Raw genomic sequence first — 60,948 nt, forward strand, 5'->3', positions numbered from 1 at the left:
CATCCTGTAGTTCTATGTTTTCTATTCCGCTGTCTCTCACTGAAACTACGCACAATGTACATAATTGTCCACTCAATTTCCCTAGTGGTCCATTCAATTTCGTTAGTGGTCCATTCAATTTAACTGGTGTTCTGCTATATTTCAGAAGTGGTCTGATCAATTTCATTAATAGACCGATCAATTTCACTAGAGGTCCGCTTTTTTTCACAAATAGTCCACTAATTTTTACTGGTGGTACGCTCTTTTTCATTGCTGATTCTCTCCAGCTCACAGTTGGTCCATCACATTTAATTGAGGATCAGTGGGAGAAGCGATAAAAATTCATATTGCGAAAGATTTATTTCATACCACTACAATGACAAAAAAGGCGTAAGTCACTATTAAGTGGCCCCTTAGCTTCCTAAAGCTGAGAACCTTTAAAACTTAATTCCTACTGATATACAAATCTGTATTATATTAAGTTTGCTATTCCAAAACAACATAAAAACAATACTATTAGACTTTCTTCTAATATTCGAACTAACGTGCCAACATTCGTCAAGAGCGCCATTGATCTCTACTTAGGAAGTTAGGAATCATACTTGATCAAAACTATTGAAGTTTCATTAACTTGGACAGAGCGGCAATACCAAGTGCCCTTTAATATTTATATAGGATGTGCCAATCAATAAAGGCTAGCTAAAATGTATTTTTTTTTATCAACCGCATACTCCAGTCTTGGGTTTCTACCAAACTACCTGGCAACAAATTTACGACAAAATCTCACATTGAAAGCATTATTTTTTGTCAGAAATAAAAATCTGTAACTTTAATATGCATAGATTTTATGGCGAGCTAAACTTTGATTTCTATGCCTCCTTAATAAAATAGGCCTAAACAAAAGCAATTAATTTAAAATACGTGTATTTGTTTAATTATTTATAAAAACATTCCCGTTCTATAAAAATGTGAGTGACTTTTTAAAAGACAGAACCAGAAGACACAGTAGACAATACGATCACGCCCTTCAAAGAATATCCGAAGACCAGTGAAGCATGAAGCTGGTCTATTTTAATCTTTGCTATTCTAGTCAATATTTTTTTTTAAATACAATCAACACGAAACCTCATAACATAAAACAAAGGCGTAAAAGCTCCTTTGTTATAATGCCATGTTTTATAAGGTTTGGGGGTTTTCTGGTATGACTCCATCTGGCAATAATAATCTTACCATTAGGTTATAGATCTACAGCCTTTTCCAAAACATTTTGAGACACAGAAAAATAGCCGAATTTTTTAAAAACTCTTTCCGAATGTATCTGAGAATATTAAAAATATTTTTGTGAAGAACCCCTGTGACAATTCTGACAGTTTTTGTTTCTTTCTATTATTTTTATCTTTGTAAGTAAATTATGTCTTTGAAGACATTAAGCAAACGTATATAAATGCAGAGAGTGTACCTCTGAAAATCAAACATCGTTAGAATATTGAAAGACAAACTCAAATAATTGATTAATACATAGAGACATTGTAGCTTTGATTATCAAAATATCATAGAACTTTACAGAAGACTAACAGAAGATTTAATAATTTATTAAAACATAAATCTAAACTATCTAAGTATCAGAAAAAGAAATGAGTACGAATTGTTTCAAATATTTTTAATTCTTGCTTAATTTATACTGCTTATATGTATTTTTTTAGCAAATATATTTTACAGCACCAAATAAAAATACTTTAAATCTATTGTGTATTACAATTAAAAGTGTGAGCTAAGCATATAGTCTAGAGTTTACCAAACTTTTCCGTAAAGGAACACAGTACATTCTGGGTATTTAACGTAACACTTTTTTTTTAAATTTTGTTTTGAGAGATTAATACACGTGGTGGCCTACTAGTTAATTATTCCAGTAGTTCTTGAAACACATATTCAGGTTTGGCGGAGCATTAGGGTTCCGCGGAACACAGTTTAGGAAACACTGATATAGTGAATACATGTTAATCCCAATGTAATCAAGTTCTTTTATATTTTTTCAGAACTCCAATTGTATATTTTTTTAATTTTGAAAGTAGTGTCATCATTATCTTGCAAGACACCAAAAGCTATAGATACATGCACACCATGTGGAGCCAATCAGTCAAACGCAACTGTAAATTTAAATTCAATATCGAATACAATTAAAAAATTAAAAAAACGAATGGAAAAAGAACTGAAAAGTCTGGCTCATTCATACATGGTAAGCTTTGTTATGTCACCATTATCATCTTGTACATGGTAAGCTTTGTTATGTCACCATTATCATCTTGTACATGGTAAGCTTTGTTATGTCACCATTATCATCTTGTACATGGTAAGCTTTGTTATGTCACCATTATCATCTTGTACATGGTAAGCTTTGTTATGTCACCATTATCATCTTGTACATGGTAAGCTTTGTTATGTCACCATTATCATCTTGTACATGGTAAGCGAGTTGTATCACAAAGTAGTGAGTTATCGATTTGGACATGGTAAGCAAGTTGTATCATAAATTAGTGAGTTATTCATTAGTACATGGTAAGCGAGCTGTATCACAAAGTAGTGAGTTATTAGGTGTCAGGGTAAGCTAGTTGTATTACGAAGTATTGAGTTATTAGCTTGTACATGCTAAGCTTTGTTGTATTACAAAGTAGTAAGTTATTAATGTGTACACGGTAAACGTAAATAAAGTAGTGAGTTATTAGCGTGTACATGCTAAGCGAATTATATCATAAAGTAGTGAGTTATTAGCGTGTACATGCTAATCGAATTATATCATAAAGTAGTGAGTTATTAGCGTGTACATGCTAAGCGAATTATATCATAAAGTAGTGAGTTATTAGCGTGTACATGCTAAGCGAATTATCTCATAAAGTAGTGAGTTATTAGCGTGTACATGCTAAGCGAATTATCTCATAAAGTAGTGAGTTATTAGCGTGTACACGCTAAGCGAATTATCTCATAAAGTAGTGAGTTATTAGCGTGTACATGCTAAGCGAATTATCTCATAAAGTAGTGAGTTATTAGCGTGTACATGCTAAGCGAATTATATCATAAAGTAGTTAATTTGTTAGCGTGTTTAACGTGAGCTAGTTGTATGGTAAAGTAGTGAGCTATAGGCTAGTTACAATGTATGTTTAAGGAGATATTCATACATAGTAGAAACAACTATAAAAAGAGAACTTTTTCTGTTGTATCCGGTGTCTAAAAGAACGGGTATGTTGATAAGCTCTGTAGAATCACGTTTTCTAAGCTCTTCAGTTTGAAGCACACAAAATGTCACCATTTGGGAAACATGAGACCATTGGACTAGGTTTATACTTGCACTCTATGATATAAATGACAACTATTAGGAGTAATAAAGAGGATTTGATACGAAAACTAACTGCCACTGATATCTTCAAGTTATTTCACTACTTTACAAAAAATAATATTCTGTTGTGACAGTAATACATACTTTTTCCATGCATTATCTACTCATAAATATTTAAGAATATGGTAAATAATAACAATCAAGTAACTGCCATCTTTAAGCTTCAATATAAATGCACTTAATAAAATTAAATAACTCTAAAAACATATATTTATGAGGAGGCGCGGTGGCATAAAGCGCTTGATTTTTGAAGCGAGGGGTCCTGGGTTCGAATGCTAGTGAAGACTAGGATTTTTAATTTCAGGATTTTATGGCGCCTCTGAGTCCACTAAGATATAATTGGTACCTGACATTAGTTTTTTAAAAAAAAGGCGGTTGTTCGTTGTGCTGGCCACATGAAATCCTCGCTAACCGTGGGCCACAGAAACAGATAAACTTTATAATATCTGCCCCATAGACTGCAAGGTCTGAAAGAGGAACTTAACTTTTTTATATGTTTGAAAAGAACGAAATAGAGTAGTTAAATTTAATTTTATTTCATTTCTTTTCTTGTGCATGTCATAATACATATAAAAAAAATATTTTTGAAATGTGGAGGTCCAAATTTACATTTCATTGTAAAAAAAAAAAAAGAAGTTTGGCTTGTATCTAAATAAACGGTTGCACTTTATTGGAGACCCAACAGGCTATTGTGAAATAAGAGCTTTTAGTTGTTTTTTTTATAATGTAACATACAGATAAACAGACAGAAAGCTCAAAAACAATAGCGGATTTTTCTTGCGGGTGCCTCTGAAAACGCATTTATTCATGTGCATTGAAAATTTAAAATGTTCAAATATCTGAAAGGGGATTATATTAGGGAAAATACATGTCTACAAAATACACTAAATACACTTGTGAAGATTAAGGCTGTTCTAACAATATTCCGTTTCGAAATGATTGCCAAACACTTCTATTGCTGACAACGAGCTAACGAAGCTGCCACTTTATTTTTCAGGTGACTACATCCCAAGAAAGGCCAAATCTAGATGAATGTTGTGATGTAGAGACTATTTTGGATCGTCTTAACCTAACATTACCTGGCGACTTGGTAAACTAGATTATAATTATCTGAATAGATAGATACATTAGTTTTATTTTATACTGAATATATGTTTGCTCTTGGTACCATACAGTTCTAATCATTAGATTCCTACGTGAAGTTCCGACTTGAATGGAGGTATTGTTAAAAAAAATCAGTGTGTTGAGCAGGCCTACAACAGGGAAAGAAATATGGTGTTCGAATCTTTTTTTATGTTAGTGTCCACTGTAGTGTTACCTATATTTAATAAATTGGTCTTTTGACCTCGTTCCAGTATGGAAAATTATATTATAGAGGCCGTGATTGGCAGCGATTTCTATTTCATTATTATGCAAACTTTCGGGGCCATGGGATAGGTCTATGTCCAAGTTTTCTAAACTTCAAACTGGAGATTGGGAAAAGAATTACCAGCATGCTGGCCACACTGGGAAAACTCTAGTTTGACCTTTATAATTTCTCAAAGTAAAAATAAATAAATTTTAATTTGGCTAGAGAAATAGAAAATGTGTATCTTGATTCTTGAATGAATTATACGTCTTAGGGTATTCTACAGCATTGAAGAGTTTAATAAATATTTTCAGTAAAAAATGTTTCATCGTTTTTTAATCTAACATTCATGAGTTGTTAAGAGAAAAACAATCGCTCCAGTATGCTATACATAAGAAAAAAAAATCTTCACAAAAATACAAAGAGTTGGAATCAAACCCGATACAAGGTTATAAGTCCAGAAAACCTGAAACACGGCAGGTGGAAACAACATATCAGCAGTACTTTCTATGTCATGTATTTTACCCCATTTTACAAAGTTTATTATCAACTCACTCCGTCTGTCACAAATGTTTTATTTTATTTCTCCCACTTCCCATTCTTGAAGGAAGTTAAGACTTTGCACAATTAAATATTGTTCCTAACAAAACATGAATTAATAAAATAAATTAACCAATTAGTTAATTAAAAGGTGGTAATTAATTAATTTTGTTTAATTTAGTAAAGGGAAATAAATCTTACAGATTATGTGTGTGTGTGTGTCTGTAAATGTGGAGGTCTTCCCCTTAGATTTATTATTAAAGGTGAAGACGCTAGTAAATTGCTAGACGAATAGTTGACTTTGTTACACTTTAAAAAATTGGTTTTATTTTACATAAAAACTTGGATTCTTTCTCAATTATTTCATCTATTTGGCGATTCCATGCGGCATAATTTTTACCCAATTACAGATTACAGATTACAAAAAATATTTTCAAATGTATATATATTTTATACTTCATCAACATAGCCCATTGCTTTTGTATAGTGCAACTTTTATGCTATGGCATGCTCAGTGCGCAATGGTCCAATGTCTTTTGTGGACGTGTGTGTGGGCGTGGTGGGCCGATGGGAGGGTATCTAAACTAGGGAAAAACAAACTGGCTGTATTTAAATGTCTAATAAAAATATTTTTTTTAATTTACAGATCTCATTTCATGGAGCTTTAACGGACGTTGCCAGCTTGATCAATGACGTTACATTTTTAAGGCTGAACCTGAAGTTAGATCGTACGATAATACAGACAATAAATATAACACTCTGTCAGCTTCATCGATATTTCCAGCACAATGAATACATTAGGCCAACACGATCATTTTCAAGCTGCAAGCGGCCAAGCAACTTAATTCAATGTAGGCCTACAACTCTTAATTCTGACGACTGTAAAGCCAAGATTACAATTGACTTTATCCGAAGTGCTTCGCTACTTTTAGATAACACATATTCCGGACTTAACAAATTCAAGAATGCGACCAATTCAAAAAGAAACAAAGGGGGCGCTAAAAAAACAAAAATGGGTAAAAACAAGGGCCCAACAAAGCAGACACAAAAACAAGAGAAAAACAAAACAAAAAAAGCTAAGCCTAACAGGAAGAACATAGCACAGACTTCAGTGTCACCATAGATAACATCTACTGGAAATTTGTAAAACATACAGACGGGCCTAAGTGTCTAAGGTATTTCTTGTTAAACTGCATATTCCATTAGTACAAGATCTAGATAACTTACATTTGAATATTTTTGGCTCACATTTTGCATTTCTTAAAAATTTCACTTTGCAATATTGTAGAGTCTATAACATGCTCTGAATCTAGTCTATCGCTACCTTAATGTATTTATTCATACATTAGTTTTTCATTGGTGAGTTATTTTGATGTTTTTTTTTTTTTTTTTTTTGGGGGGGGGGGGTTATGATAACAATATTGTTTTGAAAATATTTGTGTTGGGTTATGCACCAAAATGGGGATAGACTGAAGGCGTGGTAACTAAGACTAAAGCTTTAATCAACAGGAGATCGACGGGAGGTTCAACGTTTTCTCTCACCTCCTAGTTTCTAACATAATTCAATTTTGAACACATTTAGATCTTTATCATTTTTTAAAATAACAAGTCTTTGAAATGTTCTTGTACTTGAATAGCTCAGTGGCTAGCACGTCGGCCTTTCATCATGGAAGCTCGAGACCTCGAGTTTAAATTCAGACTCGAGCAACTTTTTTTTGTTTAAATAGCTTTTCAAAAGGTCGCACAGAAACTTTCTCAAAGATACCCCCCCTCCCCACACCCGATTGGAACACAAAAGTGATTGGACCATAACGCACTGAGTAGGAAAGTTACGCTAAACGAAAACATTTAATAAAAATTAGATCTACTAAAAATTAATTACATGTTTGTTTCAAAATAATTTATGTAATTTCATTCCATATAAGCATTGTTGATTTTAATTTATTGTTGTTGTTTTTTATGTCACGGCTTCGATACCCGAATTGAACCAAAAATGTTTTTTAATTTGTTTTTATTATTACTTTATCAAATCAAATACAAATGACAAAGATGTTGTCTTTTTTAAACATATAATTTTTAAATGTTATTCTTTGTTTTTATTTTACTTGATGACAGATAGGCCTATATTTTATAGCTATGTCAAAGCATATTAAAAAATTGATATAAAAATTAAAGGAATTGTTTCGGCCATGTGTGTTAAGTGTTTATATTCCATTGCATTATTTTGTTTCATACTTTGTACTATATAGGCTTATATATTTTTCTCTCTCTCTCTCTCGCTCTCTCTTTCTCTCTCTCTCTCTCTCTCTTTCTCTCTCTCTCATTTCTCTCTCTCTCTCTCTCTCTCTCTCTGAATATACATATAACAGACTCAAGTAGAAATCATGAAAAGATTGAGAACACACTATATATTAATCAATGGTACACATTATAATACAAATTCAATAATAAAACAGACTTAAGATGAAGCTTCAAACTGATTAACTGAAAAGATTGATTTGTAGACCCTGAGCCTGAGACAAGCTCATCTCCTCTATCTATCGGCCTTCAAACCGAAATTTCTCGACGCGGAAGTAACATGAAAACTTTTCATTCCATTATGTACATTCATCATCAGCGTCGTCCTCTGTGTTCATCGTGGAACATAGCAGGGCCGACCTTAGATAATTGGAGGCCCTAGGCAATATGACTTTGGTGGCCGCAAATGAAATAAAAAAATAATAAAAAGCGAAAAAAAATAAAATGACGCAATTTATTTAAAACATACTGTACTCCAACAATTACAGTGAGGACAAGTTTCGCGCTTTTCTTCTCTAAAAAAAAATGTCAGTCCTTGCGAGGCCCATACCAATCTGAGGCCCTAGACGGCTGCCTAGTTTGCCTTAAGGCTGACCCTGAACATAGGGTCTCATAAAAACATGCCACAGTCTCTTGCTATTATAACGTTTCTTTCCTGTTCTGTCAACTTTCAGCTTCATAGAGTACACTACGTCCGACTATGTCGGCTGGTATGTTATCATTTAGTTGTCAATACCAGCCGCTTTACCTGTCTTCAATTGTTTGAGGGCACTTCCTGTTTCTTCCTTTGTAATTTCTTCCATGTTTCTGTCTAGTGTTGATCATGCATTTAGATCCAATGGATTTAGGTCTGTTGAGCACTCTTTATGTCTTCCAAGTTGTTCATCTATTAAAGAAACTTGTTTTTTTTCTTTATCTCGAATTAGTGCCTAGTAAGTAATTAGCCTTTTTACCACTAAGAAATTTGATGATTTTGTACTGTTGTTTAATATTTCCTTTACAGTTTACCTGCTGCCTCTTTAACCTGTTCTGAAAGATTATTGCAAAATGGTCTTTTTTCTTACCTAAGCATTTTTTTGGTAATTCGTAAAACTGCTAGTTGTATGGCTTGGTTAACTGCCAGTTGTTTTTTTTTTACAAAGCTTATATTAACTCACTCTGTCTGTCTGGTAAAAAGTGTGTAGAAGATATTTCTCCCACACCTATTTTCGGATCAGTTGAAACTTCACTCTATTATTTATTGGCATAGACAAGACATGAATCAATATAAAAAAGTAACCAATTAGTCAATTAATAATTAGTTATTTTATTTGATACCAACAAGGAAAACTAATCCTTCAGTATTCACCTATATGTCTAAATTTGTTGGGTTTAGTCCCCATAACGCTATTTCTTCTTCATGCATTCTCCGATTAAGTTGATACTATAAACAATTATTTCTTGTAGCTAACAAATCATGAATCAATAAAAAATAAAAAACCAAATAGTCAATTAATTATTGGTAATTAATTATTTTATGTGATATTATATAAGGGAAATAAGCTGTACATTATTGATATATATAGTTTTTAGGGCGGAGTTATTTCCCTTTAGATAAGCCTTTATATATATATATATATATATATATATATATATATATATATATATATATATATATATATATATATATATATATATTACTTATCTCTCTTTGCTTAGTTTCCATGTCTCATCACTAATTCAGTTGTTGTTTTTTGTCAGAGTTAAAGCAAAGGCCTAATACACTGTTTGTTTATGTAATCATTTCTTTGAAATCTTCACCATTTATCTAGTTGCAGCATAGAACGTCTATTTTAAGGGATAGAAGAAATTGGTTTTTAACCTGAGTGTTATGGAGCTTGTCCAGGTCAAATCTTTTCCTTTTGTTTATTTCTGTTTTATTGCTGGTCAGTTTAATTTTTGTTTGGCCCCAACACGATGGTGGTCTGAGCCAATATCTGCTCCTCGTCTGCTTCGTACATCCAGTAATGAGCTTCTCCAGTGTGACGTACCGGTACGGTAATGTGGTCGATTTGGTTCTCTTGTCTTTTTGTCTGGTGAGACCCATATCACTTTGTGACAACTTTTTTTTTTGTTGGGGGGGGGGAATGCTGACTCCTATCACAAGTTCATTATATGTGCTAAACTCTGCGAACATTTCTCCATGTTTGTTTATGCTAATGCCAAGTTCGAGGGGGGCAATAATTTTCTCCCACGTTAGCATTGACGATCACTACATCTTTTAGGAACATTTTGTCTACTTGTCTATACTTTGTAACTGGTCATAGAATGTATTTTTATCAGTATCAGTTGCAAGGTTAGTGGGAGTATAGCACACAATGGTGTGAACCATATTATATCTAGACTGGAAACCGGAAATAAATTCTTATCCGCGACTGATCGATTCACAGACCTATACATATATAGATTTTTATGTACGTAAACTCTTTTTTCAGGCTCTAAGGCAGGCATGTCAAACTCGTTAAGGTGTATGGGCCGCATAAAAAACTTACTATGGCCTTAGGGGCCGCAGCCAAAAATCAGTTGCTAAACAGCTTCCTAGTTTTATGTAAATTAGAAACAATACAATAGAATACAATAATTAATGACATACCTGTCCTTTAGTTAGGCAAATTTGTAGTACTATTTGATAATTAAAAATTACTATGATTGCGCATTTTTTTGTTTGTCCTGATGCTTGACATCTTTCTGGGATACAAGTTTATTAATATCGGGTGGAGGTTTGTTTGCCACTGACATTATCATCACTGACGACAAATTTTGATCAAATAATCTCGAACGGTGAGGTGATTTGTAGCTTTCATTATAGAAAAAAACTGCTCACAGATATCAGTGCTTGCAAAAATAGCTAGAATTCTGGCTGCAAATTTCAGCAACTCAACGTACTGTTAAGGTAAATAACTTCATTTTGGCGCAGCCACTTCTTTATACTTCGCTTTCAACAAAGAATCTAACTGCTATTCTATCAGCTCTAGTTGCACATTACCAGCAGCATTTTCAGAAGCAAATGAAAATGGAGATAAAAACAACAAAAATCCTTGCTCGTATGAAACGAAGTCTTGAAAACAGCCAGTGGAAGCATCTACTAACGATTCAAGGTGTGTGTAAGACATATTTACCAAATGTTGTAGCCGTATTTAATCTTTTTAGTTCCTGACACACTGAGAAGTGAACAAGATTTTCTCTTCATATTTGGTTTATTCACTGTCGTAATTTTGCTTGAAAGCACTTTACATCATCACACGCAGTTTTGACAATTTAGTCTTTACTTTAAAGTTTCAAATTCAGTGGCAGTGGCAGTGAGATCAATTGCAAATTCACAAATCCTGAACCCATTTGTCAGTATTGAAATGTTCAACAGGTTCACCTTTCATGTTCAGAAACAATACAATTTTCTCACGCAGTACAACAAATCTCTTCAATTCTTTATGACAGGAGAGCCAGCAAATTTCGTGTCCAATGTCATTCAGAAATATTGAAAATTGGCGATGATTTAAGCCACGGGCATGAATAAAATTGATAGTGACTGAAACCAGTCTTATGACATATTGGAATTGCTTTGTGCGTTATGTTTCTTGGTGAATGATGCACTGAAAATGAGCAAATTTAAAATTAGCATTTAGTCTCTCTTATTTTGCAAGTAGATTTGCATCAAAACAATTTCATAATGGTTAGTGCGCCATCCCTTGTTAGACTAGCTAGCTTTACCAAAGGTAAGTTGTACTGCAATATCCCCTGTTATTTCTCAAAAACATCCTCGCTTGTTGTGGCGTTATGCATAGAACAAGTAGCTCCTTATGTATCTCAAAATTCCTGTCACATGTCCTTATGAGTATAGCCAACTGTGTTACACCCTCTACATCAGTTGACTCATAGAGAGCCAATAAGAATATTTCAAAATCTATTTTGTTCTTTAATTGTTCACCCGAGCTGATTGACATTTCATTTATTCTCTCTGCCACAGTGTTCCTAGTTAACGCTATTACTTTGAATACTTTCACCTTTTCTGGACAAATTACTTCGACAGCTTTAACGATACACTCCTTCATAAAAACCCTTTCACTAAATGATTTGCTTGCAATTAAGTTTGAAAACTGTAGCTGGCTTTCACTGCAGACTCAATCTCGTTGTTCAGTTTAACAAATACTATTTTTCAATTCAAGTAGCTTGTCATCTTTTATTTTCCAGCGTAATTATTTAACATTATTTTGATAATTTTTGAGGTGGCCAAGCGGGCCGCATGCAAGGTGGTCGCGGGCCGCATGCGGCCCCCGAACGCCGTGTTTGACATGCCTGCTCTAAGGGGACTCTCCCCAATCAATCTTTTCTGTCTTAGAAAAGTAATGATCGTTAGTTTTCAAAGTTTACAAATAATGCAAAATACTTTCTCGGATATTCACGCAAATATATGAAATAAAGCCATTTCCTGTTTATTGAGATAATGTTTCAAAAATCCTAGATGGAAATAATTCTTGTTGATTTAAATCATCTTATGTACATTTAAATAGATTGATTACCTAGATCTTTCTAAATTATGTATGTAAAAATTGCAAAATAATAATTATGAAACGAGAGTACTCTTATTTTTTTATGTTCAATTACTAGATCTAAAAATTAATACATATATGTTACGTAGGTTAGAGTTGAAAAAAAAACAACTTTACTTCTTTTAACTACTTTACAAAACAACGCCTTGATCCACCTTTCTAAAAAAAATTTCACCTCATTTTGTGTAGTGCTAAAAAACCTCCATGTCCAGTCTATATATATATATATATATATATATATATATACATATATATATATTATATATATATATATATATATATATATATTATATAAGTCTATGGTGTGAACATTTTTTAACTTGGACAAAAATTAGGCTCTAATTATTGTTTCTGAAAATGGTTCCCATTCCAATAGATTTTTAAATTAATTTTTTTTTAAATTGGAGAGATACTCTGCGTGAAATTTGTGTCTTTCCTAAGAAGAGAAGTACGTGTTTCTCCTGATTGCAATTTAACTTCTCCAAAATTATTCCATCGAACTTGACTCGGTCCCAAAATCTGTAGTCTGTATTTAGCCATAGATACTAGCTTTACCCACGTTTCTTCTTTTTTGAAGTAACGTCTGTATTATATAAAATAAGATACGCCCTACGCCCGTTGATTTATTCCCAGACTATAAATATATATATGAACCTCGAATAAAACGGCCCGCAATTGAACTCTCCCCCACACATACTTTGAGCAATTAATTCTAGTAGGCTTATCGGTTGCGTTGAATTGGAGCAGCCCGCTTTAAAACACCCTCCTCAACAAAAAGTTAATATAAACAACTTTTGTCAATTCTTCTTCTCAGTTCTGTGTCAAAATATTTGATAGCCTTATTTTTTTTTACCAGAATCTCCTTTTTTCCCTTTAAATCCTTTGCATTCGACTAGATGTCTACTGGCTAGGGTTACGACACCTGGACATCCAGAGGAAAACAAAACAAGACACAAAGTAAAACTTTATTTTATGAAGCATGTAAGTAAATCATAGACTGTTATTAAGTATCTTATTTCTAAGATGAATCAGAAATGCAAAAATGAAATCAGAACACAGACATTCAGAAACTCTGAGCAACAATGTTTATTTAAACAGCTTTGAACATACAAGTTCAGCAAGAAGATTGTCAAAAGACATAGAATCACTTTTCTGTAATGTTTGAGTTGGTGAACTTAAATCATAAGATTTGAAGGATTGAATTAGATTGATTGATAAAGCAATATATTTTCACATTTCAGACCTACACCTGCAGGACAGCAGAAATGTCCTTTTGACAGACATCTAGTAATCCTATGGCTTAGGTCACTGATCTTTGAAAAAATGTTATAACTGGCTAAGAAATTATTTTTATTTTCAGTGACAGGAAATATAATGGTCCTACTATGTGACAAAAGATTTATTCCATTGTACTGGTATATAGAGACAACAAGCAAGTAATAACTTAGCTTATATATATGTATTCATGAGAAATCAATACACAACCTTCAAATAAAAAAAATAAAAAAAAAGCAAGAAAGTAAATACAGTAAAAAACAAAGTTGATATATAATTTATTTTTCAAATGTCATCCATAAAGAATGATAAAGTATCACTTGACAATTTTTTTTTCTTTTAACATACATATACATTGTATGACTCAGTAGTTCATACACTGACATTAAATCACACATTGACATTAAATCACAATGTTCAGAGTAGATCAAGTTCAATAACTTAATTAACAATTTTTTTTTAACAATTCACACTTTGACTTCATTTATTAACAATTACAACATTGGTGGCACATTTTAAGCACACAGTATTCAGCAGAAAAGAGCACTTTGTTGAATAAATAACATACTTCACATTGTAAAAAAAAATTTTGAAAATGTGATCAGTTGAACTAATAGTCTGGTTGAAAGAGCCGGAGGATATTCCAGCTACCGTCGCCTCAGCGTGGCGCCTCCGTGGAAATATCCGCCAAGGGAATTGGATAGGCCAAGAACGGTAGCACACATAGCTCTCAGTGGGCTACCACTAGTAGGCTCTAGCGAGTGTACACTGCATGTGATAGGGATGTAACAAAGGCTCGCTAACCAGTCCAAACCCCCACCGATCTGTTCCCTAACGCGGGCCATACGGGTGACGATGGACCCTCGCACCGGTTCGGTGGGACATTATAGGTATATGGAGGACCCCCACATGGGCTCGGCCTACGGCCTCGCATGGGAGGAGGAACTCATGTCGTTGGCTTAAGGGACCGTGTCCTACGACCAGACTGGTGTGATTATATGATCACTTAGTCGCAGGGGGGCGCCAGACAGAGGGGTTGGTGAAGAGCCAATGCCTCATCGTGGCCATGGGATAAAATCCTTTCCCTGGTCAAGAGGTCCATAATAGGGAATCGGAAGATCTCAGACTTTAAGGACATCTGATTCAGGTTGAAAGAGCTATTCAACTTTTAAAACAGCTAAAACAAAAAGCATTGAAGTCTGTTTCTAATAGCTATATAACCAATGTGAACAGAGAGTCATTTAAACAAAAACAAAAGATACGGTTTGTTGAGTGTCACATACCAAGCTGCTACCAAGCAAATTTTGATAATGTTCAGCAATATCACTCCCCTACAAGAAATGAAGTGGTTGTATCAGATGACAGAAAACATGGCTAAAAGAAACCCCTTTAAAAACCCTATTTTTACTTAGAAATTCATCTCACTAGTTCACAAATCAGAAAAATATTAGTCAATATTGTCATAAGCATACATCATACATTTGATCAAAATGTACATTAAAAATTCTGCTTCATAGAGCGTTCTTGCTTACATTGGTCTGACCTCTCATTTAGAAATTCTTATGATTAAGGAAGCATAAAATGAGGTTTACATTCTGTAGGTTCAAAACTCAAGTAAATGATTTTGTTGGTAACTTGAAATGTTTTAGAAGTTGGTGATCACTTGAGTGCTGGTAAAGTTTCCAAAAAATTGATACAAGAAGTTACCAGAAGGAAAGATATTATCTTGATTGTAGTTCATTTGAAACATTGACATTAACTCTGTAGAGGATATAAAAAATCTTTCAGTGCTAGTCCAGAAATGATTTCAGACAATAGATATTTGAAATGTTATACAAATTATTTCATAAAATAGATATTTGAAATGTTATGCAAATTCTATTTTAAAATGTTATTACAGGCTTTTTTTTAATTTTCATTTCCTGTCAAACAAAAGTTTGAAAATCAAGGTACTCAAATTTAAATCTTTTTTTTTGGTTCGGAATGAGATCAATCAGAGCTTTATTTTAAAAAAAAATATCAAATAATTTCCTAAAGTGGGTAAAACAACTTCAGGCAAGATCATAACCCTGTATTAAATTTCTTATGTTAAATAAAATTAAAAACTAAATTTATATTTAACAATAAATTATAATAAATGAGAGTGGGTTTTTGTGTGTGTATGTGTGTGTGTGTATGAACTGTAACATACAATGAGGCAAAGAAACTATGTGCATAATAAATGAGAGTGGGTTTGTGTGTGTGTGTCTGTGTATGAACTGTTACATACGATAAGGCAAAGAAACTACGTGCTATGACGCATGACCACTTTATCATTTAACCCCTGTTTAGAAACCATTCGTAATAAAAATAATCAGTCTACAATGACAGACTTACCTAGTCTATTTCACCCATTCCTAAACTGTATGTACAATAATATCTTTATGCATAGTTTTCATGTGGCGGATTAATGTTGTCTCACGTGCATATTTACGATCACAATGGCCACAAGTCAGCTGACTACTTGGTTTATGAGCCCGGCGTATATGGCGGCTTAAATCTCCTGTAGATGTATTTTTAAAAAATGATAAGTTAGTCTGAACCCAAACAGAACCTCAAAGTAAGATAGTGGTTTACAAATTGATTCATTAGTATTTTCTATAGTTCATACTTATCAAAAAAAAAATTGATGAACAAAAAGAAGCAGATTCAGTAGTTGAAATGTTGAATATTGAAATGTTTTAAAAAACTGACCAGTCTGAAAGAATTGTTTCTCACACAATGAACACTTGAAAGCCTTGTCTTTGTTATGAAATCTTAAATGTACTACCAAGTCACTTCTTCGTATGTATCCTGGAAGGAATAGTATGAAAGCAAAAATAACAGGATCACTTCTATTTCATGTTGAACTAGTTAATTAGCATCAATGATATTGATATTTGGATTTTTGGCACATCAGCACAATGAAGGTCATGACGTGCTCATTAGCGTGAAACCAATTACAGTAGTAGATGGTTTTCAATCATTCTTGGGACCACTGTTACTATTTTCAAATTTAAGAAATGTGTTAAATAAAAAAAAAGAAGACAATTCTCAGCAATTTGAAAAGCTTTTGATAACCAAACCCCACTAAGATAAGATTTGTAAAAGATGATTGCCAACATTTTTAAAGACCATTCAGTGAACTAAAAATACATGTGATAATCACATAGTTAGATTTTACTACTAATAATAATTAATAATACTTGTGACAATGTCGGAGTTAGATTATTGACAATTCAGTGATCTAAAAATACTGTTGACAATCACATAGTAATATATCATTGTGTATGGGCCATATTTGGTTGTGGGCAGTGGGATTTTATCGCTCGCATTGTGACTAAGGTGTGCCTTTATGTAAAGAAGTAATTTATTTGTACATAATGCATGTTCAATGAATTAGTACTTAATATGTATTATTGACTATTCATTTTTCTCTAATCCCTATTTATGAACTATCATTCATATCATTTGTTACGTTCTCGCTTTTTAAATACTGTATGTTAGCCCATTGACATTATTGTTGACTTAATTAACATACTAAGTTGATAGACTGTCAGGGGTTCTCAGTCAGACAAGCCAAAGCAAAACTACAACCCTGACACCATATAAGGTGTTGGCAATGCTCATATCTTTTTAAAATAAGATTTTAAAAAAAAGGCAATTGAACTAATCAACAGCTGAGTAATAGTAGTGAGATTATTTGCATAACAACAAGATTACAAAAAGAAGTTGACACAGATCCTTATTTTTTTCTCCTACAAATCTATTAATGTTAATTGTCGTGCAGTGCACTTCACAATGCAGCACTGGAAATTTTGGTCACACTTCATTGTGACTTCATTGTGTTGACCCAATTGTTTTCTCCTTAATCTTCTTGTTAGAGAAAGCTGTATTGAGGTGTTAGAACCTCTTGGTCTTTTATTTTTTCAACTTATCTTAGGGGGTTGTTTTTTTCCATTGTTAAGGTTAAGAAAGAGTAGGTTTGATTTAAGGATGTTAGTTCAAGAGTGTGTGTTCAATAGGGGAAGAGCTAGCAATGTACTGTTGGTTGGTCACTGCAATGATATGATGTATGTGTTGGGCCAGTGTTGTGACTGATAATAGAAAAACTATGTTTGCACTATGGCTTGTGAAATCACAAGGGGCAGATTAGTTATTTACAATCTTTGTTAATACTATTTATACTGGTTTTATTGTATTATATCACCAATATCTCTAATAATTATTCATATCATCAATGTTTGCAACAAATAATTATCACCATCATGATCATCTTTTCAGTACAACTGTAAATAATCATTACATTAAATAATTGTTATGCACATCATAGAGTTATTCAATCATTCAGCAATATTCAATTGTCACTTAATAGAATGTCAGGGGGGCTGGGCTAACAAGCCAAGCTTAAAAAATCACCCCATGATAATAATAATGGATTTAAATTGGTTAATTCAATGTCACTGTTGTGAATGCAATTTAGGAGTTTGTGAACAAAACAAACTCTTTTTTTGTCCACTTGCTTTCTTTTTTTTTTATGTTTTAAATGACTCACCTTTGCCACATTGATCACATCGATGCGGCTCCTGTTTAGTGTGGATCAACATATGTCTCTTTAGATCACAGCGCTGTAAGAACTCTCGACCACAAGTTTCACATTTAAACAATGGCTGACTCTAAGAGAAAAAGAAAAACTGGTAGCATTTGTAATGTATCAAGTTCTCTTCAGTACTACACAGAACTATTCTTTAAAATTTCAGCCAGCAGACTCTTTTCAACAAAAATGTTACCAAATCCAAATTCTCATGTTGTCAAGGCATTGAAGTGGCAATCAAAATGTTTGATATTGTGCTGTGTAAAGTGATCCCTTAAAAAATGACTCGCAGGCTAAATCTACAATGGCTTTTAGTTTAGTTTAGACAAATTGTTCACTAATAAAAAACTCAAAGACAACTTCTTTCTGGGTAACTTTTTTTTTACAAAATTATATCAACTCACTTCATCTATCTGTCAAGTACATGTTATTTCTCCCACCTCCCTTTCTGGGATCAGGTTGAAACTCAGCATAATAATTCATTGTCCCTAACAACACATTAATCAATCAAAAAATTAATTAGTTAATTTTGTTTAATTTAGAAAAAGGGAAAAAATCTTACAGTATTAAGAAATATGACAGAAAATGTGCAGTTTTTTTGTGTTTTTTTTTAAAGTTTGTTTTATAATCTTTCTTATAGAAAACATTTCATTTTAATTATGAGAGTTTTGGAATGCCCATCACAGTAGTCAATCATACAATTGATATTAGGCAGTGTTTCCCAAACCATGTTCCGCAAGGCCTAATTAGGTGTTCCATGAACTACTGAAATAATTTTCGCACTTATCACCCATGGGTTTTTACAAATGAATGGCAGCTGTGCCGGGTATACAAAATTGAGGGTTTTAACAATTTATTTTACTCATAAACTTAGCATAACGGAAATGGGTCTTTGTACCTCCTATAATTTGCTTTGTGGCTGTGAAACGTACATTGGAAAGCTTTATGAACATCTAATTATAAACCTAAAAAAAACATATAGTACCGATGCGGCAGAAAATATTTAGCATACCAGTAATCAAATGTGACAAGTTAACGGCAAGTCATGCTATGCACATTCAGGGTATATAAGGGTGCAGGTTGTAAGATTTTGTTTTTACTTATTTTGTAATTTTTGTGCAGGGTATACGCATATGTGGGGTATACACATATATGGGTTATATGAGCAAAAATATGGTCCGCTAAATACTCAGAATGTGCAAAGTGTTCTGTAACCGTTAGAGAAAAAGTTTGTGAAACACTGATGTAAGAAATATGTCAGAATTGCTCAGGTTTTATCTGGGTTGTTATTCATCTTCTTTCACGTGCAAAAAAATATCAAAACTGCTTTTATCAGACTAAAAAGAGTCTTGACAAATGACTTTTTAAGACACAGACAAAAAGGGTTTAAATATATGTGCCAGATAGGACTTGTTTTCCATTTCATCAAATGAAGCTACTGTCTGCTACATTTCTCTGTGACTAGCAAATAAAGCTAGTGTCTGCTACATTTCTCTGTGACTAGCAAATAAAGCTAGTGTCTTCTACATTTCTCTGTGTCTTATGCTCAAAAAAGCACAAGTAAGTAAGCCATGTATTCGGGCCATAAAACGGCCTCTGAAAAATATCCTTAACTGTCAACTCAAATAACATTCAAACTATAATATCTGTACGAGGTAGGTGACTATTTTGTAAACTTATTCAGGACAATGAACTGAACAATTTGTCAAAGGAAACATTTACACACATCCTAATATTATAGCTTAAATAGTCACAAACTATTGAGCCATATCCCATTTCTATACATTTAGGTTGTAAAAAAAAGGAATATACCAACCTCAGAATGTAGGTTGTGAATTTTTCTGTGCCTGGTGAAATTTCCTAACCTTGTAAATTTAGCAATGCACAAGTCACACTGATATACCTTAGTAAGTGACTTGGCTTGATTTTTAAAGTCTGGCTTGGAATTGATCTCTTTGTGACAGTCAGTCTTTACCAATGGTGCTTTATGAATCACTAAGTCATTGCTAGGAAGAAAGGAACCAATAGGGTCAGTCTGATTCTCAGCATCAGGAATCTGTGAATGTAACTCAATAAGTCTTTGACTACTGATATTGTTTATATTGCCTACATTGTCAACTGAATTGTCATACAAACTTTGGTTGTCATTACTAAATGTGACAAGGGTTGTTTCCCCTACACTGGATACATCACACAACTGATCTCTACTACAGGAATTTTGATTATCACTTGATGTCACAAGAGATTTAAAAAACAAATTCCCTGTGCCAAAAACTAAGTCTGTCTGAGTTGCTTTAGCTTCAGACTGTTTAATTACTGCTGCCTCATTGATGGCAGTCAAAAGCTGGGGAGTGAGACTAATGGCAGTCAGCTGTCCATCACTTGACAAGAAGTAGAGTGTTTTCTTTATTGGTTCAAGAGAAGCAGACAGTTGACTTGAACTTTCTAGAGGTAAAATAGGAATAATATCCCCAGACACATTTCTGTCAGAAATAGTTGTTACATTGTCTAACACTGTAGGCATTGAAGACGTAGTATTCAAATTGTGATGTACTTCTGTTTCTTGATTTAAAATTAAAGTGTCATCACACTGTAAATGATTTTTTGTTGCAGGAACATACTTGTCTTCATCTAAAATCACAGTATCAGATGTTGGTAATGAATACAAACTTTTACCAGAAACAGTTTTATCACAGCTAGGCTCTGATGATGAATCATTAATTTCTGTATCAGTGTCATCATTATCATCAATGTGAGACATTGTTTTTGAAGGTTCTGTACTCTCAACATGAGATACGCTACTTAAATATAACTTATTTTTATTGGCAATATTATTCTGATGCTGCTTTATATATACAAGAAGTGATGGGGGCATTTTGTCAGTACCCAGTACTGCTGGCGTGTTCAATGTCAAGCAGTGATCACTTGAAGATGGTTCATCTACTACTTCTTGTGGTGCATTATCCACTGGACTTGATTCACCAAGATTAGGTTTGAATAAGCTTATTGTTGGAATACTTTCTAGTGAAACTGGTCCATCTGATATGCTTTTTATTAATTGGAAAGAATTTTCATATATCTGGGATGTTGTAGAATTACTGCTTAGTAATCTTGTGTACTTAACGCATTTGCCATGTTGAACACAAGTTAAGTCTTGCTTATTGCAAGAAGAACATAGAATGAAACTTTCACCTCTTGAAACGGTACTAATTGTGTCCAATTGTAGAGATTTGCTGTCTGACTCAGCTTGGAATCTAGAACTAGATTTAGATGTTTGCTTCATTCCACAAGAAGAAGAATTAAACACAATCAATCTTTCTATTTAGTTTTTGTTAAAATCTTTTTTTTTATCATTGAATCAGAAAGAAAAATGAAATACAATGAACGACCTAAGAAGAAGATTTGCCCTTTGCAAAGGTTGTTTTCATTGTAAAATTAATTAGATCTAAAACTGCAGAGCTCCAAAATCAATAGCAGAAAGCTGACAGTGATCATTTTTCTTAAAGAATATTTTGCATACATCAGTCTGAAAAAAAGAAATTAAAAGCCTATTAGATCTACATCTAGAATCTAGATCTATATATGAATGATTATTGTTTTTTTATGTCTAAGTCTAATAGTAAAAGATCAGTGATATACAAACTAAGCCAGCAGACCACTGGTTATATCCAGCTTGTACATATATATATATATGCCTGGATTGTGAGAGCTGTTAACTGCCCCACACAACACCACCAACTCAAAGAATTTGACAACGCAGGGCTCCAAAGTAACAAAACAATTTAATGTCCAATAGATCATAGCCAATACTGTACAATTAGCAACATGTAACACTGACTGTACAAATGTTTCACCGTTAACAACCGTACCACCATATCAACTCCTATAGCACTGCATCAAACTCCACTGGACTCTCCGCTTTGTCACAGAATTGCCCTAGGTTCCACTATTCAAAACTGATGTCACACACTGGGCTCCTTGTGTCGGACTTGATTTAACATCAAGATCAAGATGGATGTCGTCTCGTACTTGCGAGGTGTCTAAACTGTACTCCACAATGAACCGTTGTAATGCACCATATAGAATCACTTTTGATTCTTATGATGAAGAGCTAAAGAAACGTTGTCTATACATGTCATTCTAAAAAGTTCAAAGTAAAAAAAGATTATCCTATTTAATATGGCGAAACATTCAGTCAAAGATGCAAACTCGTACAAGTATTTATTCAATGCTATGAAGAACTGAGTTGAAAGTGTTGGGTTGGCATGGAACAAGATGGTGAGTGTAACAATTGAAGATGCCCGTGCTATGACTGGGAAACTGGGAACAATATCCCAACCATAAACTCTATATATTCAAGCTGTATTGAATATCAAATGTATGTTATTGACTCAAATATATCAGTGATCAAACTTATATGGCTGTTGCTAAACCATTCCTATGTTCTGTACCGCAGCATGGGCAAAGTATTGAGAAGAATATGTGACCTCAAGGAAGAAATTTTTATGTTCCTTGAAAGACATTGAGTATAAGACGCATGGGTGTAGCCGGGGGGTGGAACTTTATGACTGATTTTTGCTTTGATGATTTTATGTATATATATATATATATATATATATATATATCTAGGCCTATATATATATATTATATATTTTTGCTGACACTATTAAGTTGTTTTTTTTTCATTTGTAAGGATTATTATTTTTTTAGAATGGTATAATAGACTTAATAGTGGATCAAGTTATTAATTTAATGTAATTACTTTAAATTAAACTTTGTCAACAGTACTGGAGAAACACTCATATACTAGATCTAAATAATTATAATATAATAATAGTAATCTAGATCTAGAGAATAAGTATATTTAATATTTAAACATTAGAATAAGAATTCATTAGATTATATTTATAGAATATTTTTTGTCTCCAGTAGATTTAAATAAATTGACTAAAACTAGGGTCTAGAGTCTAGAGGGTCTATTAATTTCATCTATTGACTAGATATCTAGATACTAATACTGTAATAGCAGTACTAGCTAGATCTAGTACTCTAGTTAGAGTAGAATCTAAAGTTAAAGAGTAAAGTTATTCTAATTCTACTAGTGACTTACTAGTCGTAACTAGATCTAGATCTAGTCTAGTAGATCTCTAGTCTCTAGTCTAGTACACAGTGAGTAGGCCAGTACTCAGTAGGCCTATTAAACTTATAAATTAATAAATATACTAAAATATAGTTAGACTCTATATACTTAATTTATAATTATAGTACTAAGACTAAGAAGTAGATCTATAGATTCTATATATCAATAATATCTAGATCTATATTATTCTAGATCTAATTGTTCTAATAGACTCTAGTCTAGACTATAGACAGTCTTACTATCATCTATGCCTCTATGGTACCATAGACATGATTGACATGATATCTAAAAACGTCTTCTATGCATGGTATTTTACTACGAAGTGCCTATCCCCAACCAGTTGTGAATAGGCTTCAACCCTATTCCCAACCGGATGGATGGGTCAAATAAGGTCAAACCCTATTTACAGTCAGTTGACTTCCGGTCTATCCCCAGTATAGACTTCCTGCCAATCCCCCCTGTTGACCGGAAGTGTTGCTATATAAAAGGCCAGCGTAAACGTGACCATGGCATTTTATATAATAATCAATTATCCTCTGGTCACTTTCACTATCATTTATTTAAAAAAAAACATGGAAGGAAAATCATTCACAAATTTTACTGAATTCAAGGAATTTATCAAGAAGCATGAAGAGGAACAGCATGTTTTGTTTGTTACTAGTGGTTCTAAAAAGGTATGTTGTTGATTTTACTTTTACAATTCAATATAGTATAATATAGACTGTAATACTACTATAATAGATCGTTAGATTCTTATTTATTTCATTTAAGCTTAGCTTTTTATTTCTTTTCATTTATTTTATTTTGTGCTGGTTAGTGTTACTAGTGTAGTACGTTTTTGTTTCTTTTTTTAAAGTAATGTCTGTTCTGTATTATTATAAGATATAGATAAAATAATAAATAATAATTACATGTAAAGTAGCTTGTAATTTTGAATGAAAATAACGTAGTCCTAGTTGGAAATAAATATAGACTATAGAGAGATTAATTTTTAACTTTCTCCATTTATTAAAAAGAAACTTTTATTAATTTCTTTATACACAAAGAAGTTAAGTTTAGAATGTTATATATTTTTTTCCGTTTACAGCTGTTAAATTTAATTACACTTAAAAAAAGAGAATGAATTTTCCCTACACACAATTTATAAGTGCTAAATTTTATTATTTTTTTAGCTTATCAATGGACATCCAGCAAAAGAATCCATACAGTATGAGTGGCTAAAATTAGTATGCAAACAAGGGAGAGCCACAAAACCAACATCGAGTAAAGGCATCCGGCCGAATCAAAGGTATTTATTTCAATATTTCTTAACAATGGAAAAAATATTGTGGTATTACAGAAGATGTGTAGTTGGGGTATAGTGGCCAAGTGTTGAGTGAAGTGCTGTCCACCCTAGTTAACCATCGGCCATAGAAATAGATGCCCTTTACAACATCTGCCTTATTAGATCCCAAAGTCTGAAAGGGGTAATTTACTTTTATTTACAATGCAATAGTTGATACTAAAGATACAGTAGCCAGTTTTATAATAGTATTCAGTGCAATTGTATTATTGAAACACCCCTCCCCCCTTTCTCCCATCTCTCAAATCAAAATAATAAGTAGAGTGATGAAAAAAAAATATGTATAATATTGTTATTATATTTTTTTTTGTAGGTCATGGAAACATGATTGTGGTGCAGTGATACGTGCTGTGATAAGGCATTCAGATGTTACTGGCTACCAGTTTGTCATCACAAAGGCAATATTGTCACATGAGAATCACCCCACAGATCATTTGGTAAGTTATTAAAAAGCACATTTACTCCTAACAATTATCTCTCATGAATTTTCAACTGTCAATATCAATTTCCAATAGCTATATATATACAATTTATTATTTTCAGACTGCACTTGTGTATCCTGAAAATAGAAGAATAAAGCCTGATGAAACCGTGGATCTGATGGTTGGCACCAAAATACCGCAGTCAGAATTGCGACAAATCATCTCGCAGAAACAGAACAAATGTGTTCTTGGAAAGGATGTGGAAAACTACAGGAGAAAACTGAAAGACCCCTGCACTGACAGTGAAGGAGTAGAGAAAATTCTAAATAGTATAAAGGTTGGTGGTGGAATGGTGAAGTATGGTGTGACACCAGAAAATGAATTTTTGTATTTGGCATACATGACCAAGGAAATGATAGGTTCACTTAAAGCCAACAAAACCATATTGATAATAGATTGCACTTATAAAGTCAATGAGTATTTATTTCCATTGTTGAATGTTATGTGTATTGATGCCAATGGTAATGGTGTACCTGTGTTGCATGCTTTTGTAAGGAATGAGAGTGTTGAAATTTTGTCTGAATGTTTGAGTGTATTACATGATGTGTGTGTGGAGCCTCAAATTTTTTTTGTAGATAAAGATTTTAGTGAAATAGGTGCTATCAAACAATGTTTTCCTCAATCTTTAATTCGCCTATGTTCATTTCACACAATGACAGCAGTAAAAAAGTATTTAAATACAAATGTCTCAAAGGAATTATCCAATAAAATTTTTGATCTATTTAAAGAACAATCTTATACATTGAGTGAAGAAGCATTTGAGTTGTTAAAAGTTGACATCATTTCAGCATGTCCCAGTGTTGAAAGCTACTTTCAAAATAATTGGTGGTCAATTTCTGACATGTGGGCAGCATGTAGAAATACAGATGTTGCATCTCTGCATATCACAACTACAAATCATGTAGAATCCTATCATTCAAGGATAAAAAAGCACCTAGATAGCCACACAACACTCTCAGCATGTGTAACTAAGCTACTTTTGTTTGATTCAGATCTATCTAAAATAAAATCAGCACAACACCACATTCACAAAATAACTAAACATTATTCTACACTACCAGACACACATTTGCTTACTTTGTACAAGAATATATTAACACCATTTGGAGCAGAGTTAGTGGGCCATCAGATTTCTTTATTTAAAAGATGTAACTACAACATAGTTCAAAATGATACTGACACATCATTTTTTTCTATTTCTAATACTTGTAATTCTAATGATACCAATTCATATGTGGTTAGCATGGATTCTTGCAATTGTATTTTCTTCACTAAATTTTTATTGCCTTGCAGACATATTCTTTCTTTGAGACATAAACTTTCTTTAGAAATGGTTTTTCTTCCTGATGGGTGCCATTTCCAAAATAAATCATTTAGGGATGAAGAATTTGAGGACATATCATCTATCTCAACTAATGTAATTTATCCAACCATTAGTGCAAAGACAGCAGAAGGGCGATTTAAAATTGTTAAGGACCTGACAAATGAACTAAACTGTCTGTATCAGAATATGGGGGAACAACATTTTTTAGTAAAGCTTGAACAGTTAAAGACATTTATTTATCATATCAGGGCCAATAAGGAATTTGTTATTACTAATGTGTCTGAGGCCTTAGCTGAAACAAATATTAGTTTGAATGGTGGGTGTGTTGATGCAGAGTTTCTTCCAATTGCCTCAACTTCTCAGGCCTTAGCTGAAACAAATATTAGTTTGAATGGTGGGTGTGTTGATGCAGAGTTTCTTCCAATTGCCTCAACTTCTCAGGCCTTGGCTGAAACAAATGTTAGTTTGAATGGTGAGTGTGTTGGTGAAGAGTTTGTTCCAATTAATCGTGCTCAACCCTTTGTGGTTCATAATAGTGAAAACAATCTGTCTGGTAGTGATATTGTTGACTCATCTAAAGTTACAACTGATACATTTAGTAATGTAATGTTGAAAAAAGTAAAAACTAAAGGAAGACCTAATAATAAACAACACTTCACAAAGAAAAAAAGACTAGGTTTCCCTTACAGCTCGGTTAGTAAAAAACTTAAAATTGTTAGCAGTACTGAAAAAGAAGTGGTAGGTAATGTTAAATGTTCCAGTGCAAATGATGTGAATGTTTTGGTTGATAAGCATGTTGAATGTTTAGAAAACAAACGTAATGGTGATGAATGTGCTGAATGTGGACTGGAAGAGGTTTCAAAAGAGAATTGTATAGATGGGAAGTTGATGAACTGGATTGGTTGTATGGTGTGTGATAGGTGGTTTCATGAGTTCTGTTTATCAAGTAATATTTCTGTAGATTCATTTATTTGTAAATTTTGCAATTAAAATGTTAGAAGTGTTTTAATACATATTAACATTTAAGTCTATTTGTTAATTTAACTTTCACTTCATAAGACCTATCTTGAGCATTAAAAGTGTAATATAATTCTACCTTTAATATATAGATGTACTATTGTATCAGTAATACTACCATTCAATAATGTGCTATTTACTCACCATATATTTGTTATAATGCACTTTTTTTATCAAACACATATTAAATTGCTTACACAAGTTTATATATTAAATATTGACTTTGATATTGTTTAGCTGAGTATATGTGTAATATATTTTTAGCTGTAACAATTAAATGTAATTTTGTAGATATTTTTTCTATTATTTTACCAGTTTTATTTATCAATTCATTTTGATGCATATTACATTGTTTACATGTATACTTATATACTGACTGAAAATGTTATGTATTATTATATGTTATATATTTCTAGCAGTGATAGTCGAACATAAAATTTCTTCTATTACTTGCTTTAATAAATTATGTCATACATATGACCAAAAAAACAAAAAAAGTCTTTGTTGATTGTGTTGTGCTATTCTTGTAGGAGAATTAAGGGATGCACTTTTTAAGTGTCTTAAATTCTCTACATCATTACAGAATGTTACTATTATTAGGCTTAACCACAGATGATGATATCAACCCTTTTTTCTTGTGGGATGGTTACTATAACTGAACATGTCTTTTTTTTTGTGGTGGGTGGAGGGGCTGTAAGAGAAAATTTTAAGCATTATAATTTATTGATATAAAAAAAACAACATAAATGACATAGAAAAATGTAAATTAACAAAGTAATGTGTATGTTTTCTATTTTATAATATTTCAAACCTAGAAATCATACAAGTATATTACTGACATCAAATGAGAGAGAAATATTTATTTATTGAAATGGTGCTAAGATTGGTTGGACAATGATCATAGGTATAGAACATGATCCATTGATTCTTATTGTGGTACTATCTCTCAAAGATATCCACTACTTCCGCCACAACTTGGCCTTAGATTATAACATCCTGTGTAGGTATATCCTACCCACCTGCCTCCCCTATTTCACCTTAGTGAGAACAATAAAGTTTGATATCCCCACCCTACATTGAATAGAATCAACATAAATGAAAAAACTCTCAGCTTTACAATATACCTAGCATTTTACTATGTGTTTACACATATGGTTACATTTCTCCTCACAGCTACACATGTTATTGCTTTGCAACAAACTTTAAACCCACCCTCACCCCAATTATATTTTTTTCTCTGCCTTGTTTTGATACCTCCTCTTTTTTATTATAGCCATCCTCAATGCACTAAACTTTATAATGAAGATGGGAGAGAAAACATTGAAAACACATGTCAAACATATCAAGAAGCAGTATATAGGCCTATAAAAAATATGTTGAATTGAGTGCTTAAAGTCAAAGCCAAGTCAAAAAATATATTATAATTATAGATAATGTGACCAGGAATGAAATGAAAACAGAAACAGTGAATTAATATATTTTATTTATTTTATAGCTATTACAAATATTCAGCTCAAAGATTTAACAACACTATGACCTAACAATTATATAATAAAATAACCTAAAAAGTATACATTGTTCCTTTAATTACATTAGGGAAAAATTAATCTAAGTTTAATAAATTGTAAAGATTTATCAATATCAAACCTATTCTATTATCTTCTTTTAAATCAATCACTTAAAAAAAAAAAACATTTAACTATAGGATTTGACCTAAACACAGTCGACTGGGAATAAGGTTTTGACCTAATTTGACCCTGTTGACTGTGAATAGGGTTTTGACCTTATTTGACCCATCCATCCGGTTGGGAATAGGGTTGAAGCCTATTCACAACTGGTTGGGAATAGGGTCCGCCATTTTACTATGGACAAGCCAAGGGAGACCAATCTGCTTTATTTGTAACTTTGTCAACAACATAGCCATAGCCCTCATCATAGGGAACACCGAACAGCCATAGCCATAGGGGTAATCTATCTGTATCTGTACCCTATCTGTATTATAATTATAATCATACTGGGTAAAAGAATTTAGACTAGATCTATTCATCTATGATCTATATATCTAGATTCGGCTCTAAACAAGTAATCTATAGTATAGTATATAATTAAGCGTTACTTAGTTGTCTTATTAGTGAATAATTATGTATTAAATGTACTATAAAAAATAATGTAGATGTAAGTTATTGTAAGTCTATAAGTTAGTATAAGTCTGAGTATAACTACTTTTAACTAGTATAAGTACTGCACTAGTAGTAATAACTAGTACTAGACAGTCACTAGTCACTGACAGTGTCACTAGATCTAATTCTAGACTAGACTCTCTATTCTATACCCTATCATCTAAGACTAAGACTAAGACACTTCACTGTCAGTAAGTCGTCTAAGTAGATCTAGTCAATAATCTATGTACCGATTACTAGACTTTACTTCTTTAAGTTTAAACCTCTTACATACTATAGTAGATTCTTATATTAGGCACACAGTATTCTGGAACTAGGTCAAATTTTTATTATATTATATATATTTTTTTATTTGGTGACGGTTTAACTTACAAAAAAACTGAAAGCAGATTCTTATTCTGCAACTAATGGACTATAAAAATAGCTGTGTTCCTTTTTATTACCACCCATAGTCAAGATTTTATTTTAAAATAAATCAGGTCACTTCATGCTCCTATAATAAACTAACACAGTTTTTGTGCTTTCTCCTTTAGGGCACATCGAGCACCGTTAAGAAACACCACTATGTTATTGCTAATAAATTATATCTGTGTTTTAATTTAATTAAAAATTATTTAGATTGTATTAAAAGAAGTAGATTCACTTCTGCAATATGTATTTATAGTATATTGCCTCTCTCTCTCTCTAGATATATATATATATATATGCCTACCTATATAATCTATGTGTAGAAACAGACAGAAATAAATTTATATAATTAAAGATCTATTAATTATTATAATTTAATAAACATGATATTTTCAACTAGGCTACATGTATTCTCTGTCTCTTTCTTTTAATTCCCATCCAAGGACCCTCTTCTTTTCATAATTTGGATGTTCGTTTTGTTACACCTTAACATCCCCTCCCTCCCATAGATGCTTATAATTCTTTTCATGACTCTCTCCCCCTTCCCTCCACTGCCTGTATGATAGGTTGTGACACTACACGCTTAGTGTATACCTCTCCTCACTACCAGCGCTCGCCTGGCGTGATCACCTGCAGTGGGCATGGTCTCTGGCTTCAAATTAGCAGCCCGCACTTTTTCTTTCATTCATAAATTATATATTCTAGATATCTCGATCTAGGTCACATTTATTTATTGAAAAAAATCATAGATTTATTAATCCCAATAATATTTCTTATTACGATTTTGCCTTGTGCACTATAGGAGAATGTGTTTAATTCATTATTATTCATTGAAACACCTCCTTTTTTAATTTTATTTAACAGCTAACAATATGAATGTGTTTGGAATGTCTTTCTAAAGATGTTTGGAAGCTTATTTTGATAGATCCACCAGCCTACGATCAAACAGGCTCATAATATAGCCTTCATCCCTTATATGGGTATGAATTGCCGGGGGAGGTTTAAACAATAGCTTTACATACTTGGTTACAGAGAATCTAAAAAACTGCCATCTGCTTTGGAAAAGCGGAACAAAAATACAGGAACTTATCTAAAATTGGACATGCACTGTCCAGAAACATCGTTTTTAGCTCCAAACATAAAAACAAATTAATTATAAACAAAAAAAGCGACGTGTTTCTTAAAGGAGATTTCGATGAGCTGTGCCTAATATAAGAAGCTACTATACATAGTTCGATAAAGATTTCTAACTCAAAATCATACTCACCATTACTCACTGTAAAATAAAACTGTCTGTATTCTGTATTAACTGTATTATATAGCATAGTATAGGACTATCTATAGGTGAGCTAGTGTTCTGTCAACCGATTTAGATTAAGATAGTAACCTAGTTACTTGGTTTAATCCGTATCCCCCCCCCCCCCCCCCCCGATTTTGATGGAAGGGGTAGGTTTAGACACTGTTAGTTCTGTTGTTTTCTTTTAATTTTAAGCACACAAAAAGTTACAGAAAATGAAGGTTTTTCAAGTTTAAAATCAATGTCTTCCATGATAAAAATCATAATTCATCATAATTCTGTTCAATTCTCTGAATAGATTAAAAGCTGTTAGTGTTTAATTTTGTGCAGTAACAACAATGTCTTCTACAGCTGCAAACTTATGTTATACTTGAAAATCCTTTCCAAAATATCTTTCTTGGTTTACTTAAAAGCAAGTATTGGAAGTATTAGCAGTCTTTCTTTTGGAAAATGGGAAATCAAAAATTCATTTTCTACTTTGCCTGATGTTCTATAAAATAGTGGATTTCACACTTTGCCGGTAACATGTAATACATAATATACAATAAATATAGATTCATGGGTGTAGCCAGGAATTTTTTCAGGTGAGGGGGATTTTTGTCCCCCCCCCCCCCCAAAATATACATATATATGTGTGTGTGTGTGTGCATAATTCGTCTTTATTACATTCTGACCCTTTATTCTTTCGGAAGACGTTTATTGTATCCTAGAATAGGTTCTTCCTGGAGTTGGTGGAAAATGTGTAGACTTCCCGCCCTTGCCAGCAAGGGGATCTAGCGCTCACCCAGCAGGGTTCAGGGCGGAGCCCCTCCGCCAAGCACTATATCCGGTATTGAAAGCCAATAAAATGCATATTCTGTGGTATCTACAGTACATTATCCTGCTATTAAAAAGTTTTGTTTCAAAAACCAAATCTGCTATTCTTACTTACTAAGACGGCGTTATTGGGCAGCAAGCTGCTTCCACAAAAATCTGTCACTGGTAATGTCTGAAGCCTCTAGCCACATGCTCTGAGGACACCTGCTCTGAGGACCTCCATGAAAGTGTGGCGCCAAGTTGTACTAGGATGTCCCTGTTTGCGCTTTCCTCATAATGGCCTCCATGTCGTCGCAACTCTTATTATGCGTAATTCATTTTGTCAGAGAACATGTCCCGCAAACCTCATGCGACGCTCTGTTACAACCTTACTAAGGGGTTGACTCCCAGTTTGGCATAGGATTTCCTTGATTGACACCCGATCTCTATAACTGACTCCTAAAATCTATCTTAGCCATCTTTATTGAGCCACATTTAGTGTTTTTCAATTTCGGCAGATGACTATTCACTGCACTTTATTAATGGAGCCCAGCCACTGGTAGAAATTTGTAACCTCTATTCCTACCCTCTTGGAATTAGATGACTGTAGTTTGCTTTAGATTTTATATCGAAAAGGGAAGTTTAATCATCAAAATCTTTTGGGTTTTTTTTTGGGGGGGGGGGGGGGTAAATTAAAAAATCTCTGGAGTTTTTTATACAAATTCAAAACCCCCTTAGCTATGCTCATAGAATTTGGTGACTGTAGTTCGCTTTAAAATAATATTGAAGAGAGAGCTTTTCAATCTCAAAACTTTCTGTAGGGGGATGTTAAACTCAAAACCATCTGGAGGGGCTTTAAACTTTAAAAAAAAAGCCCTCTGGAGGATGGGGGGTTTTGACATGGCGCAGCTCATAGAATTTTGAGTGTGTAATTGGCTTTCATTAAATATTGAAGAGGTATTTTTTTAGCTTCAAACCCCGCTGAAGGGGGGTTTAAACCCAAAACCCTTTTGGCTACGTTCAGATTTTTTAGCATATACAGTAATTTGCTTTTTTTTATATTGAAGACATATTTTTTAGCTTCAAACCCCACTGAAGGGGGGTTTAATCTCAAAACCTCTTTGGCTATGCTCATAGAATTTTGAGTGTTTAGTTTGCTTTTTTTTTTTATACTGAAGAGGGTTTTTTTATCTTCAAACCCCGCTGGAAACTCAAAACCCCTTTTAGCTACACTCATAGAAATTTGAGTGTGTAATTTGCTTTTTTTATATTGAAGAGTTTGTTTTTAGCTGCAAACCCCACTGAAAAAGGGGGGGGGGATGGAGTAAACATAAAACTCCTTTAGGTTATGCTCATAGAATCTGGTGATTCGTTTAGTCTTATATTGAAGAAGGGGTTTTATCGTAAATTTTGGAGGGGGTTTTAAAATCAAAATCTTCCTTCGCTATGCTCTTGGAATTTGGGGAATGTCGTTTGCATCAGTTTTTGTTTTATAGAAGAAAGGAATTTAACCGCAAAACTCCATGGTAGGGGGTTTTAAACTCAAAATCCCTTGGCTGCACTGGATCAAGTGATGGTTACATATTAAAATGTCACCTAAAATAAATTAAATCAAAGCAAAAAATCAGTCACTAATTCCAACCCCCCCCCTCCCAACTGGGAAATTTAATTTCGGGGAGGGGGGTGTTTGCCCCGTGTTTGTTACGCACATCTATAGATTAAATATAATTCAATGACCTGATGACTGACTGATAATCACTAATTCTTCCAATAGCCATGGATGATAAAATACGAAAATTTAACTTGTTATAAACCTGTTATTACTTAACTTAAGCCTAGAGCTACTTAGCCATGATAGAAACTGCAGTGGTTAAATTTCCCCAAAACGATTTATTATTTGCATTTTTGACATGTTTTTTAAAGCTGACATTTAAATGCCCTATGCACAAAATTATAGTTCCTTCTGCTTTAAGCACTTATTAATACTTTGTTTTGTTCCATTTTGTTTTATTTATGTCTGTTGACTCTATTTCTTCACAGATCTAGATCTAAATTTAATTCTCCTCTAGATCTAGATTAGAATTACAAATCTGCATAATTGTTGGAGTGAATGTGAGGAATTATCCTCAAATATGTTATTGTAAAACACATGAAACATCTTATGAAAGTATGGGAGTGTGTGTGTGTGAAGAAAATTACTATAGTTTGAAATGTAAAGATATTGTTACGAATGAACAGTGACAGGTAGAGGTCACTATGTGTGACCCCGGCGAGATGACACAGCACCGAGTGTTATCTGGAATCTATGCATGTAAACAAAGACAGGATGGGACGTGCCTCACGTGTTGTTCCAGAGGACGAACAGATTTACGAAGGGGGGCATTGTGACAAATGAACAGTGACAGTTAGAGGTCACTACGTGTGACCTCGGCGAGATGACACTGCAGCAGGCATCCTCTGGAATCGACATGTATAAACAACAACAGGATGTGATGTTTCCTCCCATGTTGTTCCAGAGGGTACTAGCAGTGTTTTTGCAACAATAGACAACCGATTAGGGACTCTTTATAAACCAGAGATGTTCATGTGAAAAGGGTCAGTACAGTCGTCGATACTGTTCTCTACTGTGCGAGACAGTAGAAGAGAGTGGACTTGAGCCGTTACAGTCGATACAGTCGATGTAAGACGTATACGCTACATGTTACAGTGACGAATTGTTATAGTTATAATTCAATAAAGTTATATAAAGCTGAAAGTTGAGTCGTCAAGTTCTTTGCAGTGTTTCTTTTATTTGTGTGCCTAGTACATTTAGCCAGAAAATCAGAAATACGTAACAATTGGTGTCAGAAGTGGGATGTTTTCTGGCTGAAATGTCTTCGAGGAAACTACTTAACCAGCTGTTGGTCAAAGAATTAAGGCAAGAACTTCGTGAGAGAGGTCTGCAGCTCAACGGTAACAAAGAAACACTAACAGAACGCCTAAGACAGGCCCTTATTGAGGAAGATCAAGATCCAGATGAATACATATTTGAATTAAACCCAGACATGACAGAGATCCTGAGTAACATGCAGGGCCAGATGGACTTAATGAAGGAGAGCCTCAAGAAAATAAACGCCATGAATGAAAAAGTAAATGAACAGATGAGCTCTATGAACGAGAAGATTGACCAGAGAGTCAACACTGTGGAAAAAGAAATGGAAGAGATAAGGACTCATGTCCAAGAACAACTGAGTAAGGAACGGGGTACTAGAACAAAAACATTAGTGCCCGAAATCTCTGGGAAGATAAAGCCGCCTGTGTTTGATGGATCCATCTCATGGACTGTTTACAAAAGACAGTTTGAGGCAGCGGCCAAGGTTAATAACTGGAACACTGAAGAAGAGAAAGCGACTGCTCTGGTGTTAGCTTTAAGAGGGAAGGCTGCAGAACTGCTTCAGTCAATAACAAATCAACAAGATTACGCTGCCATTGTTAAGGCTATGGAGCTCCGTTACGGAGACGAACATTTACAAGAAGTTTATAGAGTTCAGTTGAAAACACGACAACAACGCTCCGGTGAAACCTTGCAAGAGCTAGAGGCGGACATAGAACGTCTTGCTCATTTGGCATATCCAACAGCAGCACAAGACTTTCTGGACGTCATTATCACTGATGCATTCATTGATGCTATTCGAGATCCAGAACTGAAGAAGGCAATAAGAATCAGTGGTAAGCGCAAATCCAGCGAAGCTCTGGTCTACGCCCTCTCCTATGAAGCCGCCAAAGACGCCTCTAAGAATATCCATCATGGGCGTATGCTGGAAGTCCAAGAAGAAGATCTTACACAACTTCTCAGAAGGGTAACTGAAGTGCTAGAAGAACGCAGACCAAATAAGAAGCAAGAAGGACAGAATAGAACCAGTGTACGTTGTTGGAATTGTGGAGAACCTGGCCATCTACAAAGGAACTGTACGAGAAGATTTCCCCGACAAACAAAGTATCAGTACAGACCGGAGACAGATGCAAGGTCAGGTGCTCATGTCTACCAGGGAAACTAACTTTCGCCGGTTTTATGGGGCAAAAATCGGCGATCAAGAACATGACAGCCCCTGCAACTATAATTCCAGTCGCTGTGTTAGGGAAGAATAAAAGTCTGTACATCAATGGTAGAATTGGATCTCGAAATTACCGTTTTCTTCTAGATACTGGTGCCTCACGTTCAGTCATTCGTCCAGACATTGTCAAAAAGAACGAAATCAAGAGAGTGAACTCTTACTCCTTGAAGACGGCCAGTGGAGAGATGATGCCTATACATGGACTGACAAACATAAACTTAGAGCTCGGGTATCAGTCATTTATACATGAATTTCTGATCGCTAACATTACGGATGACTGTATTATTGGGCTCGATTTTATGCAGAAATGTGAATTTTCTCTGAACATCGGAGGTGGTACTTTGAAATGTGGTGATGTTGAGATTCCCTTGCTCGGGGATGAAGATGAAGAGAATGGTCAAATAAGAAGAATCCTTTTAACAGAAGATACAAGTTTGCCAGCTCAGTCTGAAGCAATTATCTGGGGAAAGTTAGAGCATGGTCAAACTGCAACGATGACGGCGATAGTGGAAGGCATTGAAAATGACAACAGCGGAATGGCAGTAGGAAAAACATTGGTCCTTGTCGGAAAAGATCAAAAGGTGCCCGTCAGAATCATGAACCTCGGCCTACAGGAGAGACATCTAGAGAAAGACAGCCCCATCGCAATATGTAATACTCTTGACCTGATCAGAAACTGTAATAATGATATCACGATCGTTAATTCCACCAAACCTTTCAATCCACAAATTACCAAGCTCCTGACAGAAATGAAAGTGAATTTATCAGATGAGCAGTACAGCAAAGCGGAACAGTTGATCATTGAGTTTGAAGATATTCTGCCATCTGATGAAACAGACTGCGGACGGACAAACATGGTACAACATCGAATAGACACTGGAAACACCAGACCGATTCGACAGCCACCACGTCGCTTGCCGCTAGCAAAGCAACAAGAAGCTATGGACATGATAGAGGGCATGACGCAGCAAGGAATCATTGAGCCCTCAAATAGTCCTTGGTGTTCGCCTATTGTCTTAGTAAAGAAGAAGGATGGATCTATGCGATTTTGTGTAGATTACAGAGCTCTGAATGAAGTCACACATAAAGATAGTTATCCACTTCCTAGAATCGACGATACTTTGGACACGCTTGCAGGGTCCCAGGTATTTTCTACTCTCGACCTAAAGAGTGGGTATTGGCAAGTTGAAATGCATCCCAATGATAGAGAGAAAACCGCCTTCTCTGCTGGCAATGGCCTCTGGCAATTTACTGTGATGCCATTCGGTCTCTGCAACGCACCAGCCACCTTTGAACGATTGATGGAGAGGGTTTTACGAGGACTTCATTGGACTACATGCCTTGTTTACCTTGATGACATTATTGTCATTGGCAAAACGTTTGAAGAGCACCTTGCAAATCTGAAGGAAGTGTTTCAACGGATAAGAAGTGCGGGAATGAGACTCAGCCCAAAGAAGTGTTCCTTATTCAGGAAAAACGTTAAGTACCTTGGTCACATTGTGTCAAATGACGGAGTCAGCACTGACCCTGACAAAGTTGAGGCAGTGAAACGATGGCCTACGCCATGTAATATCCATGAGCTGAGAAGTTTCTTGGGACTCTGTACATACTATGATGTTTCGTGCCAAATTTCTCAAACATCTGTAAGGTCCTTCATCAACTGACAGAGCAAAAGAGGCCATTTATTTGGACATCTGAATGTCAAGAAGCTTTCGAGAGGCTGAAAAACACACTATCCTCATCACCAGTATTGGCCTACCCCATTCCAGGGAAGACATTCATACTCGACACAGATGCAAGCAACACTGGAATAGGCGCAGTTTTGTCCCAAAAGGTGGATGAAACTGAACGAGTCATCGCATACTTCAGTCGAAGCCTATCGAGAGCTGAAAGGAACTACTGTGTGACGAGACGTGAATTGCTGGCTGCTGTGGATGCAATAAAACATTTCCACAAGTACCTATACGGGCAGAAATTTATCTTAAGGTCAGATCACGCAGCTCTGCAATGGTTGCTTTCGTTTAAGAGCCCTGAAGGTCAGGTGGCAAGGTGGATCGAACGTCTTCAAACCTATGAATTTGAAACTAAGCACCGAAAAGAGCAAATTCACCAGAATGCTGATGCACTGTCTCGACGACCCTGCAAAGCAGAATGTAAGCACTGCAAGAGGGCTGAAGAAAAGGAGGTAGCTGTCAATTGTCTTCGGCTCGGAGTAGATGTTTCCGGACCCTGGTGTGATAAAAGGATCCGAGAGGACCAAATGCAAGATGAAGATCTGGCTCCCATTCTTCTATGGAAAGAAGATGGACAACGGCCAGATTGGAAAGACATCACTGAGAAGGGGGTAGCCACCAAGGCGTACTGTGCTCAGTGGGACTCGCTGACGTTGGTCAATGGTGTCATCAAAAGAGTTTGGGAATCTGCTGATGGAACATCCAATCGCCTTCAGCTGATGTTACCGAAGGTGAGAGTTGCTGAAGTACTGAAAGAGATGCATAATGGCGCTAGCGGATCTCATCTTGGTGTCAATAAGACTCTGGAAAAGGTTCGTCAGCGGTTCTACTGGTTCAGATATAGAGAGGATGTAGAGGAATGGTGTCGAAGGTGCGACATGTGTGCGGCAGCAAAAGGCCCTCGACGCAAAACTAGGGGTCTTTTGCAACAGTATAATGTTGGTGTTCCATTCGAGCGGATCGCAATAGATGTAGCTGGCCCATTTCCTGAAACCAAGAAAGGAAACAAATACATCTTGGTAGTCATGGACTATTTCAGCAAATGGCCAGAAGCTTATGCCATACCAAATCAAGAAGCTATCACAGTGGCCGAAACACTCGTGGATAACTGGATCAGTCGCTTTGGTGTACCTAATGAGTTGCACTCTGACCAGGGCAGGAACTTCGAGTCCAAAGTTTTCCAGGAGATGTGCAAGACACTTGGCATCGAAAAGACTCACACGACAGCTCTCCATCCGCAATCTGATGGGATGGTGGAGCGATTCAACAGAACCCTAGAACAACATCTGTCTAAGGTTACTGATGACCGACAAGACGACTGGGACAGCCATATCCCCATGTTCCTCATGTCATACAGAGGATCCGTTCATAGCACCACAGGATATACCCCAGCGAAGATGTTATTTGGTCGTGAGCTTCGTCTACCATGTGACCTGTTATTTGGGATTCCGAGAGATACGCCAGTGTCTTCAACTGAATATGTCACCAATCTCCGAAGACGATTGGAGAATGCTCATGTATTGGCCCGCAGAAACATCAAGACCAACAGTGACCTGATGAAAACGAGGTATGACAAACGGGCCAATACGTCGGGGTTCCATGAGAATGATCTAGTGTGGCTCTATAACCCACAGAGACGAAAAGGCAGATCCCCGAAACTCCAAAGAGACTGGAAAGGTCCATATCGTGTCGTAAAAAGAATAAACGACGTGGTCTACCGGATACAGAAAAGTCCACGGTCCAAGCTGAAGGTTGTCCACGTTGACCGACTCCATCAGTACCGTGGTGAAAAAGAATCTGTTCGGGACGAACAGATCTAAGAAGGGGGCAGTGTTACGAATGAACAGTGACAGGTAGAGGTCACTATGTGTGACCCCGGCGAGATGACACAGCACCGAGTGTTATCTGGAATCTATGCATGTAAACAAAGACAGGATGGGACGTGCCTCACGTGTTGTTCCAGAGGACGAACAGATTTACGAAGGGGGGCATTGTGACAAATGAACAGTGACAGTTAGAGGTCACTACGTGTGACCTCGGCGAGATGACACTGCAGCAGGCATCCTCTGGAATCGACATGTATAAACAACAACAGGATGTGATGTTTCCTCCCATGTTGTTCCAGAGGGTACTAGCAGTGTTTTTGCAACAATAGACAACCGATTAGGGACTCTTTATAAACCAGAGATGTTCATGTGAAAAGGGTCAGTACAGTCGTCGATACTGTTCTCTACTGTGCGAGACAGTAGAAGAGAGTGGACTTGAGCCGTTACAGTCGATACAGTCGATGTAAGACGTATACGCTACATGTTACAGTGACGAATTGTTATAGTTATAATTCAATAAAGTTATATAAAGCTGAAAGTTGAGTCGTCAAGTTCTTTGCAGTGTTTCTTTTATTTGTGTGCCTAGTACATTTAGCCAGAAAATCAGAAATACGTAACAATATTTATAATAGAACAGCTAGAGTACAAGAAGGTCCCTATATCATATGAAAAAAAATTTTAAATAATAAAAATTGTCACAGTGGATAGGATAAGTGCTGATTAAAAGTGTATGTGTTTTTTTGGGGAGAAGTATAATAGGGTTTGTGGATATGGGTTCTTCTAGATTTATAAGCTCTCTGGGTACTAGATCTATGTCTGAAAAAATGAAACATTGTAAACAATTTACTATGAAAATTGGTTACTCTACTCCACAAACCTATGGAAAACTTAAAGAAAGCTGTACTTCAAATATTTCAATGATAAAGCAGTTTTTATCTCTATTCCAAGGCTACGATAGTTACCCTTTCATTTTTTGTTATCTAGCCTTCTAAATAAATAAATAATGTTTTTTCCTTTTAATCATTCTTTCACAGAAATTACTTGATTTAAAAGTTGTGAAGCTATTAAGATAGCAAGGCAATCATTTTCAAGGATGTATCGAAACATTAGAACTTATTATCCATACTTTTGGGTCTTTTGTGGTACTGGAGTATCTGCAGTAACAATTTACCCTCACACACTAGGAGTCTCAAGTTTCAAAGAAAAGATAACAAATAAGTCTCAATTGGATATACAAGTTCTTCGGTTGGTTGAAGAAGTATGTGTTTGTACCCAATTGAAACAATAATTTTTGTTTGAAAATATAAATTTGTTTAAAGTACTGATTACAACTTAACCATGTTCTGCTTGCATTGGACCATAAATAATTTAGTAGCATTTAAAATAGGTGTTTGTAAGAAACATGTTTTGTGTATAACATCAGAGTCAAGGTGCAAATGTATTCTTTATCATTATCACTTTCATTCACATAATGTATTTATGGTTAAAAACAAAAGAAAATAGACCTTCTTGCCCAGGCCAAAGGTCTACAAAAATTATTGTACCATAGCGCACTAAGCATGCTGTAAGCATGAAAGTTTCTCACAACAAAAACTATAAGTGCAAATTTTTCCAATTACACTAATGTATTACAGTATTTTTAGTCTAGATGTATTAAAAATTAATTACACAACTGATTCAAAATAATTGATGCAATTTCACTCAATATATGCAAGGCTTTGAAAAAAGTATTTTTTATATATAACCTTTTATTTATTACAAATAAAATATTACTCAGATTTTAATTTAAAAAATTAATCCCTGGAAAGTTGCTATTCAGTTTTTTTTCCCAATATTTTTATAGAGATGACAGGCAAACCAAAATTGTGTGTGGCTGTAATTTAAATCCAAATGTGAGAGTTGACCTACTGATGTTTTGTTTTTTTCTTTTTCAGATAAAAACAGATTTAAAGATACATACTAAAAACCCCTTCAATGTAAACAAAGTTTTAGAAATTGTGCCAACAGACAAAATAGATTTTTTGTCTCAAGGCTTTCTCTCAATGAGATGGGGTGCAGTTATAGGAATTCCAAACTATTTCTCATCTGATTTCAGCAAACAAGCAAAAGATAATAAAGACATTTTGAAAATTATGGGAATCGAGGGTGTTAATGAAAAAAAAGAGCAGGAAATACTTGAAACTTTTCAACTCAGTGAAGCTGCCAAAAAATATGCTTTAGCTAAAGAAATTAGCATGCTTAATTCTGGCAAACTTTTGTTATTTTCCTTTGCTGCTGGATTGACAGTTATTTTAAGTTATGTAACAGCTAGGCTCTTCAGTTCCTTCACTTTGGCTTCTATCACTTATTGTGCAGCACAATCATGTCTAGCTTTTCTCTGTGTCGGAATCTACAACTACTATAATTGTTATTGGGAGAAAGCCTGTGATTTGGATGTGGCAAGTATTAATAAGGATCTTGCCCTTGGAGGAATAGAGTATTACACTGCGTTACTTAAGAGACAAGAGGCTTTAGGTGGTAAGCCGCTGGTTGCAAATGGTAATATATTTAATCAATACATGACAAAACTGTTGAAGCCAGCCCTGACAGAATCTGAAAAACTGAGTTATTTGACTGAAGTTGTTGAGCAAAAATATGGAAGGGAATTAAAATGAACTGTAATTAGACATTCAAAAAAAAAATTAAAATACTTTCTCTTGTAAAGACAGGCTTTTTTGGTGTTTGATATTTTTTCGTAGCTACAAGTCAGGATTTTCTGGTATTCGATTTTCTTTCTAGGAAACTAGTACCCCAACCACATATGGTACAGCATTAGACAAATAGTGTATTCATTAATGGAGGCTAATTTATAAATAGTTAACTTTTATTATATAGTGTATTCTAAAAAGCATTTGATTTTGTCTACTTTTTAGCACTGTAGAATACATTTTCTAAGCTCCTCCCCTTGAATTATAAAGTACTTTTTACAATTCCCCTTAAATAGCAAACTCCTCATGGGTTCAGGAATCAACAAAAAGTTGGAATCTGAACTCTGGACACATTTCTCCAAATCTGCTCTAACAATTTTTCTAGAAATTTGACAGTTTGTGTATATTCTAGCTAAATGACCACACATGGAAAACTATGGTTTGACCATTATAATTAATTCAAATATAATCATCTTAAAATTAAATTTGGTGCTGAGATCTAAATGATCTGTATCTTGAAATGTATGATAATATTTTCTAATTAGTTAAATAAACAAATAGGCATTTAGGAATATTTAGTACACTGTCTTAAGTAGAAATCTGTCTAGACTACCATCTTTTTACAATTCCTCTTATTAGCTTGCAATGTCTTCATGGGTTCAGGAATCATCAAAAACCAGGACATGAATCTCAAAAAAAGCTTTAACAATTTTCCCTGAAATTTGACAGTTTATGTATATCATTGGTAAAATAAATACTAGCCACACAGGGAAAACTCTGGTCTAATAGTTACATTTTTTGTCTGGAGATCTAGATGATCTTTATCTTGAACACAAATCAGTGGAGATTCCTTATCATATTTACTAAAGAGTTAAATAAACAAGTAGAGGTTGAGTAAAATTGTGCACACTGTCTTAAGTCGAAATCAGTCTTTACCACTTCTTTTTATGTTTCTAAGCCTGGATCAATATCACCATACTAAATCTTTTATACCTTATCTCTAACTAGATCCATCATTTTAGACTACTGTCTTTTTATCTATATCAGCAAACTAGAATCTTCTTAGATCCAGTAACTAGTCTAAGACTACAGTCTTAAACTAGAATTTCATATACTCTGGGTAGATTTATGTAGGATTGTTTTTTTTAGAAAGCGGAGAGTAAAACATTTCTATTACTTAAAATCAATCATTCAACAGTTAATAAGCACAAAGTAATTGTTATTCCGAAAAATTCATAAGCTTCAAAAAGGAGGAATAGTCTTTTTAAAAATACTTGGTTTATTGCAGATTAATTAAAAGATGTATCTGTTGACTGATAAGGTTTTTTAAACATTTAATTCTGTCTGATTGATCGAAGTAAACAAACCAGAATCAATGTTATTGAATTAATTTCAATCAACTGATTTGAAGAGTTAACATTCAGATTTGAATAGCTTATCATAAAGAAATGATCCATTGCAAGTCTCTATGGGAGATATTGAAACTAAAAGTTACAGTCATCTGCTCTTTGCTTACAACTTAATACAGTAAGATCCTGTTAACATTCTTTAAGCAATAAAATACAGTACGGCAATAGAGAAGGTGATAAGAACAAATGTGGTAGCAATATAATGGAACATTAAGAAAAACCTACGATTTGTAAAATAAATATTTGGAGAGATTTTCAAATAAATGGACAAGATAAACAAATGTCAAGGACATCCTATTGAAAGATACTGTTGCAGCTGATAAAATATACTTGGTGCTATAAGCTTAAGATTTTAGCAAATTTATTCTCCAGTGCTGAAGGTGCACATAAATTCTAAAATGGTTTATTAAAATACTTAGCTTTTCAATAATTCCTTAGTCTGTATCATACACTGGAGCTAACAGCTTGACATTTATTACATTGCCACCAAGTATGAAATCTCCAGTGTCCTTTGTATTAATATTGTCTAATAAATGTATCCCAAATCTAATCTATTGAACCATTGTCTACTCTCAATAATTTGTTCATGAATAAAGAATGATGTTTAAAAGTTCATATGAATTCAGAACACAAAAGAAATATACTTTTTAAATTTTCCCACTAATTTATAAAAACATCCACACTGATGGACAGTATTTTATTAGTGAAGAGACCAACACTGGCTGTCATTAGCAAATTAATAGTGGAATGAGTTTTCATATCATTGCTGTAGATAGGGAAATCATGTTTCATTTCTTTTTCTTGAGATACATTAGGTTGCTTTGACATATTATGATTGGGTTAATAGAAATTAAAAATTTTTTGTTTGTGATGAGTCTGTGCTATATTTTTGATTTTTTGAGTCTGCTGTTTATTTTTAAATCTTTAATATATAATTGATATATAAATGTAAATTTAGAGTTGGTGTAAATGAAATATATTATTTTTTAGAGATAAACTGTGCAAAGTATTTTTTTTTTTAAATTGAATATACTGCATAATGCTTAAATTATTGATAAAATAGATATAACTGAAAGCATTTGTTTTATATTTAAAAAATTACTGTATAAAAGTAACTGCTGTTATAAACAGTATAGCATAGCTCAAGAAACTAAAGTGTTGGATAACACAACAGAACTCTATGTCACTGAACATCCAAAACAGATAACTGCATTTAGCCATCAAGAAATCAAACAAAAGAACTGAGTTAATTAGTGGTTTATTTTACAAATGAAAATGACGGATGAAATGAACATAATTATTACTGTACTTAGCAATACACAATTTTCAACACAATAATCAACATTATTAAAAGTATACTTTTCCTGCTACCATGTTCATTTATTGAACTAGAACAAGAAAGAAGAAAATGTTCATGGTGCATTGACAGAAATAGAACGAAACAGATTAATGATATCACTCAATTATATTGGAAATGTTGAGTCTGCAATAGAGGTCATATAGATAACGCGTAGCTTATATGAAATGGTTTTACCATCCCCCAAATCTGATATGACGCCACCTTTTGAAATAAGAAAAGACTTCATGACAGGTTACTATACAACTCGGGTACGTTAGTTGACAAACATGATGATGATATCAAATGAGGTTTGGAATGCAGGCTGGCATGAGATACTCAATGAATCCAACATTTACTTCTAAGGCATATCATATAAAGACAATGACAAATTTGAGTTCCAGAAAAAAAGTAGGCAACCAATAGTTGTTACAATGTGTTCAATTTAGCTGAATCAAGTCTAATAATGGAAAGTCTTCAAGAAACAAAACTAAAACTACTACTGCGAATAGAAACACATAACCCAACTTCTCCAAACTTATCAAATGTCTACAGCCATCCAAAATGATTGTGTGAAAAACAAAACAGCACATATACACATTTCACCTCTCACAACAGAAGAATGGCATATAAACATCAAGAGAGATTCAAAGCCAACTTAATCCAATCAAAGATATCAATTTAAACCACAATGTAAACCATACTCACCAGGAAAAAATTAGTCCATTAATTAATTGTTATTTATATAAATATATAAAGCACACTTTCTCAAACTTGTATGTTCTATAGTTCAAGTGGCCTTTTTATCCAGAAACAACTAGTAGGGTTAAGATTAGGATACTGTCTGAAAACATCAATATTTTACAAAATGTGCAAAACATTCTAGTTATTGGCAATGATTGCACTTCACATTCCATGCACAGTTTCAACCTTTTTTATTCTTAACAACTGGGAGAGGTTGTTCTAGAATATGGCTAACAAATAAAAGGATTCATGTTCCAGTCATAAGAAAAGTCTGGTGTTTACAAGTGTACATAAATTAGGTTTATGGCACATTGGCACTATTATCAATTGGGTATTGAAGTATAGTCACTGCTAGGCTTAAAATAGTCTCTTAAAATAGTCTCAGCCTAATGTCTGATCCAGATAGATTTGTGCAACTCTAACAATAGTATTTGGACAATCTGTTGTGTTATACAAACTATAAGGAAATAAGTGTGTTTGGTTTCATTATTTGAATGTCAGCATAAAGGTCAATAAAAGAAATGTTGAAAATAGCTACAATTAATAACTTTATTTATTAGTCATGGGATCATTAGACAAGTTGTAATTAAGTCTACATGTTTGATGTTATCATTACACTGAATCGACTACTGATACTAACAAGGAGCACGGGAAATCTAAGAATCTAATTTAAGAAGAAAAATTCAATGAAATTAAGATCCAGTGTTAATAATTTACAGTGTAAAATCAAATCAGTTTCACTAGTAAAAAATATTTATGAGGCTGAATAGTGTAATACTTAATGATTTATTCAGACTCACTGACAGTACAATCGGAATAAAAACTTTTTATATGATAACTGCATTTTCCACATCGGCTAAACAAAGAGACAACAAATTATGTGGAACAGACTGCATTGTGTAACAAAACCTTTATACAAATATCATTGAATATATGGGTAGCATCTTTCATATAAAAACACACAAAGATAGATGCAACCATATCTTTTTGTTATCAGTTGGTTTCTTCAATGTTTATATAAAGAGCAAAAAAAGAGACAATATTTTATTGACACAATCAGAATCTCATCAGTTAAAATGTTTAATTGTAATGAACTCAATTGTGCATACAATAAAATGTGTCTAAAAGTATAATAAATAAAACCCACTAGGGGAGGGGGGATAGAAGGGACAAATGCAAGATCACAGCAACACTTTCATGAAATTTAGGTCGTGTACAAATAGAGGAAGTGCCCTCACTACAATGTTTGAAAGAATCTTTTTAGATCTGTCATGATGTATTAGATCTGTCTTGATGTTAAAACTTACAAGTATAAGTATTTAGTTGAATTATCAAAAGTAATTATTTGGTTACATAGGTATAGCTTCGTGGTGGTGACCTCTGACCTTCTGGCACTGGAACATTCAGGAAGTCCCAGATTAAAATAGTATCGTCGTGTGAGCTGCTCACAATTTGAAATTCATCAAACTGTAAGCGAAATACACGTCCTGAGTGCTCCTAAAAAAAAAAAAGGACAATATTATTGATGTGGAATACTAGAAGTTATCTCTTAGGCACTGTCAATATTATTACCCTTATTTAAATATATACAAAATGATTATAAGAATTAACAAGATCAAAAGAAAACAAATGTTAAAAATGTAGTTATTTATACAGATGTTCACAAACACAATCAAGGAAACTTACAACAAGTGTTCTTAAGCAAAGTGTAGCTGCAGGTGCTCTTGGATCCAATGCTGCCTGCAAATCCCATACTTTGATTTTGCTAAATGAGAATATTGTGATATTCATATCATAGTTTGACACAAAAATTGTCCTTTTTTTTTTTTTTTAACAAATACAATCGTGTAATCAATCATGAAGTACACTAACAATAAGCAGAGATTTTTATTTTTAGAATAACAATAAAATATTTTACTAACACATTCATCAAGGACCTATGGAAAAACAAGTTCAGCTATAGGTTATCACAAGATGGCCAGTGAAAAAAGACCTTGAAACTTATCATAAAAAGCAGTTGTTCCTAACCCTATGAGCTAGCATTACATTTAAATGATGACTTCTTGTCAAAAGACTTGTAAGTTGGACCACAGAGGAGCTTATGGTTGTAGAAGTGAGAAAGTTTTTTTTTTGTAGATAACTTCTGAATTCTATCAAGACTAATATTGATTTTAATCCTGATAATTAACTGACATATTTATTAAATATTTATTAAGCATGTTGAGAGTCATTTTCTTTTAGTTATAATATCATGTACAGTATTCAAAATGGATTTCTTGTAATGATTCTTGATTTTGCAGGGGTGATAAATATTATTTTATTGGAACAAGTCTGTCAAATTGCTGTAATCAAATCTGTAAGATCTACTGCTTGAAGGAAAGAAATTCCTTCTAATCAAACTGCAAAACAGTAGACCAGTGATGGGCAAACCTTTTTTTTTTTGAAACAGGCAAAATACTTAATTGAAAATTTAGGTATGCTATATATATTTTTTTATATACATAAATTTAGTTCATTAAGCTAAAGCAATGTATGAAACTGAGAATAGTTTGCCATAATCTGGTTCTTAAGAGTGAACTAATTCTGACACATATTTATCTAAGTTTTTTTGTTGGAAACAAAAATTTCTCCCCAATAGAAAACTTTATGAAAAGGGAAACATTGCATTCTCTGAATATAAGATATCAAATTAGAATAATGTAGAACTATAATTTTGGTAGATTTAGAAATGATTGTTAGATTGAATTTTAAATAATTCAAGCTTCAGGTTGGGTTTCACTATTTCACAATTCACACTAAAAGGCAGACTGAAATTATATAAATATTTTTCAATTGCATTGCGACGCCTAGAAATCTCCTTTCCAATACAACATTAAGTCCCTTGAGTTATTGTTATATTTCCTTCCTTCACATAGGTCAGTAAATTGAAACTCATGAAAGGGAGTCTTTTTAGCTTATTGGCAAATAGAACAAGTTTTGTTGTTTGAAACATTAAAAGCGGCTCAAGATATCAGTAAATTGATTTTTTTTCCATGAATCTTAACATTACTTTGCTCCTGCAACAGGAATGATCTGTAAAAATTTGCCAAATTCAAGAGCCATGCCGAATCTACAAATATTTTGCATTCCACAAAACAATTTTCTCATAACACTATTCATTTGTTCAGTTCCGAAACTGACACAAAAACTCAACCTTTGCTTAGTCATCTTACTGTTGTGTAGTAATGTAATTAGAATATTACTTCAAGTTGCAACTCATAAAAAAAAACAAATCAGTTTTTATATCTATATCTATCTATATATATATATATATATAATTCTCTTCATGGCTCAAGAGTTTGGACACCAAGTAATGGAAAGATCACTCTTTTATATCTGCAAGCCAGACAGACTAGAGTTACCCCACGTAATTTTAGAGGCAGAAAAAAAAGAGGGGTGAGGGACAACAAGAAGTATTCACCTGTCACTAAATAGCAGGGCCGGATTTAACCATTGTGACCAAGTCATGGAAAGAGAACTAGTAATCTACTCTGTATTCACCAGTCAGAAAAAAGCAGGGCCGGACTTAACCATTGTGGGGCCCAATGCAAAACGGATTTTGCTGGGCCCAGTTTGGGTAGGGATACGGATAATAAGTGAAAACTGAGTATTATAAAAAATATTCGTCTTTGCATTTTATTCATTCTGTACTAAGTACAGATTTACTTTACGAGCCATGCATGTAGCAAAGTCATACAGTATATGATATGATATTTCCTACATAGATCAAGCTCAATAGCAAGAATTACCAAATGTTCCAATCTATCTAGGAGAATTTTTGACCTCAAGTAATTCTTCATTAATTTGAGGTGCAAAAAGCTTCTTTCACCAGATTCCACAATTACGGGTATTGCATAACGCCATTTTTTTCATTGCGCGTAGGATTGGCGTTTTCCATATTGAATGACACCCCAAAATGACAAATTTTGTCTATATATTTCAGGAGATTTGTATGAGTTTTCAAAAGATTGTAATAATTTCCAGAGATTTCCAGGACTTTTTCATATATTTTGCAATTTCCGGAGATTTCCATGAGTTCCTGGTAAATCAGGAGGCCGCTGGAAATACGTTATAAGTTATAAAATGGTTTAATTTAATATTTTACACCTAGAATTAGCACAGGTCCTATGGAAGTGAGGGGCCCACTGCAGTCGCCTAGGTTGCAGTGGCCTAAGCTGTGATTAAAATGGTTATTTTAAACTATTATTACAAAACTTGCCAGGCCGGATTTACTTTCAGCAGACTGTAGTTTGCTCATCACTGTACTAGACTAAACATTAATGCCTACAGAATATTTAATGTCCTAAACTATAACCAAGAACATAGTAAAAGCTTCAATATTGCACCACAAAAAAAAATCTACATCTATGTATTACAATGTTATTAAGACAACTAGTTGACTTACCCATCATAAGCTCCGCTAACTATTCTTTTGCTATCAAATCGTATACATCTGACTAGTTCTTCATGTCCTTCCAACACTCTTAAGCAAGCCCCACATTCTATGTCCCAAAGCCTTAGACAAACAGAAGAGAATCAAAGGTTAGACAAGTGAACACACAATTTAAATAGGTTCTTATGAATTTGTCAAAAATGAATTTCTAATTAACTAATTTTACAGCCTCAAACCTTGCAAAAGGATATTTTTTATTAAAGAAATAAATTAATTGTTTTGTAAAATGTTTTACATTTTTCGGATGTTCCTTCATAGTTGAAGATAATTTACTTTCTAGTCCAAACCTCCCACAGGATGATGGGGGATGGGAGCGGGTAGGGTTTAAACCCAGGACCATCGTTAAGTCCGAATGACAGTCCAGCGTGCAACCTTCACGACCAAGCAACCATCCAAATTATTTGATGGAATAATATATAAATAGATTTATCTAAATATTTACAATAGGTATAATGTGCAATACACACTACTGTTATTTAAGTGTGAAACTACATTAATCAAGATGTAGATTACCTGTACATTAAACAAAAATTGAAATTTATTTGGTTTTATTAAAGCTCTTATTTCATACTATGTGTTGATAAGCTAAACAACAATAAGCAATCAATAACTAGTCTATATATCCAAGTCTAGTTATTTCTAATCACAATTTAAGTAAATTCTATAATTTTATTTATGATTTTTATGCTCTAGAATACATCTGTTTTAAATGTGAGAAACCCTGTTTTATGACCAACTAAATATTACTTCTTAACACAAAACTCATCAACTGTTTCCAGCTTTGAAGTAAATACCTAATTGTGTTATCTGAACTTCCACTGACAACTAGCCGTTCTCTATATTGCAAGCAGGCAATTCCTCGTTTGTGCCCATTAAGTGTTCGAACAAACTCACAAGTTGAAGTATTCCATACCTATAATGACATACAAACAAAATATATAATATATTACTTTTTCAAGTTTTTCAAGAACAATAACGCTACAAAAAACAATTTTTTTAAATAAAAATTTTTAAAAAGTTCATAAATTGGTATTGTCTGCCTTTTTTTCTTCTATGTTAATTACTTTTTACTTTCAATTAACAGAAAAAGAAAAATTTTATGACTATAAATTAATGAGCCAACATTGATCATTATTTGAGTATCGTTTTAAGAACATTTAAATTAATTACAAACTTTTATAGTTCTATCTCCTGATGCTGATACAATATATTTCTCATCAAAGTCTACTACATTCACTGCTGCTCTGTGACCAACTAATACTCTTCGAAGATTGATTTCAGTTGGTGACTGCATATCCCAAACAGCAATGGATCGATCCTTTGTAATACAAAATAAGTTTTATTTCAATACTATACTCAATAAGTGCATTATTAGAATGTTAAGAAGACTAGAATAATCAATAGTGAATCAACATATTTTTTAGGACCAAATTAAGCATTCAGAATATCTGCACAGTTTTAACACAAGATTCAAGTTGTAACTGAAATGTAATGTTTACGAACAAGACTCAGTAGATAAAACAAAAAACTGGAGCTTCAACTTCTATACGGTATAGTCAATGGGCATACAAAATAATAAACAAGATTCTATCAATTTGTTAGACTTACTTTGGAGCATGTCACCATAATACCATCACAAAACCTGAGATGAAGAACAGCTTCACAATGGTGTATCAGTGTATTCATCATTTCACCTGAGTGCACATCCCACACTCTATTGAAACAAACATTAAGGAAAAGGGGGGTAGAGATAATACAATGAGATGATAGGCAGGTAAAACTATAAATATAATGTGATGGATGGCAAGTAAAACTATAAATATAATGTGATGATAGGCAAGTAAAACTATAAATATAATGTGATGAACAGCAGATAAAACTATAAATATACATAAAAAAAAAATGCAGTAATACAAGCGTAGTGAATGAGTTGCAAGCCCTATGTTGCGATTCATTTTTTAAATAAACTTTGTAATAAGAAAGTAACTAAAATTCTCAATATTTATTAACCCTCCCCCCCTCCCAAATCTCCAAACTTTTTCAGGAAAATCCCATGAACAGGTTTGCAAATTTCAAGATTCATGTAAATTTAAATTAGAATAAAAAAAAAAAAAAAAAATTTAGTAAACTATGTCTTAGAATCATAACAATCATGGCATACATAGTAATTCCAATAATTTTAGATTCATATGTACTTGAAAAGAACTCTCACTACCTGACAGTTGAATCACTTGAACCAGATATTATAATATTTTCATCATATTGGAGACATAGAACAGAGCCTGTGTGACCAGTTAGAACTTGAATGCACTCTAATGTATGTCTATTCCAGATCTATGGGGGGAAAAAAATGATAAGAATAATTTATTAGAATAGTCAACATATTTTTTTAAATACTTATTTCTTAATTCCTTAATGTAAATTATTACAAAAGTAACGTTCATAATAATTTTCAAACCTTAATTGTGTTGTCTCTTAATCCACTAATAATTTTATGGTCATCATACTGCAAACAATATACACCTTTGCTTGTTTCACTTAGACAATGGATTCTCTGTAGTTGGTGACGTCCAGTTCTCCAGTTATTTTCTATCCGCTGTTAAAAGATATATGTGAAATAAAATATAACAACAAGGAAAAACAAAAGTTAGTCGCATTAAAAAATACTATATGTTAAATTATTAAAAATGTTATTTTTGAAGTCTGGTATTCAAAAGATCAAAGTAATGAATAAATCTGCAGAAATGGAGCTGGAAATGACAGATGTAGTTGAGTATAAGTATGTCAGAGTAGTATTGCCTATTTTATTTTTTAGCACCACGGATGCAACCACCTGAGCTCCAATTCTACTTTAACTTTAAGTCAGAATGATGATTCATTCATACTTACTGTACACTAAACTTTGGTACCATAAAAATGGGTAGAAAAGCAGAATTATGTATTAAATTTGAATACTATATCTACTGTAAGAAGATAGGCTGGGTCTTCTGATAATCTCAAAGATAAAATTCCCTTAACATGCAATTAGATTACATCAAAATATTCATTTTTTTATGCAAATGTTTACATTTTTTTATTGTACCAACAAATTATTTTATTCTTTCAAATTGCTTTTGTATATCATGTCTTTCAAGATTTAGAAGGCTCAATGCGCTTTGGAAAAGTTTTCCATGCTGCCATGAGGTCCTCAGCAAACACACCTCAAGTTGAAATGAATCTCAAAAAATCTTTTTTCCACACCAGGATTCAAAGTCAAGTCCTCTTGAAGCTGCTTATGTCACTCAGCTCTATATCAAACATTCCTAGAATTTTACTTGACTAGCATGTCAAGGCAAGAAATTATAATATTCTACAAGGCTCTGTGGCTGTAAAAAGGACTTATTATCCAGACATGCCTACCCCAAAGACCCAGAATGTGGAACACTCAGGTTGAAAATGTGGAATTTTGGGCCCCAATGTGGAACATATGCGCGTTTATGTTTGTCAGCCATACTGTACGCAATATTAATAAAACTTCAATTATATTACTTTAATAACAATACTAGTTCGCTTCTTTTAAATTAGATGTAAATAGTATAAAAGTAAGAAAACCTTTAATTCATAATTATGTCCTTTGTTTGAAATCAATAGTTCTAAAACCTATATGATGAATTCTAAAAAAAAATGTATTCTAATGAGACTCAAATGTTACTATTTTTATTTGTTAGATCTAAATCTAATGACTAGATCTAGATTATTCTAGATCTACTTGATTATCTATCCTTTTCTAGGGCTCTATTCTAGAAGTTGTCTCTAGTTCTAGATCTAAAATAATTTAAGAGTCTACTTAGCTACTAGTCTAGGACTAGACCTACATTGCCTACATTAAATAAGTCCTCTAAGTCTAAGAACACAGATTATTATAAATTATATTATAGATCTAAATATTTATGTCTAGATCTATGGACTTATACTACTTATAGTCTTATTGAGAACTAAATTTATTACATAATGATACATAATACATAGAAATCCAGAGAACTATCACCTTCTGTCTATTTCTGTAGATAGATCTAGATTTAGTATCATCTAGTACTAGATTTAGATACTAATTTAGACTCTTAATCTTATCTATGTAAATTGTAAAAGTAGAATAATATTAGTAGATATATAGCCAATATAGCCTTGTTTAGGCCTTAGCCTTTCTCACTCACTGAGTTTACTGTCTAAGTTAATTAATTACATTTAGGTCTAGATCTAGATCTTCAATAAATAACGTATTTTTAAAAAAATCCTTTTCTTAGATTACTTATTTAGAAACCTAAGAAACCAGTTGAGTTAGTGTTAGAATTAACTTTAATTAAGAATAGACTGAATAGACATAGATCTATCTAGATTTAGATCTAGTCTAGACTTAGACTAGTAGAGTCATTGTCAGGAAAAGAAAGGGATTTGAATGGAACATTTGGCTTATTAGCACTTACTAGATTCTAAGTATAGATCTAGTAATAGTATCTAGACCTAGAGCCTAGAGTACTAGATCTAGATCTATGTCTCGATCTAGCTCAACCAATCTTCGTAAATTTAGGACACGCCGGGTCCGGGAGGAGATGAAATGTAAACAATAAACACAGAACTATATATATATATTTTATTTTGCATTCAGTATTTTCATTTCGCACTATTAATAAATAATGAAAAATCAGCAATTTTGTGTGTGTGTGTCGGAATTCAGACTTGGCGGAACCAAAAATCGTGAATGCGGAACGGCGGAACATGTGAGCTTTTTTGATGCTTTTGTGGGACGGTTCCGCATAATGCGGGACTGTAGGCATGTCTGATTATCCATAAAACACAGAATACATTCTATGTAACAAAATGAAAATTTCCATGGCGATAAAGGACATTTGTATATCCTATCTAGTTATCTTTAGTTCACAAAAATGTGTATATGTTTGCATAAATCAATAAAACACAGCAACTTTTTTAATGAGTCATTATTTAACAAGAGCTAGGTAGAAAATAAATCAACATACATCTATATCTTCAATAATCTGTGGGTAAAGATTTCTGTAAAACTTGTGATCTTTTGATGTGTCTCCATGCCTCTGTTTGAAGAGGTATTGATCCCTGCACAAACCAATGTTTAGTTAAGTACTTTTTTATTACTTGTAAAAAAGTTAAATACTAAAGCAGATAAAAAATTTGAACACAAATACTATAAATACTCTCAATTCGATGTACAAGTAGTCATAGGTATACTTTTGGGACATTCAAAATGAAGTTCAGTAAAAGCAGACAAGAAACTTTGTGTTTGAGGGAAATGTGTGTGTTTATATGTGAAAGCATGAGAGAAGCAGGTGAGAAAGGGATCACTAATCCATAAAATTAAAATATCTTCATATCTTTTTTTTAAAGAGAATTCAAAAAGGAAAAACTCACCATGATCGTCTTTCAGAAAGACCTTTCCACAGACTGTCAGTATGTACCTTACGTTCTATTAGTTTTTTCCACAGATTTCCTTCTGAAATGACTCTGTACCATTCTTTGCATACCAACTCAGCAGCACATAAAGACTTAGCATCTAGGTAGGCTAATATATTTTCTGCTATGTGATCAAGGCCTTTGGCTAAATAAGAAAAAAATGTATATCATGTATTTTAAAACAAAAATGAGATAAACACATAATTACTTTTTCAGCACAGTTACAATACTGGGGATCAATAACTAGGGACCAATGAACAATGACTACGATAGGATGGTTGGACAAGTCCCATTTGTTTATAAAAATTTTAGAGCAATATATATAAATATATATATATGTACACAAATATTTTTTTCATGATAATAAAGTATATGGTATTAGAATATTATATTGTCTGTATCCACTTGTGTACCAATTGTGAGAGGGGACGGCTAGGCCAAAGGGTAGCACAACAAGGCTCCCATGGGAGTGCCTAAGAGGTTGTGAGAACAACCTTATTGCACTGTGCAGGGATGTAAAAGAGCTTCCACAGCAATCTGTCAGCACCCAGGCGCCGTCCAAGGGGCTGTTATATAAGGTGTGTCCTGCACGGTTAGCCTGGTAGATCAAAGAAAAAAGGCACCGGTGTATTGTGGCCCTTTGGCCGCGTCTCTAGTACGCGAGTCCGGAGTGCAGGTACCACCGGAAGTGAACGCTAAACTAAACTTCGAGTTTAACCCAGAGTCTCACCCCCTGCCAGACAGAACAGTTTATACGAGGTCATTCAGGCCTGTAAAAGAGAGCGCTTGTTCGCTTTTGTTGGCCTTAGGGTTTCAAGTGCTTTTGCACATCTCTACATGAAAATTTCTAATAGTATCAATTGTTTTTGTTTTTATTTTGAAGTATAGTAAAATGGTTTGGGCCATTCTTTTTAATCACCCTGCATTAAATTTAAAACTTAATTTAAAATTAAACTTGAAAATAGTCTTTCAGTAATTTAATAAGAAAAAAAATGTAATTGTATCAATCAGTTTGGATCAGTCATGTAATTATATGTATGATTGACCTAGACATAATAAATCTGTGTGCGTTTTGAAATATTTTTACCAATTGTTTTTGTTTAGCTTTTAGCTTTCTCAATGTGCTATGATCCTGTCACTTGTCTAGAACAGTTGTGAAAGAGGAAAGGAAGAAAGGGGTATCTTGTTGAATATATATATAAATGTTCAAGAGAGCTCAAGGGGACTAATTCAACTTATATCACTACATCTGTCAAGTACAATTTCTTTCCATTGTTCAAGATACCAAGTAAAATAATTAATTACTGATAGTAAATTAACCAATTGTTTTTTTTTATTATTGATTCTTGTGTTTTCAGGTAAAAGAAATAATTGTGCAAAATTTCATCTTAATCCAAGATTGGATGTGGGAGAAATGTCTACGGTACAAACTTTTACCATACAGAGTGAGTTGATATTATATAAGCTAAAAAGGATTTGAAAAAAAAAAAGAGTAATTTTTGTGTGGAATCTCTTTCAGTTATTTTACATAATTTTTTTTTATAATTAACTATCTGATAGTGACAGCATGAAAATGAATCAATAAACAGTATTAATCTAAATTTGACGTCTCACATATTCTTGCTTGTATTTGCCCAAAGGGGGGCGGTGGTAGATTTTTAATTGAGAAAATATATATGAAGAGAGTGGGGGAGTTAAAAACAAAAAAAGGTTGAAGACAATGTTATATATTAAGGTTTCATTTATTATATGAGATATAGATAACTATCACACACATATATATAATCTTTTTTCTTAATCAGTTTGAAAACATTCAACATGGCTTGATGTATAAGTATGCAATGAATATACACTCATATACTTTATAATTAAATTAGAAGGATACATTACCTGGCAAAGCTGAAATGAAATCTCTCTGCAACATAGGTTTGAGAAAGGCATTAATTTGTCCATGTTGATAGTGGCACATACGAGAAAGTAAATGTTCAACAAAAACAACTTGCTGCCCTTCACACCAATTTTCAAAATATTTCATACATAAATCTCTGTCTCTAATAAATTCTTCTGATTCCAATAATTCTTTATTTAATGAGGATGGCAATAACTGTGTTCCTTCAATCTGGGAATGAAAACAAAAATATCATAGTTGAAAATAGCAAATATAGCTCAGAGATGTGTGATTAAGTATCAAATAGCAGACAAAGAAATACACATTTTATGTTCAAAGTAGAGATGAGGAAAATGGAATGAGTTACTTGTAATTGCTGTAAACATAGCTTTCTTGCATGACACCAAAATAATACATTCACACCAGACTCAATCCATAATTATTAATATACATGCGAAAAGTTAATTAAATATCAGATAGTTTCTATTTAATGATTTGATTGCCAGGGGAACAAAGGAGTTTTTGTGTCTGTTAGTCTTTGCTATCTGTGTCTTGTATCTCTTTTGCAATAGTAAGATCACAAAATCCTGAGTCAAAAGATGATTTTTTATTTCTAGAATCTTTTTAGTTTTTTTATGAATGTTTGTCTCAAACAGCTGCCCAAATGTGGTGTGTTTTTTGCCAATGATTTTATCAGCAGCATTTAGGATTCTATGAAGTTTATTTTTATTTTTAATGTTCAGATTGCCATACCAGGCAGTGATATAAAAACTTAAAATATTGCAGATGTGAGCGTGATAAAACATAGCCAAGGCCTTTTCGCTAACATTAAACAAAGACATTTTTCTAAGCAATCGTAATCTTTGCAGCAATTTTTTGCTGAAATAATATAATCAGTATTTGCAGAATCCAAAACAAAAAAAAACTGAACTAAGTTTAAGTTACTTGAGCAGCTAGTCTAGACTACTCCTCTAGGACTAGCTAGATTCTGCTAGATTGACTGGAATCTAGACTAGATAATCTATAGTATAGAGTCAGGGTCTCTGTATAAATCTAGATTATTCTATATTCTAATTTCTATATCACATCTCTAGGACTAGATCTAGAGTTCTGGAAGAGTAATCTAAATCATCCAGACATTCCAGACTATGTAATTTAGTCTTTATTAGTAATTAGTTAGTTATAGATCTAGAAGTACTACTAGTATTACTACTCAGACTACTTCACTACTACTAGCTAGATCTAGATTCTTAGTGATTCTACTACTACTAGAATTGTAACTAGAAATAGAATGTACATCTAGATTATTCTAGATCTATGAATCTATGACCTATGATCTAGAATTAGATCTAGATACTAGATAGATTAGATCTATTAAGTATGATCTATCATCTAAAATCTAAATCTAGATTCTAGACCTAGCTAGATCTAATCTAGATTCTAATCTAGACTAGATCTAGATCTTGATTATTTAGTTGAGACGAGTCTCAGACTCAGACTAGATCTAGATTACAGATCAATCATCTTGAATTCTTGATCTAGGCTAGAATCTAGACTTAAAGTAAAAGTATAGCCTATAGCCAGGTATAGGTAAAAGAGTGTTGAGACTGAACGAGAGTGAGAGAGTAACTCACAACTCAAGTCTGAAGTCAAAAGTGTTTAAAGACGAAAGTGAAAGGAGTAGACTTCAGTTTTCAGTAGACTAGACTCTAGTCTTGGGAGAAACTAATTTTTCCCTTCGTGTTTACCTTTTTATCATTGTCTTCTATACAGCTTGTTTCCATATTTGATTCATGTATATCGGACATTATTTACATAAAGACAAAAAGATTTCAGATATCACTGATCCAAAACTAAGAAAGTGTTGGTTTCCACCCTTATCTGTCTTCCTTATTCTCAGGGCAGAAAATTGTGTGACGTCACTTTTTCTCGTAAGTAGCGCGAGAGTTCGTAAAATAGGTTCGCAGAATGTAAATCTAGATAATCTTGACAAGATCTAGAGATCTACAATAATTCCATTTGTATCAACTAGTCTAGTGTTACTAGATCTAGTTAGACTATATCTCTGCGCGCGCTAATTTTTTTTTTAATAAAAGGACAAAGTACATAGTTCTATCTGTTAGCTTCTTTCAAATATGCAGAAAATTTTAGGTCATACTGTATTCGGTTGCTTTGCTTGTAAAAAGAATGTACTACTAGACAGTGGCGTCACTAGGGGTGCGGGGGGATGCGGTCCGCACTGGGTGACACCCGTTATGGAGGTGACACCCGTAAGGGGGGTGACACCCAAGTGGAAAAAAATGCACTTTTGGAATAATTGACAATTTTAAAAAAATTGTCTGTGGCTAAATATTGGAACATGTTATTCACAATTGATAAATAGATCTCTCTATATTTTTTAAAAATATTTCGGCTAAACATATTTTATTTTTTAATGAAATTTTACAAATAGTTCAAAACGTTACACTATACTTTATATCAAAAGCAGATGTGAAACCTTATTTTCAGCTGTATATTAGCTGCATGTATATAAATACAGCTTTGATTTGTAACAATTTTTTTTTCGAATTGATTGAAATAGTAGCTAACAGGATGCCAACAAATAATCTTTGTTTAGCAAATGACGACATTCTTCAGACATAAAATTTTACAGAGATATCACATATAATTAATGTAAATTGTGTAGAATTGGAAAGTAAATAAGTGACTATGTAGATTTCTGAAGATGATGATGTAATTCCAGAAGTTGAATATAAAAGAAACTCTAGTTGAATAATATAGACTATAATATTTTAGGGGATAGTTTCTTCTTGTCTTGTGCCAATTTCTCATGAATTGTGCAGAAATTATCCCTAGGAAAATGAAAAGTACGCCATTTGTTTAAAGAAGGTTCAGATCCTTCCTATTGGGGATGATTTAGTCACTTAATATCAAGAAATTGTTTTTTTTGTTTTTTTTTTGTTTTTTTTTCGTCAACTATTTTCAATTCTATAGAAATGTAATACAAATTGGTAACTTAATTTAATAAATGGCGGAAATAAAGTCCGAATTTGGATTATTTAAAGACGTATGAAGAATAATCATCAGGATTGGAAATGGGAAAAGCAGGGCATCCGGATACAAATACAATTTACTAGAAATGATTGATGTAAAGAAGACAAACAATGGATTAATCAGAATATTTGACATTTCGTGACCATATTAACGACGAGTCTTTATTGAATCTAGAATGTCCACAAGAGGATGGAAATGTTGTGTGGAT

The 60,948-nt window shown here is 33.5% G+C and overlaps 5 protein-coding genes across 8 annotated transcripts in view; 3 read left to right on the forward strand and 2 right to left on the reverse strand.

Annotated features, from left to right (window-relative positions):
- The window catches only part of LOC106061121 (uncharacterized), a 6,890-nt gene extending 263 nt beyond the window's left edge, over window positions 1-6,627 (forward strand). Inside the window, exons 2-4 of the mRNA XM_013219184.2 lie at window positions 2,016-2,215; window positions 4,368-4,460; window positions 5,905-6,627. Coding sequence (XP_013074638.2) covers window positions 2,177-2,215; window positions 4,368-4,460; window positions 5,905-6,381 — 609 coding nt within the window. The 5' untranslated portion in view covers window positions 2,016-2,176 and the 3' untranslated portion in view covers window positions 6,382-6,627. The remainder of the gene's footprint in view (window positions 1-2,015; window positions 2,216-4,367; window positions 4,461-5,904) is intronic.
- A 6,577-nt stretch (window positions 6,628-13,204) lies between these two features.
- Window positions 13,205-23,487, reverse strand: LOC106061120 (zinc finger protein 616-like). Of its 2 annotated transcripts, none has more exons than XM_056037853.1 (6): window positions 23,409-23,487; window positions 19,933-21,555; window positions 17,991-18,111; window positions 16,151-16,249; window positions 15,794-15,959; window positions 13,205-15,178 (listed from the first exon to the last, which is right to left on the reverse strand). In XM_056037853.1, exons 2-5 carry the CDS (start codon window positions 21,310-21,312, stop codon window positions 15,814-15,816), a joined length of 1,746 nt encoding a protein of 581 aa, XP_055893828.1. In that variant the 5' UTR covers window positions 21,313-21,555; window positions 23,409-23,487; the 3' UTR covers window positions 13,205-15,178; window positions 15,794-15,813. The 2 variants fall into 2 exon arrangements, with proteins under 2 accessions (XP_055893828.1, XP_055893822.1); XM_056037847.1 differs by having other exon boundaries at window positions 19,846-21,555.
- Window positions 23,488-23,519: 32 nt separating this feature from the next.
- On the forward strand, window positions 23,520-27,395 carry LOC129927692 (uncharacterized). Its single transcript, XM_056037860.1, has 4 exons — window positions 23,520-23,843; window positions 24,342-24,457; window positions 24,825-24,948; window positions 25,055-27,395. The coding sequence occupies exons 1-4, from the start codon at window positions 23,676-23,678 to the stop codon at window positions 27,305-27,307; spliced, it is 2,661 nt and encodes an 886-aa protein (XP_055893835.1). The 5' UTR covers window positions 23,520-23,675; the 3' UTR covers window positions 27,308-27,395.
- Window positions 27,396-29,196: 1,801 nt separating this feature from the next.
- LOC106061117 (uncharacterized) lies at window positions 29,197-42,370 on the forward strand. Of its 3 annotated transcripts, none has more exons than XM_056037878.1 (3): window positions 29,197-29,300; window positions 40,702-40,925; window positions 41,602-42,370. In XM_056037878.1, exons 2-3 carry the CDS (start codon window positions 40,761-40,763, stop codon window positions 42,319-42,321), a joined length of 885 nt encoding a protein of 294 aa, XP_055893853.1. In that variant the 5' UTR covers window positions 29,197-29,300; window positions 40,702-40,760; the 3' UTR covers window positions 42,322-42,370. The 3 variants fall into 3 exon arrangements, with proteins under 3 accessions (XP_055893853.1, XP_055893846.1, XP_055893858.1); XM_056037871.1 differs by having other exon boundaries at window positions 29,232-29,352; XM_056037883.1 differs by having other exon boundaries at window positions 29,280-29,416.
- A 2,635-nt stretch (window positions 42,371-45,005) lies between these two features.
- On the reverse strand, window positions 45,006-59,612 carry LOC106061116 (F-box/WD repeat-containing protein 1A-like). The gene is made up of 12 exons (XM_013219180.2): window positions 59,435-59,612; window positions 57,689-57,917; window positions 55,757-55,943; window positions 55,351-55,444; window positions 52,794-52,931; window positions 52,551-52,669; window positions 51,944-52,049; window positions 51,510-51,653; window positions 51,130-51,248; window positions 50,288-50,398; window positions 47,530-47,608; window positions 45,006-47,340 (listed from the first exon to the last, which is right to left on the reverse strand). The coding sequence occupies exons 1-12, from the start codon at window positions 59,492-59,494 to the stop codon at window positions 47,185-47,187; spliced, it is 1,542 nt and encodes a 513-aa protein (XP_013074634.2). The 5' UTR covers window positions 59,495-59,612; the 3' UTR covers window positions 45,006-47,184.
- Between the last annotated feature and the right edge of the window lie 1,336 nt (window positions 59,613-60,948).

Source organism: Biomphalaria glabrata, chromosome 1 (assembly GCF_947242115.1).
Source record: "Biomphalaria glabrata chromosome 1, xgBioGlab47.1, whole genome shotgun sequence".
Classification (NCBI taxonomy): domain Eukaryota; kingdom Metazoa; phylum Mollusca; class Gastropoda; family Planorbidae; genus Biomphalaria; species Biomphalaria glabrata.

Coding starts and splice junctions, on each gene's coding strand:
- LOC106061120 (XM_056037847.1), bottom strand. CDS start 21,312: ATGAAGCAAACATCTAAATCTAGTTCTAGATTCCAAGCTGAGTCAGAC. Junction 18,112..19,845: donor TTCACAACCTACATTCTGAG/GTTGGTATATTC, acceptor TTTTTCTCTTAG/AGTCAGCCATTGTTTAAATG. Junction 16,250..17,990: donor ATGTGATCAATGTGGCAAAG/GTGAGTCATTTA, acceptor TATTCCTTCCAG/GATACATACGAAGAAGTGAC.
- LOC129927692 (XM_056037860.1), top strand. CDS start 23,676: ATGGCATTTTATATAATAATCAATTATCCTCTGGTCACTTTCACTATC. Junction 23,844..24,341: donor TTACTAGTGGTTCTAAAAAG/GTATGTTGTTGA, acceptor TTATTTTTTTAG/CTTATCAATGGACATCCAGC. Junction 24,458..24,824: donor GGCATCCGGCCGAATCAAAG/GTATTTATTTCA, acceptor TTTTTTTTGTAG/GTCATGGAAACATGATTGTG.
- LOC106061117 (XM_056037878.1), top strand. CDS start 40,761: ATGTATCGAAACATTAGAACTTATTATCCATACTTTTGGGTCTTTTGT. Junction 40,926..41,601: donor TTCTTCGGTTGGTTGAAGAA/GTATGTGTTTGT, acceptor TTTCTTTTTCAG/ATAAAAACAGATTTAAAGAT.
- LOC106061116 (XM_013219180.2), bottom strand. CDS start 59,494: ATGTCCGATATACATGAATCAAATATGGAAACAAGCTGTATAGAAGAC. Junction 55,944..57,688: donor TTTCATTTCAGCTTTGCCAG/GTAATGTATCCT, acceptor TTTCTTATTTAG/CCAAAGGCCTTGATCACATA. Junction 52,932..55,350: donor AGATTATTGAAGATATAGAT/GTATGTTGATTT, acceptor ATCTTTTAACAG/CGGATAGAAAATAACTGGAG.